The following is a 72,089-nucleotide window of genomic DNA, read 5'->3' as shown; positions in this document are numbered from 1 at the left end:
GGTAGCGTAAGGAATGGGCGACGTTAGTAATCTGCGTGAGAGATGAAGAAAGAAAGAAAGTAAAAAGAAAGAAAGAAATGGGGATGCCAACATGTAGGGTAAAAACAAAAAGAAGGGAAATATTTTTGGTTTTTTTAATGTGCACGTGGGAAGATATGAATTGTTTTGTTTCAAATTTTGAAACCAAGTAGAAGATTGGTCGATCCAAAAGGTAGAGGTGTTTAAAATTTGGGGGAGAATTGGTGAGAGATGCTAACCTGCGCCGGGCCCTTAAGGAGAGATGCTAACATGCCGCGCCCCTTAAGGAGAGATGCTAATGTGCACCGTGCCCCTTAAGGAGAGATGCTAACGTACGTCGTTTAATGAAACACCAAAGTCCACTGCTCCTCTTTCTATGCTCGAGTTTTAGTTACTGGATTAGGTCTAAAAATGATTTGATTCAACTAAAAATAACTATTTGAACTTCGATTAAATACAAATAGAATCACCGGGTCACCTGAAAAATTTAAAAACTTAACGTAAATAAAACACTCAATAAAATAAGAAAACAAAAACAAAAATTCAAGAAAATTAAAAAAATGAAATTAAAAATGGGTGTTCTCCCATAAATTCTTCGTTTAACGTCGTTTAGCTCGACGACCTGATTCAAAATACGAAATTTGTTTGAGATGCTCCCTCCATTTTATGTGTTTTCTCCAATTAAGAAATTTCCTACGAGAACTTATAAGATCGACAAGCTCCTTCAAATTGTCCTTATAGCTTCAAACAATCTCGTAAGTTTTTCTTCGGGTCTTATTCAGTTCATGAAGCTTGTCCTATACAATGGTCGATAATGTATCATTTTCACCAAAAGATGAGTTATTCAAATGTTCCGATAACTGTTTTGACTCTACTTTCGGTACCTACAAAATGGAAGGAATAATTTTAGATTCAAAAGGAACCAAACTTGAATTAAAATGAATAGAATTTGTTTTATCAAACTCCATGATTTCTTTGTCGTTGCCCTCTGATTCCCTGCAAAACCATTAGACAAATTGGTTTCTAAGAATTCATCAGCTAATAGATCTATAACATCAATAAAATTTACACTCGCCACACTATCCGAGTATTTCGTAGCTTTATATCCATCAAATTCCATAGTTAAAATACTGCTTCAGGCATTAATCTTTGTGTGTGTCGTACTCAAAAAGTTCAGGTCACTCGAGAAGAATTTCAAATCCAGTATTGTTGCGGTCATTTTCCATGTCAATTATATAAAAATCAGCAGGAAATATCAAATCATTTACCTTCACCAAAACATTTTCTAATACTCCCTCGGGGTAAATAATTGATCTATCGATGAGTTGAAAAATGACCCTTATTTCTTTCAACTGTTAACTGGAAATTTTGTCATAGACATAAAGCGACATTACGTTGATGGATGTGCCTAAGTCACACATGGTTCGCTTGATTTTAACGTTTCCAATCTTACAAGGTATTGCGAACATACATTGTTCATTATACTTCGGTGGAAGATGTCGTTGAAAAATTACAGAAACATTTTCGCTCAAGTTCATTTTTTTTGTTTTTGGTCAATCATCTTCTATTGGTGCGTAGATCTGTAAGGAACTTGGTGTATTTGGGCACCTTGTGAATCATTTCAAAAAGTGGAATGTTTATGTCCACTTTTCGGGATATATCTAATATCTCATTTTCTTCTACTTTATTGTCTAACTTCATTAAATATATAAAGAAAATGAGGTGGAAATTTGTAAGGAGAAGAAAAAGAAGAAGGGGAGGCATGTTTACCTTTGGTAGGTGGAGGTGACGATTTGACTTCTTGTTTCTTTGGTGGTACATCTTTTTCTTCGGATTTTTTAGGAGTCTCAAGCGAGATTGTTGAGTTAATCGATTGACGAATATGGCCAAGAGGGGGGTGAATTGGAAATTAAAAAATTTGGTGGAAGTTTTTGCAGAAAATTGAAAGAAATTGCACAGCGATTTAGAGTGGTTCGACTTTATCAACCAAAGTCTACATCCACTACCTTAACTATCCACACTAAGGATTTTCCAACAAATTCACTAAATTGTTCTTTCTTTTGAGTCCAAAGAGATAACCTTACAACTCCCTCAAGAATATACCCCAATTCTTGAGAACACTCTTTTCTCAAAGAGAAATACAAATTTGCAAACTTACAAGAAAAACCTCACAAGGCAAATATGTTTGCACAATTCTAGAACAAAGAAAGAACACTCAAGAATAAATACAATTGAGCACAATAAGTGTTCTTGAAAGCAAAATGAATATTGAATGAAAAATAGGCTTGAAATGCTCAAACTTAAGGTTTGATGCTTTCTCTTTGATTTTCTCTTGATTCTAATTGCTTGATGTTTCTTGTTATTGATCAATGGCTTCTAAGCTTGCTTAAATACACCTTGAATCACTTCTGAACGTTGGGGATAATTAGAGAAAATAATATAGCCATTTTAGTGTGAAAACAATTAATAAAACAGTTTGGAGCGTGGGGGGAATCGGTACCCCCTATGGGGAATCGGTTTCCTAAGTGTAAATTTCAAATATTTCGACCGTTATACAAGGGGGAATCGGTACCCCCTGGGGGGGGGGAATCGGTTCCCTCCGAGCATACTGGAATTCTCGGAGCCAAACCATTCAGGGGGAATCGGTTCCCTCTGAGCAATCTGGAATTTTTGGCTTTGAAATGGTTTGAAATACTTTGTAAAATTATTTTGAAATTATTTTAAGTTTAAAACTTAATTTTACACTTTGAGTAAGGATTAAAAATGATCTTTGAAAGATTTGGAGTAATGTTTTGATATTCGAATAATTCTATCGAATATACTTAGAAAATCATTTGGAAAATCTTAAAATTCATTTAACTTAATTTGTTATATCGAAATATCAAAATGTTTTCAACAATCTCCCCCTTTTTGATATAACAAAACATTTTAGTAATTTTAAGATTTTGAAATCAATCATGTTTTGAAATTTACTCCCCCTTACTTTAACACTTCTCCCATTTATCATTTAAAAAACACCTTTAACACTTCTCCCCCTTTTTGTTAAATCAAAAAGACATTTTAAAGAATTTAAACAAGGTTTTGAAATCATTTAGCTAATTGATTATATAATATAAGCTGCTAAGATCACAAGCAAGAGAAACGTTAGCCATTAGTTTCATAATCAATATTCATAATTAATGTGAAATGGCAAAATTTGTCATATATCTAATCATGAAGTAAATGATGCAATAATGAATAAATTTAATCATACCAAATAGATAATTTCTAACCATTCATGAATCCAAACAAATTCAAAGTCAATCAATCCACAAATTCAAACATTCCAAAATATTCAAAATGTTAAAACAACAAGTTTGGAGTTCAAAGCAAAACATTGAATCACATATCCGGATTAGGAGGAGGAAAACGAGCTCGCATAGCGGCCATTTCGTTAGTGAGGTCATTAATACGTGCGTTGGTTGCTTCATTATTTGCACGCATTTCTCGAAGAATTTCTAATTGTTGAGCTCCCATTGTGGATAAATGGGACTCTATAGAAGTACAGCGTGAATCCATAGTAGCGTATCGAAAATCGAATGTCTCCATAAAGGATTGGAAATATGGAGGCATTGGATGCGTTTGTTGTGCTTGCTCTTCGGGTTGCTCCTCGGGCTGCTCAGGTTCATCTTCGGCTTCATCGATGTCTCGCATTAATTGCTCAAGCTCGAGATCTTCGTCAGCTTCGGGTGGAGCTTGTGAAGAACTAGCTCCCGGAGTATTTACAGAAGATCGAACCCATTCACCGGTTTCCTTATCCTTAATCCATCCCGCTCTCGTTAAGGAAAGAAGGTTAATTTGTTTCTTAAGAGGAAAAACGGCATCTAGACCGACTCTAAGCCCAGCTTTGGAAAACAGATTACTCAAAATACAACCGTAAACAAGAGATGAACAGAGTTTTTTGTTAGGAACAAGATTTACGGTTTCAACAATTTCAGCAAAAATAATCTGAGGTAGGTTGATTTTAATATTGTTTTCGAAACAATGTAACCACCAAAGATCTAAGGCTCTAAGAGTAGAATAACGACCTCCGGATGGTCGAAACCACCAAGAAATCATTAGATGAAGAAAAAGTTCATGAAGGTCTAGGACACTTGCACTATCCCTTCTTTTATAACGAGATCCTAAAACCTGTTTTTCATTTGAAATCCCATCATTATCTAATCCGAATGTATTGGCTATGTAAGCCGAGTCAATATATAAGAATTATCCTAGAAGGTAGGAACGAATTCCTATGGTTTCGGTTTCAGTTTGGTTTTTAACACAAACGACATTAGAATAGAAAATACGAACAAGTTGATGGTAAACGATGGGTTCAAGGTCAAAGAGTTTATCAAATTTCCACTCTTGTAAAAGAGGAAGATATTTAAAATTGATAGCTAACATAGCTTGACGAGAAGGAATACGTTCTTCCCGGATTTTGTAAGAGTCGAAATATTGATAATACCAAAAACGATGATTTCTAGGACCAAGATGATTGAAACACGAATTTTGGATAGTCAAATTAGGATCAATAGGATTAGGATTAGAAATTGGAATAGGTGGAGGATTTGGAGGTGGATTTGGTTGACGGTGTGAACGATTAGATGAAGACCTAGCACGTTTAGGATTTGACATGGTTTAGGAAATCGGAATAGAATTGATAACCTGCAATTTAGAAAACACATGTATGCAATTCAATCAATCCCAAAACTCAATTGAGTTCTCAATATTTCAAGGTTCTCTAAATCAATCCTAATGGGCAAAGTTTTTGAAAAACTTTTGAAAAATATGGTTTTGAGAAACAATATATGTATAATTTTCATAACAACAACATAATTTAATCAAAACACAATAATTTGAAATTTAACATTTTTTTTAATTTCGAAAGTAAAAAAAAAATTGGAAAATTCTTGTGTTTTTGATGAAATTGGTTGTAATATCTAGTTTCTAATCACTAAACAATCAATGCCCGATCTAAAGTTCATCCTAGAACTAATTAAAACAAGTCCTATGTTCAAAATCAATAAAATAGGGAGTTTAGAAAATTTTACCTTGAAGGATGAGATTGAGTGGATTTTGATTTTGTTTGCACGATTTTAATGATGATTGCAAGTTTAGGAGATGATATTTGAAGTGAATTCCGATTAAAATCGATGATTTGAGGCAATAATGGAGATAGGGAGAGAGTTGAGAGGGAACGGCGGAAGAGAGAAAAATAAGAGAGGTTTGAGCAAATATTGGGTTCTGCCCGTGTTAAAACCAGAATCCCAGGGGGGTATCGATTCCCCTTCAAAGGGGGAATCGGTTCCCTCAAGGGGGGATCGATTCCCTCTGCACCAAAATGCTAAAATCCGATTTTAAACACCCAAAATGCTAAATTAATTTCCTCTAGTGGTATTGGCAACTCATATATTGAAAATTAATCATGTTCAAACAATTCAATTAATTTTTAAACGATATTTGAACATAAAATTAATTTTTTATCAAGAATCATAAACTCCCCCTAACTAATAGCAATGAATGCAATCAAAAATTATTATTATAAGCATTTTTCATTTATTATTAAAAGTGCTAAAAATATTTTAAACACTCAGTGAAGATAGATTTGTCAAACCTAATTCTCTCCTAAGTGTCCAAAATCGTTCCTTGTCTAAAGGTTTTGTAAAGATATCCGCTAATTGGTGCAAAGTATCAACAAATTCTAGAACTACATCTTCCTTAGTGACATGGTCTCTAATGAAGTCATGTCTTATTTCAATGTGCTTAGTTCTAGAGTGTTGGATGGGATTTTTAGTGAGACAAATAGCACTAGTATTGTCACACTTGATAGGAATGGTACCTACTTCAATTCCATAATCAAAAAGTTGTTGTTTCATCCATAAAACTTGTGCACAACAACTACCAGCTGAAATGTATTCGGCTTCAGTGGTAGATAATGCAACACAATTTTGTTTCTTTGAAAACCAAGAAATTAGCATATTTCCAAGGAATTGGCAAGTATCGGAGGTGCTTTTCCTATCTAATTTGCATCCTCCATAATCTGCATCAGAAAAAGCATGCAAGCTAAAGCTAGAGTCTCTAGGATACCAAAGTCATAAACTAGGAGTGTCCTTAAGGTATCTAAAGATTCTCTTAACAGCTAGTAAATGTGATTCCTTAGGGCATGATTGAAATCTAGCACATAAGCAAACACTAAACATAATGTCCGGTCTACTTGCAGTTAGATAAAGTAGAGATCTAATCATTGACCTATATAATTTAACATCTACACATTTACCTCCTTCATCTAAGTCAAGCTTTGTTGAAGAGCTCATTGGAGTGTCATGAGGTTTCCCATTTTTTCAGTCCAAACTTCTTGAGCATATCTTTGACGTACTTAGCTTGATTGATGAAGATGCCATCTTTTCTTTGCTTGATTTGGAGTCCCAAGAAAAATGAGAGCTCCCCCATCATGCTCATCTCAAACTCACTTTGCATTAGCTTAGAAAATTCTTGGCAAAGAACATCATTAGTAGAACCAAATATTATATCATCAACATAAATTTGAACTACTAATAAATCTTTACCTTTATGCTTCAAAAACAATATAGTGTCAACCTTCCCTTTTGAAAAACCTTTTTCAATTAAAAAATTTGACAATCTTTCATACCAAGCTCTAGGAGCTTGCTTTAAACCATAAAGTGCTTTTGTCAATTTTAAAACATGATCCGGAAAATTTGAATCTTCAAAACCTGGAGGTTGTTCCACATACACTTCTTCTTTTATAAAACCATTTAAAAATGAACTTTTAACATCCATTTGATATAATTTAAATTCATTGAAACATGCAAATGCTAATAACATTCTAATTGCTTCCATCCTAGCTACGGGAGCGTATGTTTCATCATAGTCTATGCCCTCTTCTTGAGTATACCCTTGAGCAACAAGTCTAGCCTTGTTTCTCACTATATTACCACTCTCATCAAGCTTATTCCTAAATACCCATCTAGTACCTACAGTAGATTTATTACTAGGCCTTTCAACTAATGTCCATACTTTACTTCTCTCAAATTGATTGCATAGCCATAATCCAATGTTCATCATTTAATGCTTCTTTAATATTCTTAGGCTCTATGCATGAGATAAATGCAACATAATTACAAATATTTCTAAGAGAAGATCGAGTTGTTACCCCTTTTGATGGATCACCTATAATTTCACTATCCTTGACATAGTTGTACTCTCTTGGATAAGATACTTCCCTTTCTTCAATGGTTGGATTCTCAAGAGGATCATGAGTTTCCTCATTTTTCGTTTCTTCCTTTGATGATGGTTCTCCAACGTCATGTCTAACGTCATTTGTATTTATAACACCTACATCATCATTCACACACGAATCCTTTCTCGGAAGGGGATTATCATCGAAAACAACATGTATAGACTCTTCTACAACTAAAGTTTCTTTTATTAAATACACGATAGGCTTTAGAATTTAAGGAATAACCCAGAAAAATTCCTTCATCACTTTTAGCATCAAATTTGCCAAGGTTTTCTTTACCGTTGTTTAAAACAAAACATTTACATCCAAAAGGATGAAAATAATTAATGTTAGGCTTTTATTTTTAAAAATTTCATATGGAGTTTTCTTTAAAATTGGCCTAATCATTACTCGATTTACAACATAACAAGCGGTATTTGTGGCTTCCGCCCAAAAATATTTTGGCAAATTATTTTCACAAAGCATGGTTCTAGCCATTTCATCTAAAGTTCGATTTTTCCTCTCAACAACTCCATTTTGTTGAGGGGTTCTAGGTGCTGAAAAATTATGGCTAATACCGTTAGAGTTACAAAATTCAGTAAATCCAAGATTTTCAAATTCAGTTCCATGATCACTCCTAACACTAGTAATAGAGTAACCTTTTTCATTTTGGATTACTTTTGAAAATGTGATGAATTGTTCTAATGCTTCATCTTTAGTATTTAAAAATAGAACCCAAGTATATCTAGAATAGTCATCTACCAAGATAAATGCATATTGTTTTCCACCCAAGCTAGTAGTTCTAGTTGGCCCAAAAAGATCTAAATGGATCAATTGTAAAACTCTACTAGTTGATACATCATTAATGGATTTAAAAGAAACTCGCTTTTGTTTTCCTTTAGCACAAGCATCACAGATTTTATCATTATCAAATTTAAGCTTAGGACCTCTTACTAGGTCTCCTTGAATTAACCGTTGCAAAACACTCATACTAGCATGTCCTAGTCTCCTATGCCATAACCAACTATCATGTTCATCCTTAGCAACTAGGCATAAATTAGTCATATCAAAAGAATCTAAATGCACCATGTATATGTTCCCAATTCTATGACCAACAAGCATAATCCGATTAGATGCAATGTCAATGATTTTACAACCATTAATTTCAAATAAGACATTGAATCCTTTATCGCATAATTGACTAGTACTCAATAGATTATGCTTTAATCCATTCACATATAAAACATTTTTAATTTGTATGGAAGAGGTATTACCTATTATACCAATACCTTCAATGTGACCTTTTGAATTGTCTCCAAAAGTCACTTCTCCTCCATTTTTGGCGTTAAGCTCAATGAACCGACTTTTATCTCCGGTCATGTGTCTTGAGCATCCACTATCAAGGTACCATGAATTTGAATTTGTTTCCCGTGCCTTGTAGCAATGCTCCTTTCCCTACAAACATAGATTAATTTTTGATTTTTGGTACCCAAATTCTTTTGGGTCCATATTCATTAGTTTCCAAAATCCTAGTCCCCTTAGGTATCCATTTGTGTAGGATATTTTTATCTTTAGTAGTAATGAGTTCTTTAGGAACCCACATATTTCTAACGATTTTTCCATTAGATGTTCTTTGGGGACCTCTATGATTGTAGTTTCTAAAACTTTTTCTAACAAAGTTGGATTTTGAATTTCCACCTTTTTCAAAATGTTTTGTTCTAACTTTATCAAAAGAAGTTTTAAGATCATCAATTTTCTTTTGATGATCATCATTGATCTTTGAAAGTAAATTTTGCAAATCTAAATTTTTCTTTTCAAACTCTTCTAGTTTGATTTGCAAATCTTTGATTTTACTTTCAAGATCGTTGTTGGTTTTGGATATGAGTTTGTTTTCATTTTTCAATTTTGAAACATCATTTTTATATTTTAAAAATAATTTCTCATAATCCGAAGCCAACCCATTATATTCCTCTAATAACTCATCATAGGATAAATCATCAAAATCGGATGAGTTAGAGGTTACCTTAGAATCTTCCCCAAATGTCATCAAGCACAAGTTAGCTACTTCTTGTTCCTCTTCATCGGAACTTTCTTCATCGCTCCATGTAGCCACATGAGCCTTGTGCTTATTCTTTGATTGACCCTTTTTCTTCAATTATGGGCAATCATATTTAACATGCCCTGGCTTTTTGCATTCGTAGCAAATGATTGGGTCCTTCTCTTTCGGTTTATTTTTGAGGCCTTCATTTCGTTTGAATTTTCTTCCTCGATAAGGTCTCATCATTTTTCTGAACCGTTTGGCAAACAATGCCATTTCCTCGTCATCGTCATCGTCATTCGAATCACTCTCATCTTTTGTGGATTTGAGAGCAACTCCAATGTTTTTCTTCTTCTCCTTCTCCTTTGGTGTCTCATCAATCTTGTCGAGGTCCACCTCATCTTCGAGCATCATTTCATGAGTGAGGAGTGACCCAATTAGCTCTTCAAGAGTTAAGGACGTTAAGTCCTTAGACTCGATGATTGCTGTCTTCTTTGATTGCCACGATTTTGGGAGGGAGTAGACTAACTTCCTCACAAGCTTTTCATTTGAAATGATCTCTCCATATGATTTGAGACCATTGACAATCGTTGAAAACCTATCCGTCATTGCTTTGATATCTTCGTTTGGTTTCATCCTGAAATTTTCATAGCTATGCGTTAGAATACTAATTTTAGATTTCTTTACCTCATCGGTACCTTCATGAGTGACTTGAAGTTTGTCCCATATTTCTTTGGAGGTTGTACACAATGAAACTCTTCCGTATTCATCTGGTCTAAGAGCACAAAAAATGATATGGATGGCTTTGGAGTTGAGCTGGAACATTCTTGTCTCTCCTTCACTCCACAACCTTGGATGAGTGAGAGGTTTGATGTATCATTCTTCTACAGCATTCCATGCTCCCATGTCACTTGCTTGAATGAAGTACATCATTCTATTCTTCCAATAGGCATAGTTAGCTCCATTGAAGAAATGAGGCTTGTTGACAGGCATCGAGTCGAGATCGGAGTCGAAGTTTGAAGCGGAGGCCATTGATGACTTTGATTATCGATATAACTCTTCCCGAATCGACTCAAGAGGCAATTAAACCTTCAAATGAGTTAGGCTCTGATGCCAATTGTTGAGTTAATCGATTGACGAATATGGCCAAGAGGGGGGTGAATTGGCAATTAAAAAATTTGGTGAAAGCTTTTGCAGAAAATTGAAAGAAATTGCACATCGATTTAGAGTGGTTCGACTTTATCAACCAAAGTCTACGTCCACTACCTTAGCTATCCACGCTAAGGATTTTCCAACAAATTCACTAATTTGTTCTTTCTTTTGAGGCCAAAGAGATAACCTTACAACTCCCTCAAGAATATACCCCAATTCTTGAGAACACTATTTTCTCAAAGAGAAATACAAATTTGCAAACTTACAAGAAAAACCTCACAAGGCAAATATGTTTGCAAAATTCTAGAACAAAGAAAGAACACTCAAGAATAAATACAATTGAGCACAATAAGTGTTCTTGAAAGCAAAATGAATATTGAATGAAAAATAGGCTTGAAATGCTCAAACTTGAGGTTTGATGCTTTCTCTTTGATTCTCTCTTGATTCTAATTGCTTGATGTTTCTTGTTATTGATCAATGGATTCTAAGCTTACTTAAATACACCTTGAATCACTTCTGAACGTTGGGGATAATTAGAGAAAATAATATAGCCGTTTTAGTGTGAAAACAATTAATAAAACAGTTTGGAGCGTGGGGGGAATCGGTTCCCTAAGTGTAAAATTCAAATATTTCGACCGTTATACAAGGGGGAATCGGTACCCCCTGGGGGGAATCAGTTCCCTCCGAGCATACTGGAATTCTCGGAGCCAAACCATTCAGGGGGGAATCGGTACCCCCTTGGGGGGAATCGGTTCCCTCTGAGCAATCTGGAATTTTTGGCTTTGAAATGGTTTGAAATACTTTGTAAAATTATTTTGAAATTGTTTTAAGTTTAAAACTTAATTTTACACTTTGAGTAAGGATTAAAAATGATCTTTGAAATATTTGGAGTAATGTTTTGATATTCGAATAATTCTATCGAATATACTTAGAAAATCATTTGGAAAATCTTAAAATTCATTTAACTTAATTTGTTATATCGAAATATCAAAATGTTTTCAACAGAGATGATGGTACCACTTTGAAGAGTAATCGCATTGACATTTTCCCTTGAATTTGTTCCAGTGTGTGATGGTAATCATCCCTGAGATTCTAGGCGCCTAACTGCTAAAGTCAATTGGCTTATTTGCTTGTCAATTTCTTGGAATGAGATTGGGTTTGATTTTGAAATTCTCTTGGGACAATGCTAATTTTTTGACAAGCTTCTAGTGAGGACTTTTTTGGTGGTTGAATAGGGAACTGAGGGGGCATTGGTTGATAAATTTTGTTCGATCCCTGATTATTTCCATAACTAAGGTTCATATGGTCCCTCTATCTTGGATTAAAAGTGTTGTCAAATGGGTTTAAGGTCTCCAGAGAGGTCCCAAAAAGTTACCTACGACATTGATGTGTGCTCTGGATGCATCTTATAACATTGGGTAGTAATCCGTCGGATGATCTGGCATCATACAAACTCCGTAAATTTTTTCGACACCAATCCTTCCTGAAACAAGCGAATTAACTATTTCAGTTAATTTGTCTATTTTATTTTCAAGTGAAACAGTACTTACTTTGTGAATCCATCGGATGGGTTCACTCAAGGAGTCGAATTATTGTGAATTGGTAGCCATGATAAAGATTAACGTTCTTGATGCATCTAGGGTCATGTTGACGAGAGCGTCGCCACTAGCGGTAGCTATCATTTTTTTATCCATTGGAAGCATTCCTTCATAAAGATATTGAATGAGTGTTTGTTCGGATAAGCAGTGCTACAGACAATTAGCTCATAATTTTTTAAACCTCTCTCAATAATCGTAGAGGTTCTCTCATTTTGTTGAATTCCCAAAATACTTCTCCTTGGTACACTCGCTTTTATCGCTAGGAAAAATCTGTCAAGGAAAACACGAGATAAATCAGCCCAGATAGTTATGGAAGTCACTGGTAATTAAAATAATCATTCCTTAGATAATTTGGTTAATAAAAAAGGGAATGCTCTAAGTTTTATTTAATCATCAAAAACTCCATGAGGCTTCATGCTACTACAAACCATGTGAAATTTTGCAAGGTATTTATGCAAACTCTTAACGGGAAGGCCGTGATAAGTGGGAACGAGATGGATTAATCTCGTTTTTAGTTAAAAAAAGAGTCTCACAATTAGGAAAAGTAATGCAAAGTGGCTGTTGCATGGCAGGTGCCGCGGCTAACTCTCTGATTGTTTGTTCGCCATTGGTTCTGGTTCTAACATGGGATCTGTGACTGGAGCGGCGTCAGGTGCTAATTCTTTGTTGGATTGAGTGTTGATTGATGTCCCTAATGTGGATTCCATATCTGATTATTGCTTTCTCTGTTCTTGTTGTTGTTTCTTTCATCGAAGCATCTGGCCGTAGGTTTTAAGAGCTCTTGCTTCGATTTTTGGGTTAATTCGAATTCTCTCGGGTTTTGCTTGGTCACAAAATCAAAAGCAAAAAATAGACCAGTAACTTGTCGAAGTCCCCTGCAACGACGCCAATTTTGACAAGTGATGTTTTACTCGTCAAAATAAATAAATCATCTTCAAAATAAAATAAATAAATTGAGAATAATATAATGAAAGAGGGTCAATCTATAGGGACTTAGTAATTTCTAATGCAAATTTGTGTCGATTTTAGTCCAGGCAACTGCAAGAAAAATAAATAAAAAAAGGTCTTAGCAAGCATAAGATGAAGTAAAGAAATGCAGAAGATGAAAACTAAAAGTATGGTAGAATAAATTAAATGTAAATAATATTAAAAAAAATATCAATGATAAAACCACCTCAAGCTAGCTTTACTTTAATTTCGTTGGTATTCGAAATGGATTTTTGCTCCGGGATTCATGTCGGTTACAGTCTACAAGGCCTAAATCATTGTAACTTGCCTTTCTCTCTAGTAAATGATCTTCCTAAGTCACTCTTTGAAAGCCAATTCTTGAATGGGCTAACTACAACTATTGTCGTTAGAACAAACAAAATTAAGTACTGAAAAGTCCCGACTCGGATTATGTTGTCTTGTCGATGATCAAATTCGATCTTAATTTTCCTTAGTAGACCTCTGCCAAGTGTATTCACAGGAGGTCGAATATGCCACATGTCGATCCCTTCTCTCAACTATAAATTAAAACAACGTCCAGACCAACTAACTTTTTTTTTATTCGAAAGCGTTTTAATTTTTAAAAGTAAGGCTGATTGCCAAACTAATAAAACAAAAAATTGAGAATGTAACCCGAAAGGTCTTAAGTTCTTTTCAATTCTCACATATGGAATTGAGTTATTACTAGCTCTTGGTTATAAATAAATTAGCTAAGCATGATACTAATCATACTTAGCATGCTTTGTAAAATTAGTAGAAAACTTAAATAAAGAAAAATGGAAATAAAAAGAAAAAGGAAAGCTTTTATTAAAACCGAAAACAAAGTAATAAAATGAAACTCAAGATAAGATATGTTCTAAGCCTTGCCCCAAAGAGCGTATTTATAGGCTTCTAAATCCTAAAATAATGGAATTTAAAATAAATAAAATCCAAAATATAATTCAAATATTTTAATTTCAAACTTAGAAATTAATTCCTAAAATATCTCCTCATGTCATGCTGACTAGGTGGCTTAAAGAATCTTCCTCATACTGACTGGACCTTCTAGAAACTGCCACATCAGAATCGCGCCGTGCCCATGTCTCCAGCTACGATCAAAAAATAAAAAAAGTTGCAGAATACGCCATTTTACTGCCAATTCCAATTAACATGTCACTACACAGAAAATAAACGAATACAACCCAAATAAGCAGTGAAGAGTTCATAAAATAAGAGAATTAACAAATAAAAAGCGACAATTTAAAATACTCAGCAGTCATCCTTGGGAAACGCTTGGAGCGTACAATATTAGATAGCAAGAGAGTAAATTCTTTAGTTTCGTGCTTCTCAAAGGTTTTTTTCTTAAAGTTTAGGGTTGGTAACGCACTCAGAAATTCATAGACCAATTTTACGGGTTTTAAATAACATGTTTGATTGTGATGACTTCTTTCTTGAGAATCAGTTTTGATAAGGCTTAAACGATTTGAGATTGCATAAGTGTTGACCTAAAGGTTTGGATATTTGAGCATGTTTAAGGTTTACCTTGATTTCATGATCAAACCACATTTTAGGTGTTAATATTATATTTTTAAGACACCTTAATACCCTAAAATACTTATAAAACTTCATAACAAGACTAGAAACTAAACCAAGTAATTTAAGATAAATTTTTAGGTGTTTTTTAAGCCTAAAATATCTATTTTAGGCTTTGAGTATCGATATTAGGATGAACAATATTGATACTGGTTGAATTAGGGTAAAAAGTAGGGATTTCATGCAAGAAGTATCGATACTGCCAAGGGAATATCGATACTACCCCTATAGTATCCATACTCAAGGTAGAAATATCAATATTGAGGCCTTATTTTCGTAACAGAATGCATTTTTGGTACCGATACTCGTAAGAGTATTGATACTTGACCCTAGGGTATCAATACTATAGATAGAGTATCAATACTACCCACTTTATATGATCAGATTTAACTTTTATAAGACCTGTAAGAGTTAGGAAGGATCCGTAAGGATATAATTTAGTTCGTAAGAGACGTAAATGGCTAAAGTGGCCCAACAACACTCGTGAGAGTGAGTTACAACCAGAGTAACCATGGCAGGCGTATCGCGTCTAAGTATCTTTAATGAACACATAACATATATTTATGGATAGAGGATCAGTGCAAAGGGAATACTGACGAGAGGTATAACTAAATAATCAGATTATGAAACATCAGTGTCATATACTATAAGAACGATCTAGAGTGTTGGATGCACAATTATTCCTTTAATTCTAGGGCGAATTGAGAAAAAACGTAGTAATAGTGAATATAGTATCGCTACTCATAAATGAACCCGAGTCAGATATTGGGCTAGTTAGTGTTGTATCCAGTGAACACAGTAATTCATCGTGAAGTCTCAAAATACGTAAAATTTCCCCAAAGTCAGAGAATGACTAAACTACCCTTAAGTAGCGAATAACCAAATCAATACAGATGATCAGTAGTAGTATATTATTTAACCCTCACATAACGTTCTAGATGAGAGAACGAGCGAGATAATAGCTAGAAACATAAACAGAAATAGTAACGCTAGAAACAGTAACAACTAAAATGTTATAAAACTAGCCTTTGTGTGACACTCGAGAATCGATTAGGACACTCGAGTTACTTTAGCAGTAGGGCAATTTTCTTATTTATCAGTATATACTAGTCAATGCCAAGGCATTTCTCTTGCTGACTGGGCACAGATGTCCCAAGACACGACGAAGTAAGTTGACCAAGTGTACATTTTCGATGTAGTTTCGAATCTTACCCCAGTGTACCAGAGGGTATACCGGCAGACTAGAGGGGTGTGTGGGATACGAGATGCAGAACCTTCAGTCACACCATGATGGTCGCCACAGATTTATGTTTGTTGTTGTGTATCATATATTAGCATCCGACAGGCTAGAGGGGTGTGTGAGGTCCAAGATATAAAACCTTCAGTCGCACCATGATGCTTACCTTAGATAGTGTATGAGTCACAACATAGTCAATATTTCATTCAAATAATGCACATTAGAGTAATTATTGCATTGAGATAATGCACAGTTGAGTTAGCATGACATTCAGATAATGCACAATATAATTAGTATTGCATTTAGATAATGCACAACAGAGTTAGCATGACATTCAGATAATGCACAATAGAGTTAATATTGCATTCAGATAATACAGATGAGTGTCAGTATCGCATTTAGAGAATGCACATCAGATACAAACATTAGGGTTAAAGACCCTTTAGTTATGTACTCGTGGCTAAACCCTTAGCAGAGGACTTAGGGAGGCATGAGACCCATTCTTCAGAGTTAAGAAGCTAAGCCTTGAGTAGGTAGTACTTGATGTAGATCATGTATGTACCTACTGCTTAGTACAATGTCTTCAGCATGCTTATGTTTATGAAATTCTTATACTGCTCTAGATTAGCAATTATAGTGTTGGGCTTTGTAAGCTCAATCTTCAGATGTTTTCCACTGGCATGTTAGTAGCATAAGCAGTTTGTGGAGCACCGTCACAATAGGACTTCCAACATCTCCTTCAGAGTATTACTGCAACTTAATGGGTATGTATTCATAGAACCTTACTTATGTATTCAGTTTATTAAACTTATAGTTTGTATTATTTGATTTTAAATTATGTGCCACGGAGCTCCGTCTTGTAAAATGATTTTATAACAATATTTATGTTTTATTTATGATACCATTCAGCATGATTGAAAAGAAAATTAACATGTTTTAAAAATCAGGGGTTGCCTCGGTAGCCCAATATGGCACTTTAGGCCCAATCGGGTTTAGGGTGTTATTTCTAGTATCGATACCATCGTACATTTCAGGGAAAGAATCTCAAGGGTTTTATAAGAGGTATTGAGGTACCCCAAGAACTCCATAACTACTCTCAAATAAAATTACAAGTGAGAACAAGAATAATTATCAAATATAGTTAGAAACAAGATCAATTAGGGTGATATAAAACTAGCCTTGGTTGATGCTCGGGAAACAATCAGGACACCTGAGTTACTTTAGTAAATGATATTGGTGTCAAGAAATAGAATTTTCTGGATATCCTTAGGTAGTGCGCGAGGCACTTTAAAATGACTAATTAGGGCGCGAGGCCCGACACTTGCGAGGGTGGGTTAATCAAGGGTTGAGTCCGATGTAGAAATTCTGGAACTCACGCTAGGTAGACTAGAGGGGTGTGTGAGCTCCGAGATGCAGAACCCTCAGTCGAACCATGATGTATACCTTAGAGTAGAGTGAAGTATTCAAGTAAACTCTCTATTTTTATTGCACCCGATAACATGAGCATTTAATGAACACTTTTAGTATGGTTTAGTTATTAGTGTGGCATTGGGCTAGTGAGCTCAGCGTTTGGAATATGTTTATGTGCGCAATTATCTAGTAGGAGCATTCGAGGAACTTATCGCACTGCAGACATCTCAGACCGATCGAGTAGCTGAGTATGTATCGAATTATATTTCTTAGAGGGCATGTATCATTTATAAACCCTTTGTGTATTAGAATTGTATCTTTATTTTGTAATATTCTATTGTATTATTTTGATATACTTATTTTGGGAGCTCTTGAATGTAAACTATTTATATATTTTGGTTGGTTTATGTTACTTTGAATGGTTTTAAAATTTATGATTTACCAAGCATTAAACAAATTTTTTGGATTAGTCACTCATGTGGTCTCGTGTGGCATTCTAATCGGCCGACTTTATGTCTTATTGGATTAGGATGTTACAAAAAAAATATATTTAATTAAGATATAATAATTAAATAATGAGTAAGTATATTTGATTGGTTGACCAAGCTGTTCATCTTTGTTCCAATGTATTTTCTTAGGTTATGAGTTATAGACTCACTAGGAATACTCTCCTTCCTTTTTCCTCTGTAGGATTAAAATTGGAATTAAAATTTGTCAAATGATTCTCATTATTTCATTGATTTATAATTTCACCTTAAAAAATCATATCTATAATATTGAAAAGTCTAGTATATTTCATATCCCAACCAAACACTTAACCCTAAAAATATTAAATGTGACATTGCATTTCAATTAAAGTTTTAGTATCGAGTTTGTTGCAAAAGACTATCGATGATGGATAGTGATTGGTTGTCAGAACGGTCAAAAAGTGCAGTGCCAAAAAGTAAACTATTTAATAGTTCAGTGACAAAACCGATATGCCCCTAAAGTTTAGCATCTAAAACGTCATTTTAGGCATCATAACAACTATACCAAAATGACATCATTTTAATATTGCAGGCCATATCAACAACCATTAATCATGTCGTGGTCTTAGGTTAACAACAAAATGGCATAACCTAATATAAAACTAAAATTTAATTCTATAATTAATAAAATTAAAAGTTCATGTTGTGGTATTGTTAGGAAAACAAAAGGACAATGGCCCGCCTTCATTTGCTTTCTCCAAACGCGTATCATGTTTACTTCCTTTCGTCACACTTTTGACAGCTTCAGCTGTTGAGTTTCATGGTCAATTATGGACATCTATCTTTTTAGCTGCTTTCATTTCATTTGTATGCGCCATCTCAGTTTAAAACTTCCTTTCTAGGCTATTTTCAATTTCAACGTTTCCCATTTGTTTTCTTCCTAGCGTTTCACACCTTCACCGGTGGCCTATCTGCTCCATCAATATCACCTTGTGCTTCTCACCTACTCACTGAGTTACTAAGTCATCTAACTCGAGCTTCGAGCTCGACCCAACAACGACCTTTGGAGTAAACCAAATTATATTCATGTCTATCATATGATTATGAACATATAAACTTCAAAGATCCTTGAATTGTTTACAAAATCTTATCCTACTTAAGTTAGATATTGGTTTCCATTTTTGCATTGAAAATGATGTAAAATTTGCTAATTTTGGGCAGTACCTTAGTTGAAATTTATGTTTTGTGCATTAGCAAATTTATGGGCCTGAACTCTGAATCTCTTTCACATGGGCAAATTGATATTTAGTTAACATTTGGAGTTTTTTCTCTATTGCAGGAGGCAACCATGTTAGGCTTGGACTAGGTATTATCTATCACCTCATTACTAACATATTGCATTGTTTCCCAGAACTTTAAGCATTCCAGGAACCATGTTTAATCAATTTCTTCCTTCATCTTCAGGCCTCGGATTAGCCAGTGCGGTCACTGTCATTATACTTATAGGAATCAGAAATATATGTTTCCGGCAACAACAGCAGAAGAAAATCTCAGCCCAGATTATTAACAGAGACCTTCTAACATCCCATTCAAGTAAAGGGCCATCAATCTCCACAACTAATACATCTCAAACCAATTCTTCATCTTCCACCTCAAAATTCGACATTGAAAGAGGAAGCACTTACTTTGGAGCCCATGTTTTTAGTTATGAAGAACTTGAGGAAGCCATTGATAATTTCAATCCTTCTAAACAACTTGGAGAATGCGGTTTTGACACTGTTTATTATGGTAATAATCTTAAATTCTCATACTTAAGTATTTGCTACCTAGAAAACGCCCTGTTTATCTTTGATTTTCTTGATCAGGTGAACTCAGGGAAAGGCGTGTAGTGGCTGTTAAGCGCTTATACGATAACAATTTCAAGCGTGTTGATCAATACATAAACGAGATAGAAATCCTCATTCGCATCCGTCATCTGAACCTCGTGACGCTCTACGGATGCACCTCAAGATGTAGTTGAGAGCTTCTCCTTGTTTATGAGTTCATTCCGAATGGAACCTTGGCTGATCATTTGCACGAACAGCAATTGAGTACGAGCTCGCTTACTTGGCATGTTCATTTGAGCATCACCGTTGATACGACAAAGGCGTTGGCTTACCTCCACGCATCGGAGATCATACACCGCGACGTTAAATCGAATAACATTCTCCTAGACAAGAGTTTCCTTGTAAAAGTGGCTGATTTCGGATTGTCACGGTTGTTTCCTAATGATGTCACGCACGTCTCGACTGCTCTGCAAGGAACCCCCGGTTACGTCGACCCAAAGTAACACCAATGCTACCAACTCACCGAGAAGAGTGACGTTTATAGCTTTAGAGTCATCCTGATCGAGCTTGTTTCAACGAAACAAGTAGTGGACATCACCAGACATCGACATGACATAAATTTGGCATACATGGAATTCAACAGAATCCAGAATCGAGCATTGCATGAACCTATTGATCCATCTCTTGGGTTCGAGAATGATTGTGCAATGAAAAACAAGGTTACGGTGGTGGCGAAATTGGTGTTTCGGTGTTTGCAACAGGAGAGGGATATGAGACCCTCAATGGGAGAAGTGTTGGTGATAGGGAAGCGGTGGCAGATTAATTAACGTTGCTCTTGTTGAAGAATCAAACCTAAAAAACTCTAGACTCGATGAAGAACAATGGGGAATGAATAGGGGAAGGTGGCGGCAGCAACTAGGGTTCTTTAGGGTTTCTTTTAAGTGCTAAAAACATGTTAAGGAACAATATTAGAACAATATAAACAAAAGATAAAAACTTAAAAATAAAGTATGATAATCAAGAAATCAAAAGATCTCCCTTGTGAAGGTGGATGGAAAATGTGATGATGGTGATGATGGATTTGCGGAAAATAGATTGATAATGTCCTATCGAGCCCTCCTAGTCGCAATGAAAAAGAAAACACGATAATATAGCTCTAACCAACCCTCCTAGTCGTGATGAAAAGGCAAATTAGAGTGTGAAGATTACTCTCCCTCACAAGAACTTGAAAGAACTCCAGGAGAAGAAGTTTCGAAGGCACAAGGCAATAAGCACTTGCAAAAACGAACACTCGTTGTATTATTAATCAAAGAAATTTGTCTTACAAAGTTGAATGAAGCCTCCTTTATATAGGGAATGAGTTCTAAAGGTCCTAAATAAATAATGAATAAAATAATAACAAACTAAACATGTCTCAACTCTAATTCCTAATAAAATAATAATAAACTAAAATTAATATTTTAACATAACCTTAATTCCTAATAAAATAATAAATCTAATCCTAAAAGATAATGCATCATCTTATGTTAAATTATATTACAAATAATCAAATAAAAATATTGTAAATTCGTAATATTTACAAAATCACATATTAATTCAGTATAAGATTTTCTGCATGCATTGTCTTTACTAAAATGACCATATCTTGAGTTCCTAACATCAGATTGATGTAATTCAAGAACCGTTGGAAAGATAAGAGACAGAAGATCATATGTCCAGAGAATGTTGACCAAATAATATTAGTATCCCATTCAAAAAGTCATCAAAAGTATGCTATTATTCTGGTCTTCTTTTCCAAGGCTTGGACGAGTGGATAATTTGGAAGAGTTGTTACTTCTTCCTTTGATGTGAGCCTTGTGATGCATGTATCAGTTGTGACATTGAAAAAGATTAAAGATGGAATATCAGAGGCCAAAGTGGCAGATATTGGATCAGATGATATTGGACTATTAAAGAGCATTCCTCCTCTAATTTCTCCTGATTATTCTATTGTGTCGAAAACATTTTTCGCTCGGGCGGGGAAAAATTTAGTACGATTTGAGGGTTTTTCTTTGAAAAGATTTTGAAATGTGAGGATTCATCATCGACCTTTTGGGTTAGGTAAGTCGAATACCTAAAAAATTTCTTTTAAAAAAGTTTTTAAGAAAACGTCTTTTTAAAAGATGCACCAATCTACCTGTAACCAAAGATTCATTTTTTTTAATAAAAAAAGGGTTCGAGGATCGATTACGTGTGGGAAATGATAAGCACCCTCACAACGCCCAAAATTGGTACCCCATTGATTATAAATTGTCTCTAATAGTGGAAATCTAAGAATTCAAATATAAATTTAAGTTACGATCCTATTATTCCAAATTCAACCATACAATTTTATTTACCGGAAAATTCTAAGGATAAATAGAATATTCTAATATTTACAATCGAAGAGAAAATAATCCCTAAAATACTTTAGCACAAATATTTCTCTTTCCAACTGAAATAAAAGGAATATAATAATTTCTCCCAAAAATTCAAGATTAAAATAATTTAATTCAACTAAAGAAAGAAATTAAGCCAATTTATCCAAATTATATATGATTAGAAATTACAAGGGATGTTCAATTATTTAAAATATCGAGACCTAAACCGTAATAAAATTAGACGAATTGTCTCGATAAGTTTAAATAAGCGAATATTTCCTTCTCCCTTCAAACTTGATTAATTTTAAACGTAATCGATTTTTGGGTTTTTTCTAGTAGGGTATTTATTTATTTTAAAACATCGGATAGGACATCTAGTTACTTTAAGACGGTCATTTCTTAATATTTTAAAATAAATAAATACTTCCTTTAATCCAATTATGAAATCAGTTGAGTTATGCTAATGAGACTTTCATGCGAAATTAATTAGGACTAAAATGAATTAACGTGCAAATAACATGTAAAAACTAAAAATAAAAAAATAAAAGTAGGGCTAAAACATAAATAACCAAACCATTATGCCAAAATTAAGATAAAATAAAGTATACAAAGGACTAAAATGAACATAAACCATATTAAGTGCTAAAACTGCAAATAATGGAAATAAATAAAACAAGGGGACTAAATTAAAATAAATTAAAACTACATGGCCAAATTAAAATAAACAAATAAAATATGTGATGTTCGAAATATACACATGCATGAAATTAAGCAACTATTTCCCAAATATTCCATTTACTTTAGCATAAAACACATATTCGAACAATAAAGATAAAATTATTAAATTAATCCCTAAATATTTTAAAGACAATTAAATAGCCACTACACAACCAAAATGGAAAAATTCGCTAATATACATGGACTAAACAACAATTAAACCAAAAATTATAAAGCACAAACATAAATGGTGAAATTATGAAATGAGTCCCTACATGTGACTATTTTGCAAAAACACGCCTAAATTTGGGGGAGCTAAGAGTGATTTCCCCTTAAACGTTTCCTATAAATACCAACATTTTTCTTTTCTTTTTCTTTTTTCATTTTAATTAGTTTTATAAAAAAAATTAGAGAGAGAGAGGCCCTCTCTCTAGAAACCGACTGTTCACCTGTGGCTTACCCCGTCGACCGTCGTCTCGTCCGTCATTGGCCACCAAATTTTACCTAGAGATCCGTCTAGACTTCCCCATCTCGGATCTAGGGTCCGTTTTGTGAGAGGATGAGTCGTTCGTCTTGAAATAACTAAAGACCGTTCGACTTTGCTCTCTCCAATCCACCGTCGTTCGCCGTCCGATTGTCTCCATTTTGGAGTATGTTGTTCCCAATGGTGTACTCTCCCTTCTCGCCGTCCGGATTCACGAACAGAGTCCTCTAACGTCGTGAACATCGCCGGCCGAACTATAATATTCCTTTCACTCTTTTTTTGTATTTGTTTTGGTTTATTGGACATTTGTTTGGTTTTGTTTTTGAAATTAGAAAGGAAGCAAACTATTAGTTGTTATTCTAAGCAAGTTCAATCGAAACCCCATTAAACCATTTTAGACATCAAATTACAGCTTTGTACCTTAGTTTTCATTTGGTATGTTTTGTTTCTAACTTAGAGGAAGTTGATTCGAAATCCTAAACTTGATTTTAGGGATTCAAGTGATCTAAAGGCTCAAAACCATTGGAAAAGATGACCAATTTTTTTTTATTGAATATTATATTTAACTCTAAATTAAATCTTATTTAGGGGATTATGATAATATGTTTTTGGATGATAAACTTGTTGGTTAGAACATGTTTTCTTCATTGCTAAAGCAAGAACATTCGTTGGAGATTCATAATTGAAGATGAAAAGTTAACGGTGTGTTTGGTTTTAGAAAATACATATTATTTTCATTTTTATTTTCTAGGAAAATAGAAAACGTTGAAGAAAACGTGTTTGATTGCAAAATTAGAAAATGATTTATGGAAAATGAAAACAAAAGTAAGTGAAAATATTAAAACATAAAAAGATGTTTTCAATATTTTTATTAAGATTGTTTAGGAAATTTAAAAATAAGGAAACATGATATCTAGATTTTTAACTTACTTTGCACATGTTTAAATCATTCTAACAATAATTTTTTTAACTTAATGGTATTTGAAACTCTCAAACTTTTGTAAAAGATCAATATGGTCGTTGAACTTTTTTTACACTCAATGTAGTCCTTAAATAAAATTTTAGTTAATAATTGAATTTTGTAGAATTTTTATATTTGATGTATTTAATATCTTAATTTTTTAATATTTTATATTTTTAATTTAAATAATTTTTTAATTTTTTAAAATTAAATAAGTCATCAAACTTTCTAAAATAATCAGTTAAGTCTAGCTACCACATCATCATCCATTATGTACTGTTACATCAATCTTGTAGATTGTCATGTAAGTTTGTGAACTGCCATGTAAGTGTCGTGACAATCAACATTTGATTTTGTTGTTCAAATGTTTAGATATTTATTTATTTTTAACATTAAAGATCACATTTGGTGCTAAAAACGTTCAATGACTACACTAATTATTTTTTTTCTTAAAGTTTGAGGGTTTCAATTACCAATAAACATATTTTTTATGTTAATGAAACTTTTTATATGTTCTTGCTTATACTAATATTTTTGTGTATTTTTAAAATTTAATCAATGTTCAATATGCACTAATATTATATTCTTATTATAAACTAAAATAAATTTGGGTTATGTAATTTCTTATCAACTTTATTATTTTATATTTGCATAACTCACATGTTAATTTATATAATGAATTTTTTTAATAATTATAGTTTAATTTAATTATTTAGTAACTATTTGTGTATTTCTATTTTAAAAAAAAATAGATACCAGATACAATTTTACTATTTTAGTTTTGGATTCAAGTTTTTATTTATATTAACCATACATGTTTTCTAAATTCCAAAAAACTGAAAATGAAAGCTATTTTTTTAAAACAAAATAGAAAATGAAAATAGAAAAATATTTTCTAGAACCAAACCACAATGGGGGATTTAAACTACTACATGTAAATTAAACTCGAACAACAAGTAGATACGAACATATATGACTGCTACGACAAATAAACCATAATAGGAAATTTAAACTACTAAAAGACCACTGAAAAAAATGTGAATCAGAGACAAGCATAACGAGATAATTATATGCGATCGCAAGTTGCGTATCCAAATCTAATTCAAGGGTTCAAATCAGGAAAGATCAACGAGATAACAAATGAGTTCTATCTTAATCAGTTATAGTGATATCAAATCTAACCCTAAAAGAAAATTAAAAAAATATGTGAAAATACGGAGAAAAAACATATTATGAAAGTTGAGAAACTCGTGTAATAAATATAAAGATTTTTCTTTAAAAATTATATATACGAAATAAAAAAATATTTACGACGGCTACCAGCTGTAACGCTGGTGCCGCCGCTGCTAATGAATGAAAGCATTCAAATTATATACAAATAAGTACAATTAGAATAAATTTGGTTTGTTAAATATTTTTTAATGATGTTATTTATGTAATATCTACCATTTGGACCGGATTTTTTCAGATTCTTCAAAATAAAAGTTTAAAAGTATACAGATATTGGTTCGACTTAGCTCTGATACAAACCCATAGAAATTTCAAATAAAAAAAGTAGCAATTTTTATTTGGATAAACGGCATACTTAATTGCCGAACTATTGCTTTAGTTCTGTTTTAGTTACATACTATTATTTTTTTTAAATCATATTTAAAATTAGGCCCATCGTTAAAAATTAGCGATGATACTGATGTGTCATATAAGGGAATATCACATCGTCATTAAAAAAAGTAAAAAACATTTACTAAATCAGTGGTTCTGTTTATTTTTTGAACGGTAGGTGAACATTAGGTATAATTTTAAAAAATAAATAATTGGGTGACTAAAATGGAACCAAAGTGATAGTTAGGTTACTAAACATGTAGTTTACCCTTTTATTTGACATAATCCTAAAATTAACCCCAACGTTTATAAAAATGATCACTTTGACCTTTATTTTTGTAGAGCATTTTGGCCTATAACATTTAATTTTTGAACAAAAAAAGGCCCGTAGAGCTTGATCAAATAATTACTTTTTCCTTTATTTCTTTTTTAGAAAACATTTTAGCCCTTGATATTTCATTTTAAGATAAAAATACTTCTATTTTGGTGTGTTATTTTCATCCATATAAGAATCTTTTTGTCTCAAAATGAAACAATAGGATCAAAATGCTCTAAAAAAAAGTGAAGACTAAAGTAACTATTGAATCAAATCGTTAGGGATATTTTTAGGGTAAAATACACAAATGGTCATTAATATTTGAGTATATTTTCATTTTTCTCACTGAAGTTTCAAAAGTTACAAATTGGTCACCAACGTTATCGGTTTGTAATAAAATGGTCATTCTACCGTCAACTCAATTAAATTGATGATGTGACAATATGAACAAAAATATTAATATTTAATGTTACTCCTAAATTATTGCTAAAACATCAAATAGATCCTTAATAATAATTTTATATCTAATTTACCCCCGAAACTTACTAATTTGAAAATAGTACAACAATGTCATCCTAGGAGGAGGAGCTGTTCCCGTGGATGGCAAAGAAGTTTTGTTCTGTTTTCTTCCTCTCTCTTGCAATTGTTTTAGTTTCCGGTTCTCTCTCTTCAGTTCTTTTCTTTTTTGGTGTGTTCTTCAAATTAGTTTCCAAGAGTTCAAAAACAAACTACTGGAACCTGGTTTGGTGGAAAAATTTGTTATTTCAAATAAATCAGTTGCAAATGTGTATGTGAGGAGCTCACCAGGCAGTGCAATTCAATCAATTGATGATGCTGCAGAAATTCCAACAAATGGAGGTTCTTCCCAAACAAAGACAAGTCAATACAAATACTATTTTATGGCGTCAGATTTTATGGAAATCTTAAACTTCCCCGGCGTCGGGAACAGCTCCTCCTCCAAGGACGATATTATTGTACTATTTTCTAATTAGATAGTTTTAGGGGCAAACATATATAAATTCAAAGTTTAAGGATCTATTTGATGTTTTAGTAATATTTTAGAGGTAAAATTAAATATTAACCTTTTTTTGTTAACATTGTTACATCATCAATTCAATTTAATGGGGGTTGACTGTGACTATTTTATTACAAATCGATAATATTAGTGATCACTTTGTAACGTTTGAAACTTTAATGGGAAAAAGAAAAACTTTACTCAAACATTGATGACCATGGTTATAGTTTACACTATCTTTTTAATATTATGTTTTTTTTTAGTTATCTACCTAAACATAAAGAAAGCACAACATTTGGCTCAGTTTTTTTTGTTCTTCCTGAGACTTAAATCTGTTGCTTGTGTGGCTGATCAGAGCCGAATTCCATTGACATATCAATGGGAGAGTATTTGCAGGAATTCGTGGATGAGACCACTTGGTACAACCACCTTGTGTTGGGCAACCTTTTGCCTACACAGTTTTGGGATCCGCTCCCCCATGTCTTGCAAACTTGGCTGCGAAACTACATTGCCGGGAATTTGCTTTATCTCATCTCCGGTTTCCTTTGGTGCTTCTATATTTACTACTTGAAACGCAATGTTTATCTTCCCAAAGGTACTCCTTTTCTCCGTTTTTTCTTTTTTTTGTTGATTTTGAATCTGGGTTCTGTTCATTTTGATTGGTTCTTTACTTCAAGTTGATTTGTGTAAACGTTTGTTGATATTGTATATATACTTTTATATTATCATTGGTTTGCTGACATCGTTTTGAATCTGAGAGTTCATATGTGAAGCTGGAATATTTCATTTACTTTTTGTTGTTGTTGTTGTTGTACGTTTTATGTTTGATTTTCTATACATGTAGTTTAACAAAGGATTTGGGAATTCTTTTATATATGAACAGTTTCTGATCTTGATATAACCCTTTTTTTTATTGATTTAGCCTTTTTACTGATAATCTTTAGTCAAAGGAGGATCCGTATTGGATTCAGTTTTTTACTTTTGAAGTATAGATGGGAATCCAGTCAATGATTAAATAATATATGTGCAGAATGCATTATGATCATTTTGTTAATACTTTTGATCTACGTCGACCGAACACCGGATAGTTTCGGGTGTGCTCGTGATCCTACACAAGTATGCATAATTTGTTTTCTAAGATTTTCCTTGTATTTTAAGGTAGACATAGCCTTATTAGTGTCTGAATATGTGCCGAACACAAGATCCGGTCATAAGTATTTTATGGAAAGTGAAGAATCTAATAGCATAGCGTGTGATAATCTAAAAGAATTTTGCTGATAGTGTTGCTAGTTGCATGTGACATTCTTAATTAAAATCTCTCCCTGAAAATTATGGTTATGAGATTTTGATGAATGCTAACCTTTTGCCAATATATGCAAGATACCTGCAAAACAGCTCCAGTGCTTCATTTTTGTTTAACAAAATGATAATCTCTCTTCTTATTTGCAACAGTTAAGGCAATCTTAAAAGCCGTTCGGTACCGAACAATGCAAAACTTACTCATAAATGCCAACTATATTTTTTTCTGTTTTGGTTTTACAAATATGAAATTCCTGGCTCCTTTGTTAATGTTGTGAGTGCTCATAATGCAGATGCTATACCTACAAATAAAGCCATGCTCTTGCAAATTTATGTTGCTATGAAGGCCATGCCTTGGTACTGTGCTCTTCCAACACTTTCCGAATACATGGTTGAAAATGGCTGGACAAAATGTTATGCTAGAATAAGTGATGCCAGTTGGTTTATGTATGCGGCATATTTATTTATATATCTTGTCTTTGTCGAGTTTGGCATTTACTGGATGCATAGGGAGTTGCATGACATAAAACCTCTATACAAGTATCTTCATGCAACTCATCACATCTACAACAAACAGAATACCCTTTCTCCGTTTGCTGGTAAGTTCTTATCTATTTTCTCTAATTTCAATGATTTATAATTTCTTCCACTGCCCAAAGTTTTGGACCATATTGAAATAGTTTCTGTTTCCTACTTTTACAACATGCGGGATTTTATGGTTGATTGATATGGCAAATTAATATCATTCAGTAAATGGATATGACCATGCTAGAAAGCTTGAGTTTAAGAGTATCCAGAGAATCTGCCAGTTTTAGGCAGTTGGTATTTTTGGGGATCTCATCCTCCGCTATTTGCAAAAATGACCTTTAATTTTATGTAAGCTTAACCATTATCTTTCTCATCTTGTGTATGAGCTTCTTAATTTGCTTGGCTCTGGATTTCCCTGGCTGAAACTAATGCTGGCACCTAGGTCCCAGTTTGAGCAGCTGAAGTATGCTCCCAACTTGCACATGAGATAGTTCATATCTCGAGTTTCTAGGACCAGTGAGAAGTTCTCAAAGGATATCTAACCATTAGTACGGATTAATAACAAATCTTGCGGTAATTTGGACTGCATACATCTTTGAGATATTAATCTGTGAAGCATTTCATCTGTTAGGAAGGGAATCAGATTGGTTCTGTCAATTTCTTTCACTATGAGCTTTGCCTATCAAAAGTTTTTAAGCATTCTTTGTTTGTAGTTGTATTGCCAGCATTTAGTGATGCTATTACATTAAGCTGCGTGCTAATGAATAGCTTTCCGGAGAATGTGTGAACTAGTCTTGATGCAGATTTTACTTGGTTGTAGGATATATGTGTAGTAGTGCTTCATGGGTGCCATCTCAAAGATCTTTTTCCTGATCCTGTTCTCTTAGCGTTTCTTTCTGATGTACCTAGGCCATTGGCCTTTCAACCTTTCCTTGAATCCAGCATAAAAAATTTTAAAAAATTCTATGCAATTTAAGTGCTCCATTGCTTTCCTGGAACCATCAATCTATTTAATCCACATCTCAAACTATCTGTCTATGGAGTTTGGAAAATATTATATGCTCATTCAGAATATGGACCAAAAAAGGCACTGTTCGCCGAATACAATCTGAATTGGCAGTAACAGTACAGATCTGCTAATTACAAGTTATTCTATTTTGCTAAAGTAGAAGTGTGATAAATATTTTATATTGTCCTTTATATCTGTCGTGTATATAATTATTTAGAGATATATTAATATTTCCCATATATATAGTTTGTATATTATATTAAAGTTATTTTCATGAATAAATTAGTATATAGTGTTTGTGTATGTCATGATATACTTCCATATGGAGGTTAGCGTAGATAATGCCTATTTTGCCCTATCCCTTCATTTTTCTTTATGTACCAAAATCGTACACTCATGTTCGGCTCTTATCCCTCTAAGGATCCTTCAAATACATGGACAAATTAGAAAAAATAAATAAATATACTTGTCTAAGACAAATACACATACTGATATACGACATTCATACTTGAGGCCGAGTAAAATAGGATTAGGCAATCCCCGTTCCTTCTCCACTTCATTCCCATCCCTAATTGCAGCATCTTTCTTGGTCTTTCCCTTTCTTGTTAGTTGCACCGATGGCTACCTAGTTTCTTTCATTGAAGCTATTTAGTGTGGCAAACTTAAAATTTGTTCCAAATAGAAGATTTCTTTGTGTTGACAAATAGAAAACACACTTTGGCTAAGCGGATATACTATCTCGATATATCCAATTCAGTTGAAAACTATGCTGTTTGAACTCTTCATTTTTCTTAAATTATCTGTCTGAAACACGGTATAGGGATATCATCGCCAAAGATCTAAATACGTGGAAAACTTGAAATTTGACCATGCCTGTATTAGACAGACATATGCCCGTCACACTCTAGTTTGAATAGCATAGGCTGCAAATTTTTTATGGATATTTTACCCTTCTAAATGAAACATTGCTCATTGTCTTATGTTCAGGTTTGGCTTTTCACCCTCTGGATGGAATACTGCAGGCAGCCCCTCATGTTATAGCACTGTTAATCATCCCAACTCATTTTAGAACTCACATCGGACTCGTATTCCTCGAGGCCATCTGGACGACGAACATTCACGATTGCATCCACGGAAACCTTTGGCCTGTCATGGGTGCTGGCTACCACACCATTCACCACACTACGTATCGCCATAATTATGGGCATTACACCATTTGGATGGATTGGATGTTTGGAACCCTACGTGACCCTGTTGATGATGAAGCCAAGAAGGTGATGTAACCGGGTCTGCTTGTCTCGACATTTCGGTTCGTCTTCTCGAAGTTTCTTTTAGTTTGTTGGTTAGTTCTGCACGCTGGTTGCTTTTGAGATTTATTGGCCCTTGGGTGTGTGTGTTATCTTGGTTGCAGGTTTGAAACCATGTTTGGCTAGAAACTTTGTACAAGTTATTTATTCAGACCTTTTTTTTAGTATCAATCAGACACTTGTGATTTGTGATCAACTTATATCTGGACTCAACCTAGTGTTGGGGGCAGCCTACTATCTTACCTCCCCTTACCCCATTACATATGGAAACAAGGGACAACCATTTTTATATTTGGACTCGCTTGCTCTTGCTCTCTCTATATAAATATAAATTTAAAAATTCAAGCACGCTTATGTTACATTCGAAAGTTATAACAATCTCTTAACTACTAAAGATGTTTGGTCGGAAAATTATATTAGCACGATAACATATAACAAATAATTGTTAATTACATTGTATCCTAAATACACCGGCAATATAACATGCAACATATAATTGAAATTGAAATGTACAAGTTTTTTTATTATAAATGATTATATGATATAAATACATTTTATAAGAAATAAATAAATACAAAATTACATTTATGGATAAAAAGAAAAGAATTAAATAAAATGAATTGTTTACCTCTCAAACCATATCTATTGAATAAGTTATATGATATTTATTTATTTTTATATGTAATATATAAAATTATAGGTTTGGGAAAAGGTAATCAATAAAACATTCTTTATTTTACTGTTTACTTTTTTATAAACAAAATTCTTTACACGATGATTTTAAATATATATTCAAACACGATTAAATTTGATCAATTTATTTCTTCAAAAAACTTTTTAATAAAATTAAATTAATTAAAGCAATTTCTGTGTATTAAAAATATTTAATAATATATATATATCGTTGTCAAAAATGAGTTATTTTCTTTCTCATTCATTTTGTTTTTTCCCCTTCTTTTGTTGTTGTTATTTGTTGTTTGCTACTATAATAGGTGTTGTCATAAAAAGATTGGATTTGAGTCTGGGTTTTTAAAGAGTAGGGAGGTAAGTTTACAAAAAAAAAAATAAAGAGTAGGGAGGTAAGGAGGTTACGTGGAACGGTGACGATAAATGATGAAAATTAATAATCAAAATAAGATTTTATGTTATAAAATAAATTTATAATATTTTAGAGGGGATGATTTTATAAAATTTTGAAAGACAAAAATAGATTTTCAATGAAAATTATAAGGAAAATATTTAAAATTTTTAGAGAGTAACCGTCTCCCTTCACTTTCGATTTATCCATATGAAAACAATGGTCATAGTGGGGTGAGGAAAAATGTGGATGATATTTGTGGGACTAAATTAGTATGATTTGTAAGAATTGAAAATTAAACGTATAATTATACCAAGCAAAAAACCGACAATCAACTTTACCATTTTCGATTTAACGAATGGTGACTAAATTGCAATTAAATCGTAATGTTGATGGCACATTTATAAGATTTTCAGTTTAGAGATCAAAATAGAAGATGTCTAATAATTTAATGACAATCAAATAGATTTCCCTATATTTTAGATCGTGTTTGCGTATTGCTTTTATTGTCATTAATAAAAATTTCTTTTGTTAAAAGACAAATAAATAAAAAGAGTATTTTTAAATTTATTAAATAATCTTAATAGTTAAAAATTCTAAATTGGAATAAGGTATGTATATTGTTTGCCTTATCAAGACCAGAAAACATGAACTGCCACCCCATCGGACCCATAGTTACAAGTGTGTGTATATTAAAAAAAAAAAATTTTAGAAATAAGAAAAATTAAAAAATACTTTTAAAATTTGTTATTATTATTATTTTAAAAAATCTAAAGCTATAAAACCTGAACCAAAGCAGTGAGCTGCCCAGTTCTTCTAACTTGTTCTTCAATCACTCTCCACCACTCATGTACGCCACCGTCTTAAATTCTCCCATTCCTTCCCCTTCTTCCTTCAACTCAAACCAAAACCCTTCCACAACCCAGAAAGGAAATCACACTTTCAACAAAAATTCCAAATTCTCAGTCTCCAAAAACAACAATAATGATGGCCTCCTTAAGATGCCTACAGCTCCATGGATGAAGGGTCCTCTCCTTCTTCAACCCGATGAAGTGTTAAATGCTTCAAAACCCACCACTAGAAGGAGCTCAAACCGAAATTCCGAGGCGCCTGAGAAAGCATTATTCGGTAAGGAAAGTGGGATGAGAGGGAAGAAAGTGATTAAAAAGATCATTAGAAACGTTGAAAAGCTGCAAGGAATTGAAGTTTTGGAGGAATCCCAGATTGGGGAATCCGAAGAATTCGAGATTGGAAATTGGTTGGAGGAGATTGGAAGTGATGGGGATGTCAAAAAAATTGATGGGAAAATGCCTTGGAAGAGAGAAGAAGAGGAACTTGTGTTCAGGAGGATGAAAAAGGAGAAAGTTTGACTATGGCTGAGATTAGTCTTGATAAGGGTTTGCTTGATAGATTGAGAAAAAAGGCAATGAGGATGAGGAAATGGGTTAAGGTGATGAAAGCTGGTGTAACTCAGGCTGTCATTGATGAGATAAGATCGGCTTGGAGGGACAATGAACTTGCTATGCTGAAATTTAGTGTTCCTTTGTGTAGAAATATGGATAGAGCTAGAGAAATCGTGGAGGTTTCTTTTCTGTTCACTTCTTTTGCATTTTGTTGATAGCCCTTGGTTTTATTTAGAGGTTTCAAGGTTGTTTATTGTTGATCATATCATTTATAACGAGTTGACTTATGTTTAGAACCAAATTAAACTAGAACTAAAATCAGAACAACTCCAGTAAAATAACTGTTTAAGAATAAATTTCTCTAGGCAAATGATTTTAGAATATAATTTGTTAAGAACTCTCATATTTGACCCTCTTAGTCTTAAGTTATAGAATTCAATTTGATAAATTTAATATTTGGAACAAGTGATGGTAGAGTATTCTCATATGAAAGGGTATTTTGAAGAAACTTTTCCTCTGTTCATATGCAAATATTATTGATTTTGATGTTATTATTAATGATAATAAATATTAATTTATGGTTAGTGTTTGTTAGGCCTCAAACATAGATAAATCAACATTTTGGATTTAACATTGCCAAAGTTTCTGACTGTTAAATCTTTACGTGACAGATGAAGACCGGAGGCTTGGTTGTATGGAGCAAGAAAGATGTTCTTGTTGTTTATAGAGGGCAGAACCATGGGCTGACTTCTAAATTTTCTATAACAGAGTATTCGGATTGTGCTGGTGGTGAAAAAGTATCTTCATCAACAGTCACTCATGTTGCATCAGGCAGTAATATTAGTACGTTTCCGGAAAAATCAAAGATAAGTACTTGGGGGAGAAGTTTGTATAGAGAAGACGAAGAAAAAGATTCTAAGTCTATAGGCATCTTTATGAAAGGAGATGAGAATAGCCAACCAGTGATTGGATCGTTGTATGAGAGGGAAACTGATAGATTATTGGATGGTTTAGGACCTCGCTTTATTGACTGGTGGATGCGAAAGCCATTACCGGTTGACGCTGACTTGCTTCCAGAAGTGTTTCCTGGATTTAGGCCTCCAACCAGGTTTTCTCCTCCAAACACGAGACCCAAATTGACAGATGAAGAGTTGACATATTTGAGGAAGCTTTCTCACCCCTTACCTTTCCATTTTGCTCTTGGTACCACCTTATCTTTTGCAAACTTATTGGCTGAACTCACACGTGCATTTGTCGGGGCATTCCTTCTGTGCTCTAGGCATATATATAACATATATACATGTAGTTTCCTTACCCATTTTAAGAAATTACCACGGGGAAATAGTCTGGAGAAATATGTGCTTGTTAGTAGAAATTATTTTGAGGGGAAATCTGCATTAGACATGAGTATTAACTCAAGGACTTTGATGGTTTAAATCTTGTATAACAAAAGGTGCACTGGACTGTGCTCTGTGACTGTGTTTCACTAGTGTATGCAATTTTCAGAATTTTTCATTCTGGTTTCCTCTTCTTGCCACAGGGAGGAATAGGAACCTTCAAGGTTTGGCTAATGCTATCTTGAAATTATGGGAAAAATGTTTCATAGCAAAGATTGCAATAAAGTGGGGGATTCAGAATATTGACAGTGAGCAAATGGCTAATGAGCTCAAGGTAAGTGTGTAATTCTTTCGATCTATAATTATCGTGATGCACTGAAGCTTGCTCTGTTTATAATCACGAGCAGATTTTTTTTCCTTTCTTTTTCAACAAGCTTCGTATATTCCATATCTAAATTGTATCATGCATTCATGCTTGCATAAGTGTCTGAATTAAGGGAATGGACAGTACAAATGGACCACTTTGTTAGCCCAACATCGAACTCTTGATCTCAGTAACTCATGATAAATTTCAAAAGTTCTCTCTTGAATCCAGGCGACCTTCTAGCTCCTCATAAGAATCAGGTGTCAGTCATTCGTCCTCCCTTCGACGCTCCTCAACGTCTTCTGCCATTCGCCTTCGTTATCCTCCGACATTCCTCTCCGCCGTCCGCCACCTCTTTCCGGCCACCGTTCGAACCCAAAATTCACAGAGAGTTTTGTCTCTTCACCGTGTTTTCGATTCTGGTCCTTTCTTTGCGAGAAAAACTCCAAATTGGCGTTGATCCCAAGTTGTAGGCCGCGACTTTTCACCTTCTCGGCAAGTTTTGGTGTTTCTCGTCGTCCCCGTCCAAGACCCATAATTTATAGCTGGTGCATGTCTAGGTAATAGTCCCACAGCGCACTTTTATTTCATGGTTCACGACGTCCCAGTCGAAGACCCAAGAATTTTTCGTTGCATGTGCTTTTTTTTCTTTTCTCGGCTCCTCTTTGTAGCCTGCTGGTGGCGTCTGTTTGTCTTATCTAACGTGGGTGTGTCTCAATGGAAGATGGGTGTTGTGGTGACAAGTCTGGTGCAGTAGTAAGAAGTGGGAGAATAGGTTTTAATTATTGGTGGAAGGAAGGCCACCCAAAAATCAGTAATGGGTACAGAATTGGCTTCCAGGGATTCAAATTGCGGCGGTCGCGTTGCGTTTATCGCGGTCGCGGACATAATGGATGCTATCGCGATCACTGCGGGTATCGCGGACGTGAATTTTTTTGAAATTCGCACAACTTATAAAATATAGTAATTATAATTATAATTATAGAAAATCACTTTTAATGATTTTTAGATTATTTTCTAACACTTATAGACATATTATCAGTAAGCACACTAAGAACAATATTCAAAACTTAAAGCCTTTACTTTTTTTTCCATTTGATGATTTAATGGACTGCAAACTGTAATAGAATACATGGCAATCAACATCTCAAACAAATTCATATCATTAATACATAAATTCAAATCATCACACATCCACAAAGAGAGCAGGAAAATGCACAAACAAAAATATAACAGTACAAGTATAATAGCATCAACACTACGTGAAGCATGAGAAATCATTCCCATTCTCATTGATACCAGCAAGGAACAAGCACTGCAAGGAAGTAAAAAACAATAGATTGTAACAGAATATATACATAGAAGCTCTGTTGTGGTAAAATTACACAAGTATTAAATCATTTTCCCTCATGATAAAAGTACATGATACGCATTGGCAGGTTTTTAGACCAAAATCAGGCAGTATTGCATCACTAGCACTGCAAAACTAGGAAGACTCAAAGCCTTTGAAAATGTCGCCACTATCTTGAGCTATCATCAGGGTCACAATAAAAAACCTAGCAGCAAAAGCAACTTTCACATATATTTTCTCAATTGAGTTTCATCGAATTCCATCGACCAAAGCCTCCAATTATTTAAAAAAACATACCTTTCAAGTGGTAGAGGAAGAATTTAATTTTCACCAATTAGTGGAATGACGAGGAAGTTCAGATCCTTCACCTTCATTTTGAGAGCCTTCTTGACTTGATTCTCGTGGCCTTTGTCCAAAAACATATCCAAAAAAAAGTAACATTTTCACCTTGATTTTCATATAATTGATGTGGAGGATATATCTGAGGAGGATACATGAGAGGTGGAGGTGGTTGATACATTGGTGGCAGATGATACATTTGAGGTTGATATGGCACACCATAATTAGAAAATGATGGATAATAACCATATGGTTGTGGATAACCATGTGAAGGTTGGAAATATGGAAATTGTTCTGGTGGATAAAAATCTTGTGTGCTAGTAGATGAATCTCCCTGCCCAAGGTTACTAGAACTTGATCTTCTACTAGATGAAGAGCCTACAGAAGTATGCTTCTTGCACTTTCCTTTTGATAGAGCTTTAGGTTCACTTCTATCTCTTCTAGCTTTCGGAGATATATTTCCACCAAATTCCGATCTATCACGGAAATGTCCACTAGTGGTACCAACCCCATATTCTCTTCCATATCGACTAGAAGACCTAATTTCATCTCTACCACCACCGCCATTATCATCATCATCTTCATCAATTGGACTTAAACCACCACCATCAAGTCCATCACCACTTTGACTTGGTGTTGCACTAGAACTTGAATGAGCCAAATTTTGTTGTTGAGATTCATCAACATTCGTTTCATCATCTGAGGTATCCACAGGCAACACACCGGCAATTTCACCATCTAAGTTAGTGAGAGAGAGTGTGTGGAGCCGAGAGGCAATGGTTCTCCTGGCAGAGGTAGAACAGTGCCTGGTGGAGGATCGTGGGTAGCATTCATAGACAATCTTAGTAGAAGAGTGCATAGAAGTGTTTTATGGGATCGTTTTAGTCTTCATGGCAAGGTGGTTAAGGTGTTCATTCCTTTCGTTAATAGGAGACCTAACTATAAAGATAAAACGTTTGCCTTTGTGCACTTTGCAAGCAAGGAGGATTTGCTTAATGCAATGAGTAAGATGAACAATGTCATGGTAGATGGGAGGAGAATAGTGGTTTCAACTGCAAAATATCAGAAGAGCAGGTTTCCAGGGAACCTTAAGTGCAATAGTGTAGCGGGGCCTGGAGATGCATGTGTGGAGGTTGCCAAAAGGAAAAGTCCAATATGTCAAGATGTTGATGTTGGGAAGAAGGAGCTGTTGAACAAGTTTCGTGATGGCAGAACATATAAGGAGACGGTAGTGGGAGTAAGAAATGTTGAGGGTCAGCATGTAATCAGATCTGGAGATAAGAGGGAGGTGAAGAAGCCTTTGGAAGTCTTTATTCCTATGGAGGAAAGAATATGGTTGAGATCGTCTTTAACAGGTATTTGTAAAGCGATTTTTGAAGTTGAGTTTGTTCAGAGGGCTTTAAGGAGTGAGGGAATCAATGTCAAGGTGGTAAGGTGGGGCTATGCAAAAAATGCTTGTTTGATAGTCTTCCGGTCAGTGGAGGAGAAAGATGCAGCGGTGGGAATCAAGTGGGAGGCTTTGTCCTTTTGGTTTGAAAGGCTGGAGCCTGTTATGGAAGAGAAGTGTGTCCCATTACCTTATTGTGCAGTTTCCATGATAGGTGTACCGTTAAATTGCTGGACAGGTTCTTTCTTTACAAGTTTGGCATCGAGATGGGGTAAATTAGTGAATATCCAGGAGCATACAGCTCAAAAACTGGATTGTAGGGTGGCTCATATGTTGTTAAGGGTTGAGAGCCCGTTTGATATCCCGTCTCAGGTCACCATTGACACTTATAGAAGGCCTTTTATTATTAAGATTAAAGTGGAAGGCAGTGAGGATTTCTTTCCTGTGATAGAAGGAGTGGATGAAGAGGGTTCTGCGGAGGGAACAATTGATCCATGGGAGGAGACCTCGTCGGAAGGGAATCAAGGGGATGACCGGGAGGGTCTGCAGGAGCAGTTGAATTTCAAAATATTGACAGACACTCAAAACAGTGTTGAAGCATGGGTTAGGAATGCTACAAATGGAGGTGTCACGCTTACCGATGGTAATTTGAATGAAAAGGTAGAAGTCAATAATATCCTAGGAGATGACTTTTGTTCTGAGGGGACAGTACTAGGTGAGGTTCATAGTAAACAGCAAGTGTCAGGGGTTTTTCCTGCAGGAAGAAAAAGGGTGCAGAGCTTGGGAGATGTTACCTCGGGACAAGATAAAGTGGTCAAAGACGATGGGCTTTCCAGCATGGGGAGGAGAAAAGTGTTTGGGCCTGGGCAGAGAAGTTCAAGACCAAATCGAAAGGGGGTTAAGTCTGCAGATTTTGCAAATGGTATACAAGATGATTCTGGTATGCAGAATGGGTCTGTTTCATTGGCCCATAGGTGCCCTATTGGGAGGAGTGCTTCAGTTAGTAAAGCTGAAAGAGGTTTTTATAAGAATGTGTATGCTAGGAGGTGGGAAGTTAAAAGTTGCAATGGTAAGGGGTCGGATTATGTTTCAGATAAGAATAACCAGGGGAGGACAGAAGCTTTGGAATGTTGGAATGTCTCTAAATTATTGGGGGTTAAATTTAAAGAAGGGGAGATAGATTTCTTAACTAAAGTAGGCCCTATGGTAAAGGAGAGAGATGATTGATGGTTGGTAGTAGGAACAGGGATTTAAGGTTATGGTATGACTTTGATGGTAGAGTGGTCCATAATGTGTTGGAATGTTAGGGGTTTGGGTAGAAGGGTGAAAGCTCGAGCAATTAGGAGGTTTGTTGAGGAGAAAAAGTCTACAATTTTATTTTTACAAGAATCTAAACTGGAAGTTGTAAGTCCTTTGTTAGTAAGGAAAATGAGGGGTAAAATACTCACTGGTGCAGCAGTAGTTCCTGCTGTGGGTTCTGCTGGTGGTTTAATTACTTTGTGGAATCAAAAGGATTTTATGCTGAAGGAAGAAGTCACCCACAACAGATTTGTGGCATTAAAAGGGTTAAAAGAAGGAGATCCAGGAATTTGTTGTTTTATTAATGTCTATGGTCCGAGTGTTGATGCAGACAAGGAGCAGTTTTTTAGGGAGTTATCATCCTTTCTGGAACAGCTAGATTGCCCAGTGTGTTTAGGAGGAGATTTCAATGCAGTATTGACTCAGGAAGAGAGATGGAGGAGCAGTGAATCTGGTATCTATGAACAGTTTCAGAGATTTTGTTAGTCAGGCGAATTTGATTGATTTGTCGTTATTTGGAGGTCGTTTTACGTGGTGTAACAATAGGGAAGTTCCAACTTTTGAGAGGTTGGATCGGTTTTTGGTTGATCATTCATATTTTTCGTCTTTTCCAAAATTAAGCCAAACCTTGCTTCCAAGGTCTGTCTCTGATCACAATATCATTTTGTTGGAGAATAAGGAATGTAATTGGAGGCCGAAACCGTTTCGGTTGTTTAATTATGTGTTGGAGGAAGAGAGGTTTAATGAGATGATGAAAACAGAGTTATTTAAATACTGCAAAGGGGCGAACCCGATGTCCATATCCAAAGTTCTTAATCGGGTGAAGGATGTGGCAAAGAGGTGGTCGAGGAGGGATTATCTTCAGCTGCCAGGAAAAATCAGAACGTTGGAGAGAGGTATTCATGATATGGAAATGGACTTGCAAAAAGGACTTCCCATGGTGTCTATGCAATCTATTGTCGAATCAAAGAGAGAATTATGGGAGCTACAAAAAAAAGAAGAATCGATTTGGATGCAAAAGTCTAGAATAAAGTGGAGATTGGAGGGAGATAAGAACACTAGTTTTTTCCATCATAGTGCGGCAGTAAGAGGGAGGATAAATTGTATCAAATCTCTTAAGGTTGACAATGTAGTCACGGTAGATCCCCGTGTTATCAAAGCTTCTGTGGTGAAGTTCTTCAAGGGGTTGTTTAATCAAAGGAATACTTTGAAGGTTGAGGATTTAAATCTGGATTTTCTTAGACTATCGGAAGGGCAGTGTCTAGCATTGGAGAAGCCATTTTCGGAAGAGGAAGTATGGGATGTTATCGTTCATTCGGATAGTAATAAAGCTATAGGTCCGGACTGTCTAAATTTAGGCTTCTTCAAGAAATTCTGGACCATTATGAAGGACGATGTGATGTTGCTTTTTAAAGAGTTCTATGTGGGGAAGGAGTGGGACTCGGAGGTAAATCATTCCTTTATTTCTCTCATTCCTAAGAAGGCCAATCCGGAGGGGTTGGAAGATTTTAGGCAAATTAGCCTAGTCGGAGGGTTATATAAAATTTTATCAAAGGTTTTAGCTAGAAGATTGAGTTTGTGCATTAACGATATAATGAGTCCGTCTCAATTTGCTTTCATTTCGGGAAGGAACATATTGGATTGCTCGTTTATTGCAAATGAATGCATTGACTTTTGGAGGAAGAAAGGGTTGAAGGGAGTAGTCTTCAAAGTGGATTTCAAGAGAGCCTATGATTCGGTTGATTGAGACATTTTGATGAAAATTATGAGCAAAATGGGGTTTGGTGACAAGTGGAGGTCATGGATGTATCAATGTATGTCTTCAGCATCCATTTCGGTTCTAGTAAACGGGTCAGCTACAGAGAAATTTCACACAGCGAGGGGATTGAGACAGAGTTGTTCGTTATCGCCTTTGCTGTTCAATATGGCTGGTGAGCTACTGCATTTGTTGCTTACTAAAGCAGTTGACATAGGACTGTTTTCAGGTTTCGATGTAGGTGTTCATGATAGGGCATTTAAGCTTTCGCATTTGCAATTTGCGGATGACCTTATAATTTTCAGTAAAGGCTCTATTCGTGATTTGAGGAATGTTAGAAGAGTGTTATTAATATATGAGTTACTGGTGGGGTTGAAGATTAATCAAGTTAAGAGCAGAATTTTTGGTATCAATGTTGAGGATGGTGTGTTAGCTACTTGGGCGAATGATATTGGTTGTTCGGTAGGAAGTTTCCCATCAGAGTATCTAGGTTTACCCTTGGGCTATAAGAGAAATTCGGCTGCCATGTGGGAGCCAATAGTGGAGAGATTTCATGCTAAGTTGAGCTGTTGGATGTCTAATTCCCTGTCGCTTGCAGGAAGGGTGGTGTTGGTTAAGTCAGTGTTGTGCTCGCTCCTTGTGTATTTTCTTTCCATTTTCAAGATTCCAGTTTCTGTGCTAAAGAAACTAAATTCTATCATGGCTTCATTTTTGTGGGGGGTGCAGCGGATAAAAAAAATATCCACTGGTTAAATTGGAGTTCGGTTAGTAAACCAAAAAGATTGGGGGGTCTAGGGGTCCCGAATTTATTACTCTTGAACAGAGCATTATTGGGGAAGTGGGTTTGGAAGTTTGCATCAGAGAAAGAGTCTTGGTGGAAGAGGGTGGTATGTGGTGTTTATGACATGGATCCGAAATGCATAATGATGGATTCGTGGCCAGGCCGTGCATCATGGATTTGGAGAGGTGTGGTTAAAAATTTCTTTTTCGATGATGGTTTTGGGGATTGCATTAGGAGGAATATGCGTTTGAAGACAGGGAAGGGGAATTATGTGCAGTTCTGGAACGATGTATGGTTGGGTGAAGTACATTTGAAAATACAGTTTCCTAGACTCTATGTTCTTTCGAGTAATAAATCGGGTAAGGTGATGGAGTTCAGGGTGAATAATGGCGTTGGTTGAGTGTGGAACATTCAAATGAGGCGAAATTTGGCGGACTGGGAGGTTGAACAGCTGTTGCAATTGATTTCTATGTTGAACAATATCTCAATATCGCCATGTGAGGAAGACTGTTGGATTTGGTCAGGGAATGGTGAGGGCTGTTTTTCAGCTAAATCTTGTATCAACATTTTCCTTGATCAAGATGATATTCAGCAGAAGATGGAGACCTGGGAGAGACATATTTGGGCAGGGATTGCTCCTCCACGGGTGGAGACATTTGTCTGGCAAGTTGCTCACCAGAGAGTGGCAGTGAAGGAGGAATTACTGAAGCGAGGTGTGGTAGGGATTGATGATCCTTTATGCTCTTTGTGTGGTAGCGAAATGGAATCAGTTAAGCATCTATTTTTGCATTGCGAGGTAGTATGGGGTCTGTGGGCCAGATTATTGAATATTTGGAATTTGTCCTTTGTGATTCCAAAGAATATCATGGACTTTTTCAATTTGTGGGATGATTTACTTCTGAATTCTTTGATATGGAAATTTATTCCAAGGGCGTTGATGTGGTCAGTGTGGAAATGCAGAAACGAGGTTATTTTTCAGAAAGTTAAGCTGGATGTGGTGAGATTGTTCTTTATTGTCCGTTTTAGAATAGCTTCCTGGTTTGTTGCAAAGTTCAAGGATATGAATTTACCTTTAGACTCTCTTGTGGGAGATTTAAAACTTGCGGATTTGGTGGGTAGACAAGGAAATGGCAACTCTAAACCAATTTGCTGAGTTCCTCCTCCGGATGGGTTCTTAAAGCTAAATGTTGATGGAGCGATGGTTAAGGGTTGGGATAAGGGAGGTATTGATGGTTTGATTCGGGACAGTAAAGGTGTGTTGCTTCAATGGTTTTCAGAAAGAGTTGGGGGTGGTCCTCCTATCTTGGCAGAATTATTGGCGATTAAGAGGGGGTTATGTCTTCTGGAAGATTTAAGTTTTGTTGATAATCGGAGGTTTATTCTTGAATCAGATTCAAGCACTGCCCTAAAGTTGATCAAGAATCTGGGTTTATGCACTCCTATGTTTCAAGTATTGGTGAAGGAGATAGTCTCTCTTATGGTAGGGAAGGATATTATTATCAAGCATATTTTAAGGGCTGCAAATTGGGAAGCTGACAAATTAGCTAAGGATGGGATAGGGTGATGGAATGGTTTCTGCTTGCTTGTATTGAGGAGTAGAAAATTTTATTTCCTATGTTTAGCTGTTGTGTTTAAGTTTTATGTAATTTCTGGTGGTGTTTGCAGATGTTTAGGGTCTGCCTTTGTTGTTCTATGGTTTCATCTAATAAATTCTAGGCACTCTTTTCCTCCTTTCCTTGTCCTTCGTGTTACTTTTATAACATGGAGGTTGAAAAAGGGGGTTTTTAATGAGGCCTAATCTTCTATAAAAAAAAAATGGATTCTCTTTCTCTTGAAGCCATTCTGATAATGGATCAACATCTTCAAAGATATGATCAAGGTTGATAAGATTAAAACTAGTGTTTATATCATCGATGCTCGTTCTTTTCTGATGTCTAATCTGGAGCCTCATATTGTAGTAGGTGAACACTAATTTCTCAAGTCTTTTATACTTCAACCTATTTCTTGCCTTGGTGTGAATGAAGCTAAATGTGCTCCAATTTCGTTCGCAATTTGATGCAGTAGTTGTTTGACTAAGCATTTTAAATGCTAATCTTTGTAACTCAGGAACACATGTGCCATATATTATCCACCACTCGGCTGCAAAATAATGTTTAAATTTCAAAATAAATTAAAAATGTACAATATAACTAAATAATATAAATTAAATAATTTAGTTAACTATTTACCTGGGTTCATTTGCCTCCAAGCTCTCTGTGCTTGTGGAGTACCAAATGTCTCATGTTTATCTCGAAATAGCAACAACTGCATAAATAAAAGATAAAGTAAAAATGAAGAAAAAATTATTTTCAAATTATGTAATTAAGTTACAAATAATAATATTTGAATCTAACCTGATTAACCATTCTGATTTGCTTGTAAAGAGAAGGTTCTAATATTTTAATTACTGATCTTGTATCTTCTAATGTTTCTATCAATACATTATCAGAATGCTCCACCCGAAATTGAAATTGAGGATTGAGAAAATAACCTAAGCATAATTTATGAGAATATCATTAAATAATAATTTAGAGCTTAAAGTAATAAAATTTCATCTATAATAAAATATAAAAATAATTTTTAATTATATGAATCATTTTATCTTAGCAGCTGAATACAAGTCAGAATGCATAAAATTCCACCTATTGTCAATAATCTTTTCATACTCGGTGAAATATCGACAATTTTGTTGAATCGCCGGTTTGATCTATCAACAGCTTCATAAATAAAGCCCATTGTTGGTTTTTCATCACTATCCACAAGTCTCAGTACTTTCACTAAGGGCTCGTAAACTTTTATGAGGTCATTTGCTTTTTTCCAAAAATCTTTTCCCAAAATAATCTTCTTGGCTTCATAAGTTGGCCCCGTCTTTTGTTGTCCTCATTTTGATTCTTTAAATTCCTGTATATTCATAAAAAAATAAATTTATATAATTTAAAGTATTTACAAATAATAAATCATTAAAGATTGTTATATTTAAGTAATTATATAACTAATTATAAAATACTGACCTTTGAATTAAACATTTCTCTCAGACCTTGCTTTTGTCTTGTTATCTCTTCAAGCTGGATGAAATGAGTTGCAAATCGAGTAAGAGCGGGTCGAAGTATTTGCTTCCCTTGTGTATACTTCTTCATTAGATCAACAGTCCAAATGTGATTGTATATGAAACAAGTCACTTTCTTAGCCTCTTCTAACATTTTTGCTACACTAGGCATTTTTCCAATATCTTCAAGGCATAAATCTGAACAATGAGCTGCATATGAGGTCCAATATAGATGCTTTCTTTTTAACATTATTTTTTTTCCAGCGGCTTTCATTGTTGCCTCATTATCAGTCACTATTTGGACAATGTAGCTTTCTCCAATTTCTTCTACAACTGAATCTAACAAGTTGTAGTAGAACTCAACATCTCTGCTACGAACACTTGAGACATCCATGGATTTCCAGAAAACAATTCCTTTACTGCAATAAACAAGGAAATTAATGATGTGCATTTGGTTTAAATTGTTGATCCAACCATCACACATTAGAGTTGCACCGAAATCTTTCCAATGAGTCTTTATTCCATTTACCCAATCACGAACTCATTCAAATTCTGACTCCAAATACACATCTGAAACCTCATAAGGTGTTGGCAACTTTACACCTTGTCCAACTTCTATTGACACTTGAATTAAATTATATAACCATGGAGAACTTGCTAATTGAAAAGGAAGTCGTTCATATATTAAAAATTTAGATACCGTTTCACCCATCTTCTTGCGTAAAGTCTTTAAAAAGAACCACTGACCTTTGGTTGTTTTGAGCTTGTACTTCTAACCAATTCAGGTGTAGCTCCTCGTAAGGTAAACTCAGACTCACTCGGGATGGATTTACTTGTTCTTTCTCGATGATATCCTCCAACTGATCCATGGGAAGGTCACCCTTCTTCATAAATATTACTCCAACCACCAGTACTTCGTCTGAATTCTTCTCTTCTATGCCACTCATGTTGTGATTTGATACTTTCTCGAGTTGCTTGCCTAATTGCATCAATCTCATCAATGAATCCTTCATTTTCATCCCCTCTTCTCTTAACTGGGACTAGAATTCTTCTGTTCTCCTCTTTGTCTATTTTTTTTTGTTGCCTTCTTTTAATAAATTCATCATACTTTCTCTAATGACACTGTTAATAAAATAAAAATAATGTCAATTTTGTATTGTTATCAATTATATATAATCTATATCAATAAATTTTAAAAAAATATAATAAAAATATCACATACCAGTAACATTAGGGCATGGTGCAACATTTCCAGTTTTATGAGCAATGTGTTCTTTAAATCGTGTTATTCCTCCTTTTACAACTTTACCACATAGTTTACATGAAGTGCTTCCTCTCGAATTTGGAACTGGAGTACCAAAGTGCCAACCTATATCATTACTCGGTGCACCTTCTCATCCTTTCGTCGAAAACTCTTCACGTGGTGGCATGCTTTATTTTTATTTATATACAAGAAACATAAAGCCAAAAAAATTAGAATTTAGAAACATAAGCAATTCATCACTTCTATTATCAATAATATAATACAAAAAATAATAAACATTATTAACAGTGAAAAAATAAGTTTATTACATAAACTAATAAATAATAAAAATAATTGAAGTATATAAAATTAAAATTCAACATTTGTTTTAAAAAATTCATAAGGCCATAATAATAACTAATTAAATAGCTTAATCTATTTAATTATATGGGGTAAATTCATAAGGCCATAACATAAGAATAACCCAGATACTCCATTTAAATTTATATGGTTCTTTTGGGCCCACACTTAAAACCCAAAAAGCCTAAAAATTAAAAGTAAAAAAATAATAATAAGAAATAAAACATTAAAAAATCTTTAAATCCCTAACGGGTAAAGATAAAACATAAAAAACCTATCTTCTTCTTCTAAGTTCTAACGTGGCAGAACGCAGAAGCCAAAAGCAGCAAAAATGTCTTTTTTTTCAAATGCATCCCTTTTCTTTTCTTTGTTACCTTTCTTAAATTTTTCTTGTTATTTCTACAAAAAATATCCACAAAACTACAAAAATTGATGGATTTGTGAAGATTTTCTGTCAAATTTTTTTCATACCTATGTTGGTTGTTGCATGTTACAAGAAGCAAGAATGAAGAACTTAACAATCAGGTATTTTACTTACTTGAAATTGTGAGATTCTCTTCAAAGTGAAAGCTTTTTTTCCCTTCTGATTTTTCTTTGATTTTGAGTTTGGGGCAGTGAAATTTGAGAGGATTTTTGAAGTTACAAGCAAAAAAATTCAGATTTCAATTTGGGGTTCCTTTTCCTGTTGCTTTTTGTTTTTATATTTTGTACCGATTCAATAATTGTGATTTTGTGATTACTTTTTTTTCAATTTTGATGTAAAGTAATTTGATTTTTACAGGTTTTACAGTGAATATATTCTTTCATTTTTACTTTTTTTTACTTTTGCTGTAAAGGAAACTGAATTGCCATGTTTTTTGAAGTAATTGTGTTGTTGGTGATTTCTGATGTTGTAACGGGGATTAACGGGAAAAACGGTCCGTTATAGCCGCGATCAACCGTTACCCGTTAAATTTCGGCCGTTATGGGTGTGATTCCGTTTCACACCGTGATTTCGGCTGATATCGATAACGGTGGCCTCCGATACCGCGATATAACAGTCGTTATACCGTTACTTGACCGTTTTTTGAATCCCTGTTGGCTGCTATACGTTATACATTGAAAACTTACCTGAGAAGATCTATTGGAAGAGGTTTGGATCTTTATTTTGCACCCACGATCAGGTTATTGATGCCTTCATTCCAACCAAAAGAAATTCAAAGGGGTTCGTTTCGGGTTCATTCGCTTTGTAACAATTGGAGAAGTCAGGAAAGCGATCTCAAAGATGAATGATTCTCGCATTGACGACAACAAAATTAGAGTCTCTTTGGCTAAATACAACCCTAAACAGTCTTTTTGGAGAAAGTCTTCCCCAGTTGTCCACCGAAAGTTTGAGATGGAAGTTGTTACAAGGAATAATCTCTATGCAGTAGAAAGAGTTGTTGACGAAGCTAAACTTCAAGTGTTGGGAAACTTTCTAATTGGGTGGTGCAAGAACTTTATCAAAATTGGCAATTTTACTAGCCAGATGCAAGACAATGGACTCGCTGGTTTCTCGTCAATGAGAGCTGCTAGGAATGTAGTTCTAATGATATTTGAAGACTACACTACGTTGAGATTCTTGAGAAGTGTGAAGAATGAACAATCAGAGACTTTTGCAGAGTGGTTTTCCAGAGTTGCAGCTTGGTCTGAGAGTCTGGTGGTGGAGTGTCGTCGAGTGCGGGTAGTTTGCGAAGGGATTCCTTTTAACACTTGGAATTGGGGTACTTTCAAGAACATTGTAGCTATGTGGGGCAAATTATTAGCAATCGACAAAAGCTCTCAATTTCCTTCGTCTTTTGATCATGCAAAAATTAAAATCCTCACAAAGGCTCAAGTGAGAATTGATGAGTCGTTGGGTTTGAAGGTCGGTGCTAATTTCTTTAAAATCCTGGTGCATGAAGTTGAGTCTTCCTTCAAACCAAAGTCTTGGGTCCCTGAGGAAGTCGTTGATTCATTAGATCTTGTTTGTTCTCTTGGGGCCTTGTCGGATAAATCTCAGTCAGGGTCGCCAGTGTTCTCCTCAGGTTTAAATTGCACCGACGAAGATGTTGCAATTGAAATTGCCAACATAGAAAAGGTTTCACTCCTGAAGAGTGCCAAAAGTGTTGAGAATTCAAGTAACAAATTTGGTGAGGATGATCTAATTAAAAGCAGGTCTGTCGGTGTTGGGTTAGGATTGTCTCCTTCCCTTTGTTCAGATTCAGGGTTTCATTCAATGGAGGCTTTGGATCATTCACACTTAAATATCGTGGAGCATCTAGTTGATAAATCAGTTGACCCTTCTGATGGAGTCAGCCCGAGGGCCTCGGGAGATGTTCTTATGATGAGTCTCTTTCCTTCTAATGGTCTATCCGGTGACGCAATACAATTACAGGAAGATACCTCAGAAGTGTCCCCTTTCCCTGGGAAATTAAGAAGAAATCGTGTGGTGAAGAAATGCAAGCAAAAGAAAGGAGTTTTGAATTAAGTTGCAAGGACAGATTGATTGATGGGAAGGAAGTGTGGTTTTGTTCCATTGAAGATATCTTTAGGAGCTGAATTATTTTTGGTGGCTTTGGATCGTGATGGTTCTTTTGTGGAGTTCCCTTCAGAGGCGGTTGTTTTCGTTTTAATGGTTGCAGGTGTTGTTTTTCTGTTCTGTTATGTCATTAAGTGTTGGGTTGTTTTTTCTTTTGCTAGAGGTGTATCTTAGGTATAGGGTGATTGTCTCTGTGGCTTTGTGGTTGAGGAGGTGAGAGTTTTAGGTGATTATGGTTTTTTTGTAATGATGTCTATCCCCGTATGAGGGTATTCCGTGTTTTCATATGTACTGGGTGTTTTATTTAATGAAATATGAGGTACTATTTTCTTCCTTCCAATGTTCGTTAACATACTTGTTAGTATGTGGATGAATACGAATGGAGTTTTTAATAAGACCTCCAATTTTTTTTTTTTAAAAAAAAAGCAGAAAAGTTTCTATTTAATTTCATGCCTGAGTTCTTGAAATAAGAGGCCTTGATGACATTACTATAATGATTTGATTACAAAAAACCTTGCGTAGGTAAATTTAGGAATTCAATTTTAACTAAGGCTTTTGAAGGATCACTGGGTAGCCTACCAAGCCTGGAATCAAGTATATGCTTTCCTTCATGACATGCATGTTCATTTATGATTTTGAACAACTAAATATCTAAAATTTACTGACTAAAAGTTCAACTCTGCAGAATCTCACTGGAGGAGTTTTGTTACTTCGGAATAAGTTCCTTATAATATTATACAGGGGGAAGGACTTCCTTCCTCAAGGCATTGCTAATTTGGTAATGGAGAGAGAAATGGCACTCAGAAGATGCCACCTTATTGAAGAAGGTGTTCGAGTCAAAGTAGCTGAAACCTTTCAGGTAGCTAATGAACCTTTGGCAAAGACTAGCACTGTAGGAACTTTATCAGAATTTCTGGAATTCGTGGCCAAATATGGAGAACTGGAAAAAGAAAATAATGAACTTGATATTCAAATTGAAGCTCAAAAGGAAAACTTAGAAAAGGAACTGAGAAACCAAGAACACAAGCTGTCAATTGTAAGTTCCCTCTCTAATTTCTTGTCTGTGTGTGGCTTTTTCCTCCTTGAGCTTTGAAGCTCCTATTTAGTTTTCGTCTTTCAAATGTAGTTCTTTCTGGCTTATCATCATATCGTATCATCTGGACTGGAGTTTGTTGACATAATCTTAATTCTTTTCTTGTTGCAGCTCAATGGAAAGATAGAGAAGTCAGTTAAAAAGCTAGCAAAGTTGAATTCTTCATGGCAACCTGCTGAGCAGGACGTAGATCTCGAAACCATTACTGTAGAGGAGAGAGAATGCTTGCGGAAGATGGGACTGAAGCTAACTAGTTGCTTAGTGCTTGGTGAGGGAAAGATGGATCTTCTTTTTCTTTCAGATGTATTGGTTTGAAAATAGTAGACATTTATGTTGATTTTCCTTCAGCATCGTTGCCCAGATCTAAATATCCTTATTTTTTTTGTTTAAATGTGGTTCAGGTAGGCGCGGGGTCTTTGATGGTGTCATTGAAGGAGTACATCAACATTGGAAGCACAGAGAAGTTGTCAAAGTGATTACAATGCAGAGAGCGTTCGTACGAGTTATCTATACTGCAAAATTGCTTATAGCAGAGAGTGGGGGAATTCTGGTTTCAGTGGAGAAGCTAAAAGAAGGCCACGCCATAATCATCTACCGAGGGAAAAATTATCGACGCCCTTCAAAGCTAATGACTGACAATCTTCTAACTAAGAGAGAAGCATTACAAAGGTCTTTTGAATTGCAGAGAATTGGAGTAAGCTCTTTGATTTTTCCTCACAAATTGCAACTTTACTGATTATAGAAAATTTTATTTATCTGTTTGTATTTCTAGGCTTAACCATGATTTCTTTTCTGTTTTCTTGGTTATCAGTCCTTGAAGTTTTTTGCATATCAACGACATCAGGCAATCTTAGATTTGAAACTCAAACTGGTAAGAAAATAATTTATGTTTTTTCATTTTTGATTTTTTCAGTACTAAGGAAGCAACAGCCTGGTGATAAGGGAAGGGTTAAAAATGTTGGGATTTGAACCCCAAATCTGTTGGATACCACCTCTTAAGTATGACTACATGAATCAAGCTTAGCTAAAATTTGCTTTCAAAATAATTTTTTCTCTCACCACTGTGTTATCTGAAAATAGCTTGTGATACGTTCTGAAATCTGTTAGGGCAAAGCTTACACTTGTTTTCTTATATTTGATTGCTAAACTGATTTATTGAAACTTTAGACCGAACTGAAGGAAAGAAGAGCTGGTAGTCCGCAAGGGTGACAAGCCACCAACGTATGTTGTATGGATCGTGATATCCCCCAGAAGTTTCCTCTTTAAACTATCATCATATTATTTGACAGTGGCTCATGGTATCCTGCACACTTAAAATTGTGAAATCGTGTGACTTTCTGTTGCTAGGGTTTTGATTCAATTTTTTCATGCATACAGGCAAATATAAAGACAGACTTTCTAGATGAGGTGATTGCAAGTGCTTAAAGAATGAACATTCCTGTGCATCAATATTGGAACTGTATGGTGAGTTAAGCTAGCTTTTGACTGCGGGTAATGGGGAAATTTAAACAATATTGCTTGCTACTCCTTGCAAGTATTATTGGGGTAGGATGTTTGAGAAAATCGGTGGAGCTAGAACTGTAATGGAGGAGCACCTGTGGGTCTGCAGGTTTTGATCTACATAGTTCATGTTGAAATGATATGCTCGAGACTTGAGAGGACTGTATCTTGAATTTTCTCAATCCGGGTCACTAATGCATACGCCCCGATGATGGAAGCCACCGAATGATCATGATGGAATCATCAGTTCCACAAGTTGAGCTGAATTTGGCAGCGGACTATATCAGAAGCTTTGAACAACACTTATATGGGATGCTTTTAGTGAAGGAATATACTTTCAACATTTAGTGGCGACAAACACTGAGCTAGAGAAAACGAGCATTCCTTGTTTGACAACCGATTGCAGGCATGCACCTCGAGTTTTTCGCTATAGGCAAGAACAACGATCATACTCGCAAGAGCACATTCAAAGATAATCTTGCTACAACTTTCATCTAGACTCATTTTTGTTTATATAAAGAACAACTTTTAACATACCTTGATGCTTTAGTGTTAGTTTTAGTAGCACATTGTCTAATTAGTTCAAAGTTAACATATTGACTAATTTGCACTATTTTCAATCTAGTGAATGCACTATATCAGTGTTACCTAATTCATGGTTTGCTTTGATTCACGGGATGGGTATGAGATCGTAATTCGTTAGTTTCATCGTTTGTGGTTTATTGGGGTAGGTTTGTTTGGAATGAATTTTGGGATCGTGATTCGCTGATAATATTTTTAATAATTTATTCACATGTTCATTTTTTTTTGGGGTTTTACATGTAAAAATGCATTAATTTATAATATATATAAAGTCAAAATATTAATAATTAGATTAATGAGATATTAATCAACACGATCAATCATATCATTTTATATATAATTATAATAAAATTGAAGTACTAATAATTCATATTATATTATTCATGTTATAATGTTATAGGCATGTAGCTGATTGTAAGTAATACATATAATATAATTTTGATTGCTCGTGCAGTACTGATTGTCGGTCCGGTGAATTTACGTAAACAAGAGAGACATTATATTCAAAAGTTGGAATAAAGAACTAAATTTAAAACCCTAACATGAAATCCGTCCATCGCAGGTTAATTATTAGGGAAGCGAGATACTACTAAATTAAAAACCCTAACATGACAACTCGTAACCATTTGACATTAAACGTTCATACTTTTAGAATAAGAACAATTTTTTACTACTAAAATTGCTCGATTCGTGCTTCATTTATCCTATTTCATCAATATATTGAATGTTAAGTATGACAACTTTCATTTATCAATGATTCATCATTTTTTACCTTATGAAAATGTGAAATTGTCCAAAATAAAGTATGACGAGTCTAAATAGAATATATGGGTAATATTCTATCGGTTAGTAATCTCTGACTCTCTTAAAATTTTGGTCACATTGTTCAGGAAGAGAAAAGTTCGAGGAACAACTCACGGAATGGGTGTGATTATTTCAACTATAGTTAGTATCATACAAGTTAAAATCATAGTGGGGATCATCGCTTTTCGATTCGTTATTCATATAATTAGAATTATGATAACTACAAAAAAAATTAAAAAACTTTCTAATTCACTCAAAAAAGAACGATCATTGTTAATCTCAAAAATTTGATTTTCACTATCAAAATATATGTAATAACTATCTTGATTACTATCCTTAATTAAAAAGGTCATCATAAATGAAATTCTGAATATCTTTGACACCAACTAAATGATCAACCTTATTGGACAAGCATGGGAATGATTATCTCCAAGACAAAGCTGAGAATTCATACTCCACATGAAGAGGTGCTTGACCAGGAAGAGTTTTCGTTGAAACAAAAACCGAGTAACACTAAGTTTTTCCACAGCCTTATGCTCCTTCATCGCAAAACTAATCCGGTTCAAGCTCTCCATGTAAGTGATGGTGATTGGTGTTATGATGACAAAATCCTCCGCATTGAAGCTATTAAATTTTTCACTTATCTCTATAGTGATGAAGAATGTAATACCCCAAATTTTAGTTAGTGACCAAAATGTAAATTTTGAAAGTTTATTGTCAAAGTATAAAGTTTATAAAAGTTTAGGGGCCAAAAAGGTAATTTTCAAAAGTTTAGGAGCCAAAAATGTAATTTCTAAAAAGTAGGTGTTTGGACCCCATAAATGAACAGTTTACACCCAATAATGACGTTTCGTTGGGAATCACATTCTTGATCTAAAATTTGTGTTAAAGGTTAGAAAATCTAAAAGTTCAGTAAAAATTTGGTAAATTGAATCGAATAGAAATTTGAGAAAATTTGAAGGATATTAAATTAAGTTTATAAATATTATTTTCACATTTTAAAATGATGAATATAATATAGATCATTGGATTTGAGAATTTATTTCTATGCGTAATTTGGATTGTTGTATGAAAATGGCAAGATTGCAATTTTAGGAAAGTTATATAGATAAACTGGTAAAGGGTATAATATTTTGTTCATCTTTGAATTTGGGAAGATGATAAGTGTTAGGCTTGGTATGGATATAGTTATCAAGTTTCATTCATGGTAAAATTGTCATTTGCCATTAAATAATTTTAAATTCATTTAAGCTTAATAAATGACAAATTAACTTGAAATTAACTAGAAATTTCATGAAAATAAGGCCTTCTTCAAGCTTCATTTCGTGCTCCTTCATACATTAGGTAAGAGAATTTTATGTTTCGTTTTTAAGCAATTTCCTTAGGTTTTTGGATTAAGATGTGAAACAGGAAATTATTCTATTCTTAGTGCTCTATCATTTGGTACCAATATTGCATGCTAATCTTGCTTGAATGCTAAGTTTCCAAAATTTAGGGTTTATGAACATGTTAGGGTTTCATGAATTGATGATGGATTTTAAGGTTATTGATGTTGTAGAATAAAATCCAAGCTTGTATGATGATTAATATCACCTAGAAATGCTTCATGAGTATTCAACCTAAACCCTAACTTTGGGGAAATTGGTGATTTAATGAAATTAAGTTAAGGGTTTGATTGTAGAAGCCTTAAAATGTTGTTTAGAGTTGAATTCATGCTTGAATCAAGTTGGAAATCATGAAATCACTAAACTAGCTTTTCGGCCTAAATAAGAAAAATAGGGGGAAATATGGAAAAATTTTCCTAAGCTTAGAAATGATGTTTGAAAGGTTCTACAAGCTTTAAAAAGTTGTTTGGGCCAATTTGCAATTTTATGAAAGTTGGAGGACCTATTCAGAAATTATGGAAAATTATGGGATCAAATGTGTAATTGTATAATAGTTTATAGACTATGCTGGAAATTAATGTTAGAGTGTTGAAATTGATGTTAGAATGTGAAATTGGGTCATTTTGAAAAGTTGGTAAAAATTGAGGATCAAATCACAAATATAGAAAAGTTGGGAACTTAAGTGAAAATGTTATGTTTCAATTCCACATGTACTAATAAAATTCACTCAACAGCGGTTTGCTGTCAGTGTAACACCTCAAAATCTAAACTAGTAATTTTGGGTTTACTCAAGTGGTAAGTGGACCTCGTGAGATTTATAAATTAAGTTGTTAGGCATTTTGGGTTGGATTTGGGGCCCAATTAGCCATAAAAGGGAATTTTTAAATAAGAGATAAAATACAAAGGACAAAAAAAGCAATTATACCATTGATGGAAACTGAAGTTAAAATTTGGGGTTTTATACCATTTTGGACTTAGGTTCCTATTTCCCATATTATGAACTTTATTTCTCATTTTCCCTTCTCCATAGCAAGATCAAAATTCAAGGTAACTATTTGGGGTTCTTTCTTAATCCCTTAAGCTTCAAAATATGTCTTTAATATGTAATACACATAGCCCGTATACATATCGAAATACGAGTTAAAGATGTTACATCAACTTTACAAACCTTCACTGAACATAAATGCTTAAATTTTTTTCGTTTTAAAACATTCATATTCCAACTTTAAAACTATTCCATTAATATTATAAAAAACATAAAACAATATTTAATTATTAAAAATATATTTGTTTTCAAGCAGTAATTAAGAAGTTTAATATTCTTTTCTAACTTATATAAAACTAGCTAATCACCAATTCAATTAAAAACCATTTTAGAATATAATCATATATTTACTTAAACTATTTATTCATAGATACAAATATAACTAGTCTAGTCAAAATAAAATGGTCCTAGTTACTATTACATACCATTTAACTTAATTCCAAATAAACTACTGATAATATAAATATACATGACGCTACTAGTCAAAAGTAGCATCATAGATGTCTTACTAATACGGATAGTATAGATGATCTCCAACAAGATGTTCAGGAGGCTCCTTACTGCATGTCCTAATTCTTATCCGAACCTACGCATGAAATCATCACACACTAAGTAAAACTTAGTGAGACAGTAATAACTTAAGGTGAGATAAAATATAAAAAATATCTTGTGTATATTAAAACATTCAAAGTAATTCAAATAAAATATCAAAACTTTCAAACTGATTATGTCAACCATTTCTTCATTAGAAACCTGAAAGGAATCATATTTGATTTATCAAAAGAACATAATAATCAATATCAGACAGACTGATCAGATAACATTTATTTTCATTCAAAAAGTTTTCATAACTTTCATATTTCGTTTTCATAGCCCAAAGTATATTCTAGAGAATGCAATGTACGTGAGTCAGATGAGTGTGCGTGAGAAACACTTCAGTGCTATCATCAAATCAGATTATGCACTCCAAGTGCAATCATATAATCTGCACCAACGGTGCTACATATATGTACACAAATATACCAAATTAGAATTAGAATCACTCCACCTCATGACATGTTAATTGTACATGTGACTCTCAATGTAACATACAATGGGCTTTTAAACTATATCATAATCAATTAATGATCAACATATCAAAATCAGAATCATTTTAATTTATCGTCACAAAACATAAACTTGGGTAGTTCATACCCTAAATCATTCGTAAAATTTTATGAAAATATTATGGAAATAATCCACAATTAAAATAATAAATCATACTTTAAAATAATATGAGGTTGACCTATTACAAATCGTCCTCGATCAGAATAATTAAATAAGTAAATTACACTCACCTTTGCTTCACTATTGAACTTTTATATAATACTCCTTACTCTTGTGATTTGTTCTTTCCTTTTGGATCACTCGATTCGTTAGGTTTATTATGATTTGATAACGTGATAAAATAACATAAATTATTCAACTATATGTTAGTATCGTACTGTCATAATTTAAATTTAATAATATAAAAATAAAAATCTATAAAATGAAATCAATACTTACTCAATAATAAACTAAGTCGCACTCCCATCATAAATTCAAACTTCTCAAAATACTCGTTAAATTTCATAAATATTTATTTTTATCATCAACCCTTCAACTATGCACTCCAAGTGCAATCATATAATCTACACCAACGGTGCTACACAAATGTATACAAATATACCAATTTATAATCAGAATTACTCCATCTCATGGCATGCCGATTGTACCTATGACTCTCAATGCAACATGCAATGGGCTTTTAAACTATATCACAATCATTTAATGATCAACATATCAAAATCAGAATCATTTTAATTCATCATCGTAAAACATAAACTTGGGTAGTTCATACCATAAATCATTCATAAAACTTTATGAAAATATTAAGGAAATAATACACAACTAAAATAATAAATCATACTTTAAAAATAATATGAAATTGGCTTATCGCAAGTCGCCCTCGATCAGAATAATTAAATAAGTAAACTGCACTCACCTTTGCCTCACTATTGAACTTTTATATAATACTTCTTACTCTTGTGATTTGTTATTTCCTTTCGGATCACTCGATTTGCTAGGTTTATCATGATCTGACAACACCATATAATAACATAAAATATTCAACTATATGTTAGTATCGTACTAACATAATTTAAACCTAATAAAATGAAAATAAAACTTATAAAATGAAATTAATACTTATCAATAATAAACTAAGCCGTACTCCCATCATAAATTCAAACTTCTCAAAATACTCGTTAAATTCCATAAATATTTATTTCCATCATCAATCCTTTAACTTTTGCAGATTATACAATCAAGGCACTAATTATGAAATCTTTCTAGAATTCACTTCAACTTTTCCATTAAATTCATAATGATCCTTCATCATTATGATCATTGATCTCTAAATACTAAAATTTACAGCACCTTAATTAAATTTATGCCGAACCTCTGTCCGTCAGTAGGTATCCAAATAAGTATACACAAAGGATGAGAGTTTCTAAACCTTTACCTTTTACTTTAAGTTCGTAGAATATGTTTATTCTTTTTGAATAAAAGCATGTGAACTAGATACCATGCGGTTAGGATCAATTTCTTGAAAATAATCATTTTTTATAGAAAGCATGTTTGGTAGGATCACTATTTAATAAAATCATGATTGGGTAGGTGTTATATTTATCTTTAAATAACATCTTTTAATTTTATTGATTATTTTGCCCACACTAACTTATTTTGTTTCTTTTGTTTGTGTCATTTTTTGCATTGCATTTCAGAATCAACATTTTTTGCATCTGCATTTACATCTTTGCATTCTGCATGGCATTCATTTAAGCATTTTGTACATGCATTAATAATGGATTCATGAGTTTATCTCATGGAGGACTCTGAGGAAGTGCTTCTAAATGTGCAACTTCGTTCACACAGTACTGAGAATGGAAGCAAAATTTGAGAAGCTGAAGAAAGAGTTGGAAGAGAATTTGCAAATGATGCAAATAGAGTGGGAAGCTAAACTGGAGCAAGCATAAAAGGTCAATGTGGATCACATCTTGCAAAGCCAAAAGGACCTAGTTGACCAAATTGTAGCACAACTGACTCGACTCAGCTAAGAAAGAGGCAAAGAAAAGATTTCCTTGATTAGAGAAACCTTTGAATATGTGATGACATATACTAATCCACCAATACTTGTGTCGCCCGAAAAACTTCCAAGCCACCCAGTAGGTTTCTCCGCCACTAAAATGCAAGCGATTGTGTTAGGTTCTCGAGATAATTTTATTGATTACCACATGTCAAATCCTGATGAGAAGAAAAGAGCCAAGAATAAGATCCCGGAGAATTTGAAAAAGTGGTATAGAGAGACATTCACAGAAATGAGAGGACAAAGCTCCCATAATGAAATTGATGCAAGAGAACTAGTTTTAGTTCTTAACTTGGTGCTCAAATTTAAAATGTCTGATTTTAAAAAGTACAATGGAAACAGTTGCCCTAATGCCCATCTCACGATGTTTATTCGAAGGATGACTGAATACACCAACAATGATCAGATCTTGATCCACTGCTTCCAAAACAATTTGAATGGACCCTCTTCTAAGTAATATAATCAACTAAGTCGTACTTAAATCCACTATTTGAAGGATTTGGCTAATGCCTTTCTGGGTTAATACAAGCACATGGCTGATATGACCCCTGATTGAACAACGCTACAAAATATAGAGATGAAAAGTGATGATAGCCTCTAACAATATGCACAACGATAGAAGGATGTTGCATCTCAAGTGCATCGACCGATGACTGAAAGAGAGTTCATCACTTTATTTATCGACACATTAAAATCTCCATATATTAACAACATGATAGGAGCTGCTACTAATAGTTTCCCTGACATCATCATGTGTGGAGAAATGATCAAAAGAGATGTCAAGAATGGTAGGATAAAAGGCACTAGTAGTATTTACATTGAGGAACGAGCTGAGGTTAACATAGTGGGATCTTATCTAGCATATCAAAGGAACCAACCCTTATAAGTTGTTTCATGAAAAGACTCACGTCAATCCAATTCCAATGACGTATGAGGAATTGCTCCCAACGCTAGTTGAGAAAAACCTTGTGACTCCAGTTCAATCTAAACCAAGAGAGGCCCCATATCCTGAAGGCCATAATGTTAATGACATATGCAACTACCATATTGGGAGCTCAGGGTACACCACTGAGGATTGCGGGATATTGAAGCGCAAGGTCCAAGATCTTATTGATTTAGGGGCATGGATATTCAATGTGTAATAGGGTATTCTGATCAGGAGTATGTTGTGGCATTTATCAGGAATTTTGTTGCATTCTTATCAAAGCATGTCATCCTGTTTGAACTTGTTTTTTCTTCCTACGTTTAAATGTTTGTAAGTCACTTAACGTTAGAATATTTTAAATAAAATGATTCCTTATGAGGAAATGAGCAATAAGAAAATTTTAATCTTGAAATTCTTTGAATATTAACTTAATTAAAAGCTTTTTAATAATTGGGGTTATAAATCTTTGAAAAATGATAAGATTGAACCCTGGAAAAAAACAAGAACCCTGGAAAAAACAAGAACCCTTAATCCTACTCCAAATGATACACCAAAATATATATCATTCTCTTGTAGGGACTAAGCTAGCCTTCCCTTTTCATAAAGAGTCAATCAAAGGGATTGACATTCAGGTATGTGTTAGGAGAGGACAAAATGGGGCATATGACACATGTAATTGCAAAGCTAATTGGTTCCTACTTCTGTTGACGACGTTCAATGATGATCATGATCTTCACAGATGGAATGGTCATGTAGGCGAATCTAGTTTAGGTCAGCTGCTTGGAAATTGAACTCTAACGATGAGATTTTATGACTTTAAACAACATCTGGATTATAACAGGTTCTTCTTGACAAGCTTAAGAAATGGAATCTGTATACCCTGAATAAATATTTGTATGCAGTATATCTGATCTATTATGCTAAAGCAATTGGTTATAGAGGAAACTCAAAAGCCAAGGCTTTATGAATATATTACATTCAAACCATGACATTGATTGGGTACTTGGCAATTCGGTGTTTACTCCAATGTGATTGTCAAGTCGAAGACTTTGTGACGACATGAATCCTTCAGCTAGCCGAACAAAGGCAATTATAATATATATGTACAATAAGCTGAATTTAGCTAGCCAAGCAATGGTGAATTAAATCAAATTTACTAACTAAGGAGTTTCGGTGAATATGGACTAAAGGAGTTGAGGAATACATATTATAGTAAATTTCACACGAGAACTAAGAAATATCATTTTTAGACCGATATTTCTGCACTACCTTTGCTAGATGAGTCTACGAAGCTTGAACAAATGAAAGATTTCAGATAATTGAAATAGAAATGTTCTAAAAAGGCTAGCAACTGACTATTCTAGTTGCGTCATTTTGTCCGCCTCTGATCAAAATGCCAAACCAAGAAAGAGGGGCAAGTCCTAATTTTCACGATGACCGAACAAGGACAAATCGATAAAACAAACCTCAAAATATAAGTACCCAACCTCAAAACCAACACGTAGATCCTGCTATTTGTCAAAGATTTGCAGTTATGAAAGATTAAAAGAGTGGTTGATTCTTTTGATATTTAACGAACTCATGTTTTATGATTTTTTTCAATTGTGAAACTTAGAAGTAGACAATATTTTCCAAAATTCCTTTTGATATTTTTCAAAATTTTGAAAATAAATAGAAGAAGAAAAATATTTTCAAACAAGATAATCTCTCTGGAAGAATATCTTGGAATTCAACAAATATCTCTCTGAAGTTGAGGCAAGGGAAGCCAAATTTTTGGGGCAAAGTTTTGTGGGGCAAGGAAAACAAATTGTCTCAATTTGAAGTTTACAAGAGTACACCCTGGTGGAAATGAAGACAACTGAATCAATGATAGAGTGAAGACTACTCACTCAATCATTCTCTTTCCAGATCGAGAAAACATACATCAACACATACATACATGATACATGAAATTTGCATCATTGCATCAAACATTTATCATGTGCAATAAAAAAATTGATTTTCCCTCTCATGAGGACAAATTCAAAATTTCATCAAATAAAATATAAACTTCATCATGACAACCATAAACATCCAAGATAATCATTCATAAACAAATCATTTATTGATATTTCAGGAAATAAAAGCTTGTAAATGACCAAATGACTTTAACATGGAAAACAATGTCATCTACAGATTCAACCTCCTGAAGTGAACGATCATATCACCTGAAGGCATTTCCTCAACATGCAGAAACAAGAAGACTGACTGTTGCCATTGAGATTGTTTCTCTCAAAACAAAGTGTCGTCTCGCTAAAGACAATTTTCCTAAAATACAAAATTTGTCTCGCTTGAGACTGTTTTCTCTAAAAATAATTTTTTTCTCGCTTGAGACAATTTCCCTCAAAACAAATTTCATCTCGCTTGAGACATTTTTCCTTTGAGATTGACAGTTTGAATTTTGTTCACTTGAAACAAAGTTGATCTCACTTGAAATGGTTTTCTCAAAACAAACTTTGTCTCACTTGAGACAGTCTTCCTTAAGACACGAACTTGAGATTGTTTTACTCAAACCAAATTTTCTCTCACTTGAGACAGTTTCCTTCAGAATACAAATTTCAAAGTTGTTTTACTTGAAACAAAATCTCCCTTGAGATTGTTTCTATCAAAACAGATTCATCTCACTCGAGATAGTTTTTCTTTGAAACACAAATTCTGAAATTGTTTCTCTTGAATAAAAAAAATCATCTTTGAGATCGTTTCCCTTGAAACGAATTTTGTCTCTCTTGAGACAATTTCTCTTGAAAAATCATCTTTGAGTATGTTTTCCTCGAAACAAATTTTGTCTCTCTTAAGATAGTTTCTCTTAAAACATTATCCCTAAATATGGCCAGCCATCCTCATCGTTTAGGAACCGTATCATCCACCAACCAAATCTCCTCATCACGTAGGAGTTGCGTCAACCTTAGATAACTAGTCGTCCTCATCATGTAAGAAATGTGTTATCATCATCCCTAAAGATGGCCAGCTATCCTCATCACGTAGGAATCGTGGCATCCACCGACCAGATCTCCTCATCACTTAGGAGCTGCGTCAACCTTAGATAACCAGTCATCCTTAGCACGTAGGAACCGTGTTATAATCATCTCTAAAGATGGCCAACCATCCTCATCACGTAGGAACCGTGTCATCCACCGACCAGATCTCCTTATCACGTAGAAGTAGTGTCACCCTTAGATAACTAGATTTCCTCATCACGTAAGAACCATGTTGTCTCCAAATTTACTTAAAAACGACCAAAACTCTTTATCGTGGATGAGCAGTGTCGTCTTCAGTAACAAATTATCTCCCAATTGACCAGACTTCCTCAACGAGAAGGAACGTCGTTATCTTCAGCAAACAATTTACCTGAAAGCGGCCAGATCTCTTCAATGTAAATGAGCAGTGTTGTTTTTAGCATCAAAATTACCTCCAAAAAGAATGTCATCAACAAACAATGATTACTTAAAGAAATGAGAGCCTATCAAAGATAAAGAAGAGCTTGCTCAACCTTAACTGTTGCCTTTAAAAAGGAGCGAATAGTTCATAATAAGAAGAATTCGGAGCTTGAGACTTGTTGACAGTCCAAAATTTGGTGTTTTATGTCTTTTCTATATTCTTGTTTCACAACAATGAACAAAGAGGGGCAGATGTAATAACCAATTTTTGTCCTAACCTCTACTGTTGTCGTTAACTATACAACAACCCTATACCCAACTGCCAGTCACCATCATGTTCCCTTACCTCCATGCCAATAGCAAGGTCGACCTCTCCCCCAGAGCATGGCACCATCGAACACATCAAAGAAGAAATCAGCAAAAAATTTTTGTTTTATAATTTTGTAATGGGTATAAAATCCAACCGAAAAAACAGTGTGAAGAGGATTTTTCATCAATAAAAAATATAATCGAAATTGTTTCAAGCAAAGTAAAGGTATTCTAGCTTTTTTATATGCATGTTAGATCATTTAAAGAACGAGAAATTGAAAAGAGGAACAACAATACAAAAAGGGAATTTTCAAGGTTTATTTTCAGATTTTTTTTCTCATTTCCATACAATTTTCGTCCTTTTTTTAAGTAAAAGAAAAGAGAAGAGATATTTTGTTACCTAATTCAGGCGAGTCCTTCTCCAGGGTGGCCGGAGTTAGGTTACAAGGTCGACTTACGGCCAGGATTCGGCTGAGGAAGGCTTTGTGAAGTCTTGGTCGAGGCGTGAGTTTAGTTAGAAAAGAGAGAATGTGTCGGTGTGGTTCAGGGTTTTTGTTTTGGCCTTTTTGGCTGCCTTCGGTGAAGATCGGAGCAAGATGATCACGTAGACACAGTCATCGGTGGCACCGGCGAGCCTTAGGGAGGCTCTCGACCGAAATTGAAGGAGAGGGAGAGTTAGGTTAAGCCATCGGGTAGAATGAAAGTTGGGAGGAGAGAATATCTTATTTTAGATTTTGGGTTAATCTCCCCTAGGGTCCCCTCCATTTCTTGTCATATTTTACATTGGTCCCTTAAAGTGTTAGGTTATTAACGTTCAAGTCCTCTCAACTTCTGCCGTGTTTTGCATAATGATCGTCAAATTTTTGCGTAAAATCACGATTAAACTCTCCTATGTTTAGCGCATTTTTATGAAATGGGCACCAAATCTATACGTAAAATTGCATTAAACCCCCTCAAATGTTGTTGTGCTTTTACATTCCAATTCCTAAAGCTCTACATTTTATTTACTTCATTTATGACTCCTTGTTTATTTTATCATTTGATTCTGATATCTTGTATTTACATTTGTTTCAATTTAGTCATTTCTTACTCTTGAATATATTTTGGTTAAATATTTGCTCCTAATAGATAATTTATAATTATGTCATTTTGGTCCTTTAAATCACTAAGTATGCTTAGTTTCCCTTATTTGCATTCTGTTTTTTTATGATTTCATATTTCTATGTTAGTCCCTTATTTATGTGCACACTGGTATTATTGCCTCCACCTTGTTTTTATAAATCACCATTGTTTTTTTAATATACTAAAATGAGAAAATTTCATTGTAAGAGAAATGTACGAATACATTTCCTAATTAAAGGGAATGTATCTTTTCGAGGATTTTTCGCACAAATATTTTTGTGTATTCAATAGTTTTCTTCGCTTTACGTTTATTTATTTTTGATTATTTTTCAGTTATTTTTATTTTGTTTTATTTTGTGAAAAATGTGAAATATTGTCTTTTTGTGAGGAAAATCTATTGGAAAATCTCCTAACTACGAAGGAAATACATTCCGGAGGATTGTTCACTCAAAAGGACATTCTTTATCTGAACATTTTTATAATTTAATATAATATTAATTTTTTTAAACTATAAAATTAAAAAAACGCTATTTTGTGAGGGGAATCCATGAAAAAGTCTCATAACTATAAAGGAAGCATATTTTCTAGGATTGTTCGTATCAAATGATACATTTTTCTTTCATATAAATATTTATAATTTATTTTTTGATTAAATAAATAGCTTTGTTCTATAAGAATGTATGTATTTTGGATTCTTTAATATTTTTGACTCACTACATTTATTATTTTAATTTGTTTTTTTAATTGACACTTATTTAAATAAATTTGAATAAATAGAATGATCATAATTTAAATATTATTTTCGAAGTTTATAATTTCTAATATTTAAGCAAGATATAATCGTTTAGGTACCAATCCACACACGTAATCGATTCTCGAACTCTTAAAAATTAATCTTTAGTAAAACGTAGACTATTTTTTGTCGTTTAATGTTTTCAACCTACTAACTTAAAGGTTGGTGATGACTCTAAAATCAAATTATTTTCAAAATTATATTTCATCGCCTTTCCTGAACGAAATTAAATATTTTTTAAGTCTAACGGATCTTTGAGGAATACATTATGACAAGTGGCAAAGGGGTGATTTTAAAGGAGTTGTTGCAGGCGCAATTGCATCAAGAGACGCAGTCTTGATGGTTAATTCTACATTGGCTAAAGATAAGCATACAACAATCACAATGGTGGAACAAGGGGAAGAGGTGATGGTTGTAGCTCAGCTAGTAGCTCCTTGATTGGGCCAATCAGAAATATAAGTTCTAAAGCGGTTAATCGTAACCTTACTAATACCAAGGGATTGCCCAAAGGGGACCGAGAACTAAGCAACATGAATCAAGTATGCAAGCTTTCCTGCGAAGGTTGAAAAAAATACCTACCCACCTCAATATAACGAGTGGTAAAAGCAGAAGTGGAAAATTGGTTGGGAATGATGATGGTTTTCAACATATACCCAAAGGACAGGTTCAATGGTTTGCTATTAAGGCTTTTGAGGGGGTGAATAATTCCTCGACTCAGACCTAATTTGTTGGGTCTCCTTTCTCTATTTGTTTATGGTTAATACAATCTTCTGGAACACTCAGGGCGTGCTCAACCCTGTTTTTAGATGTTATTTCAAATTATTGGTGCATTTACATAATCCTAATGTTGTTGCTCTGTTGGAGCAGAGGGTTAACGGTTTGAAGGCTAATAACTTTGTTAAATTTTTCGGTTTGATTTTTCTTTTAGAGTCGAAGCTACGGATTTTTCTAGGGGTATTTGAATTATGTGGCGTAATTCTATTAAGCTTGATATTTTGACTGTCTCTAACCAGTTTATTCATGGTCATTGTTTGGATTTGCTGAATTGCCATTCTTTCTTTATTACGTTTGTTTATGCCAGCCCGAATCCGTTGAAGCGACATCAAGTTTGGGAGCAGTTGAAGGCTTTAGAGCCGGATCTGAATCAGCCGTGGGTTTTAGGCGGTGATTTCAATGCCATTTGCAACATCTCTGAGCGCTTTGGTGGTTGTAATAATTGTATTGGGATTTGCTCGAGATTCTGTGATTTTCTGTTCCAGTCTGGTCTCTTAGATATGGGGTTTAAAGGCCCCCAAGTTTCGTAGAAGTGGGGACCTTTGTAATAAGTAGTACGATTCTTTTTCTTTATCCAAGGCGTTCCGTCGTCAAAAACTGGGTTCGGATCATAGACTTATCCTGCTTGTCTCGGATCCTTCAAAGCGTAATAAAGTGGACCACCCCTTCCATTATATCGATGCTTGGAATGACCATCCGAGTTTTCATGCTTTAATTGCTGATCCGTGGCGTAAGGAGAGTATGGGTGTTAACATCAACAATATCCAACGTAATTGCTTGAGGTGGAATAATGACACCTTCGGCCTTATTGGTCACCGCAAGTCCCGGTTGTTTGCTCGTATTAAAGGTATTGAGAAGGCTTTAGAGGATAAGATTTCATCTTTCCTTGAAGATCTTGAGATCGAGCTGAAAAATGATCTTAATCTTGTGCTTGACCAAGAAGAGAGTTTTTGGCATCAGAAATCGAGGAGCCATTAGATTGATAAGGGGGATAGAAACACCAAATATTTTCGTTCTTAACTCATGGCTCGACAGAGAAGAAGCTCTATCCGAAAGCTAAAAGTGGGCGATGGACGTTGGAGTATGGATCCTGATGAACTCAAGGCTAGTACGGTGGAGTTCTTTCAAACTATTTTCACTAGTGATGCTAATAATAATAGAGCTCATGCCCCCATCGGGTAATTTTGATCCTATTGATGATTCTGGCAAGAGACCTTTGCTTACGAGTGTCTCTCATTAGGAGGTTCGTTCTGCTCTGTTCTCCATGAATCCTTTCAAAGCTCCAGGAACCGATGATCTACATGTGGCTTTCTATTAGAAGCATTGGGATTCTGTGGGGGATTCTATTGTGCAATTTGTTAAAAGATTCTTTTATAGTGAACCCCTTGAGGACTGGGTGAATCGTACTCAATTTTAATTCCGAAGGTTGAGGTGCCTGAGTCTTGCAATCAATTTCGGCAGATTAGTTTGTGCAACGTACTTTATAAGATTGTTACTAAGATTCTGGTTAATAGATTGAAGTTGTTTCTACCTAATTGGGTTCGTCCTAACCAAGTGACCTTTATTGCCGGTCGTAGCATCACAAACGATATTATTATCACTCAAGAGACGGTTCATTCAATGTCTATTAAATATGGCAAGAAGGCTTGGATGGTGATAAAGATTGACCTTGAGAAAGCTTATGATAGGCTTGAGTTGGACTTCATTGAAGAGATCTTGATTGACATGGATTTACCAAGTAAGTTTATCACTCTTATTATGCACTGTGTTCGTTCTGTTTCTACGATTCTTTGGAATGAGGAGATTACAGATGTTTTTAAGCCTACTCGGGGTATTCGCCAAGGTGTTACTTAACACCGTTCCTCTTTGTTCTTTGTATGGAGAAATTGGCATAAGAAATAGATAGAACTGTGAACAAGGGTGATTGGAAGGGTATTTGCCCTTGTTGGAATGGTCATGTGTTGACACATCTTTTCTTCACTGATGATCTGGTCCTTTTCTTTGATGCAACGAGAGGACAAACTTCGGTTATTAAAAGGGTTTTGGTTAGATTTTGCTCTTGTCTGGACATCATGTTAGTATCTCTAAAACACATTTATTTCTCTAAGAACTGTGAGTTAGATCTCCATCATCAAATTGCCAAGGATTTTGGTTTCAAAATTGTAACGAACTTAGGCAAGTATCTTGGTGTGCCACTTCTTCATTATCGTGTCACGAAAGCAACTTATGCTTATTTGATAGAGCAAGTTAAGAGACGTCTTTCAGGATAGAATGCTCGTATACTCTCTCTGGCAGGAAAGATTACACTTGCAAAATCTGTGTTGCAAGCTACTGAATTATGCTGTGCAATCCACTTGGCTATCTAAAGTTATTTGTTCTGATATTGAGAAATTAATTCGACAGTTTATTTGGGGTAATGGAGGTGGAAATTATGGGATTTCTCTTGCGAGCTGGTATATGTTGAAAGCTCATGTCGACTGTGGCGACTTAGGGATCCATGACTTATCCAACCATAACCATGCTTTCCTTATGAAAATAGGTTATAAGCTAGTTGTGGATGATAATATCCTATGGGTTCGCATCCTTAAAGCTAAGTATCATTGGGAGGACAGTTTACCTGGTACTCTTTGAAAGACTAATTGTTCGAGACTGTGGAAAGGTCTTATTGAATTGTGGGATGATGTTTGTAATAGTATTTGTTGGACTGTGCGTAATAGGATGAATACCGACTTTTAGTAAAATATTTGGATAGCTCAGGTAGGTCTTTTGGCTCATTATCTTGGCATGAGATTCCTACCCCACACTAATGTTGTCTCCTTTGTAACCGCGTCAGGTTATTGGGATGTTGTTAGACTTCAATGCGTTGTCTCGGATCATGTAGTACATCATATTTTGGCTATGAGACCAACAATGATGTTCCAGGATAACGTTGGGAAGATAAACGTATAATCACTACTCGTTTGGTCTATCGCTACTTGAAAGTTTGTGATAGGTATGTGTTGAATAGTGATTGGAAATTTATTTGGCGAAAAGATGTTTCTCAAAGAATATGGGTTTTCCTTTGGCTAGTTAGGAGTAATAAACTCTTTACTAATCTAGAGCATACTCGTCAGCACCTTACAAACTCTGTCACGAGAGAAGGGGAGTTAGGGTTTGAAGGTTTTAATTTGGGGAAAAATCAAAGAAGGAAGTTGGGGAATCGTCAGCAGAAAGGGGGAGAGGAGAGAAAGGAATTAGGGATTGAAGGGGATTAGGGATTGAAGTTTTATCTGAAGAGGGAAAGGCAAAAATAAGGACAGGAGAATGGGTCATACGGGATTGGGTATGGGTTAATAAGGTAACTGGGCTTTATTACTTAGACCCAATTAATATATCAGTAGGCTTATGAGTTAAAGGGTGGGGCAGGTCTGGATCTAAGTCAGAAGTGAGAGGGATGGAAGGGTGAGTCATCATTTAGACGGTTAATTTGTTAGATTGCTGAATTGCTAGCTGGAGGTACTGTCTATATATAATTGTACCCATAATCTTTGAGGATTTTATCTTGAGAAATGAAAATGCACACTTTCTGTAACCTATTCTCTCTATTTTCTTAAATCCCTAAAAAATTCTTCTATCATTCTATCCTAAACCATAACAAATTGGTAATCAGAGCTGAGTTCTTTGATCTAAACCATTTTTCACGCTGGGAAAGACAAGAAAGATGCAAAAGACTGGAACCATTGAGGTACCAGAACAAGCAGCAGAAGTGAAGGAAGAGACCTTACCATCTTGGTGGGTGGGGCAGAAAGCAGAGCTGGAGGGAAGGATACAGACCTTGGAGGAAGGAATGACTGAGAATCGGGGATATTTGCAGAGAATCCTACAGCTGGTCAATCAAGCAGCTGAGGAAAAAGACTCACCTCAGTCAGCAAGAAGTCATCCACCAGCAGCTGAAAAACAAAACAGAGGTGAAGGTAAACAACCATGTTTAGTTACAGTTCTTAGTGAGCATGAGAAGTATACTTTTAGACCTAATGAACCGGGGATATTAGCTGATAAACCTGCGGGGTCTACTGATCTTCTACCTTTTAATCAGAAATTGCAAGAAGAAAATATTATGGGCAGTTCTAGTGAGGTTAAAGTAGACAGTAAAGGTTTATTTGGGAGTTCAGGGCTTATGTTACCTCGACCTAAATTAGAACTACAGATGTTTGATGGTAGTAATCCCAGAGGATGGGTGAGAAAATGCCAAAAATACTTTAATCTTTTGGGAGTCCCTGAGGAACAAAAATTGGATGTGGTTGCAATGTATTTGATGGGGAAGGCTGAGACATGGTTTGATGGCTATATTATGTAGAAGCATAGAGTGACTTGGCATGAATTTGAGGCTGATTTGTGTCATAGATTTTGTGACAGAAACTATTCAGATATCATTGAAGAATTTAATAAGTTAATGCAAAAGGGTAGTGTAGAAGAATATCAAGAAAAGTTTGAAGAGTTAAGACCCTATTTGCTACAACAGCATATGCATTTAGGGGAAGATTATTTTGTTTCCAGTTTCATTAGTGGTCTGAAGGAGGAATTGAAACATAAGGTGAAGGTGTTGGAGCCCAGAAATCTGTCTGAGGCTTACAGGCAGGCCAAACTTTATGAGTTGGCTAATGATATGGAAGGTAAGAAGTATAAATATTCTCAAAAAAAATTTCCTTATACTTCTTCAGGTGGTCAACAAAACAGTGGGACTAAAAGTTTGCAGCCTAAGACAACTCTTCCAAATTCAAATACAAGGCATAATTTACTGGAATATAGAAGAGCAAATAATCTATGTTTTAAATGTGGGGAAAAATTTACTCCTGGACATCAGTGCAAAGTTAGACAGTTGAACAGTATGGAAGAGGAAGAAGATTCTGCTGATCAGGAATTGACAGAAGGAGAAAATGGAGAAGGGAATGATGTAGCTAAAGAAGCACTGGAAATTTCTATCAATGCTATTACAGGTAATGTGGGGCACACTACCTTGAGAATTCAGGGTTTTATCAGAGGAAAACCAATTAATGTGCTAATTGATAGTAGAAGCACACATAGTTTTGTGACTCCTAGGTGGGCCAAAGAAGGAGTGGAACTTGTTCAGACTCAACCATTAGTTATTACAGTAGCTAATGGGGAGAAGCTATTCAGTACTGCCAAAAGTAATCAAGTAAGTTGGAAGATGCAAGGCTATGAATTTCAGCATGATTTTAGAGTTTTGTCTTTAGGGGGCAGTGATATGGTACTGGGAGTGGACTGGATGGAAGAGTTTAGTCCTATAATGATGGATTTCAAAGCCAAGACAATTAGTTTTGAAAATGATGGAAAGACTGTTATGATTAGAGGAACTCAGAAATTGCCAACCATCAAGACCATCTCAGGTGAAAAATTACAGAAGTTAGTGGAGAAGGATACTGAAGTAAATGGAGAAATCTATTTGTTGAATGCTGAAGTGGAGGAAAGTAAAATTCCTCTATATTTACAAGATTTATTAGAAGAGTTCCAGGAAGTGTTTGAGGAACCTAAAGGGATGCCTCCTAGCAGAAGACATGATCATGTCATTGTTCTGAAACAGGGGACACAGCCAGTCAATTTAAGACCCTATAGATTTGCTCATCATCACAAGACTGAAGTTGAAAAACAGATT

General features: G+C 34.6%; 2 protein-coding genes and 2 pseudogenes across 2 annotated transcripts; all 4 read left to right on the top strand.

Annotated features, from left to right (window-relative positions):
- The first annotated feature begins 19,170 nt into the window (after nucleotides 1-19,170).
- On the top strand, nucleotides 19,171-27,034 carry LOC120139204 (annotated as a pseudogene).
- Nucleotides 27,035-27,365: 331 nt separating this feature from the next.
- On the top strand, nucleotides 27,366-31,386 carry LOC120139199 (delta(7)-sterol-C5(6)-desaturase-like). The gene is made up of 3 exons (XM_039154511.1): nucleotides 27,366-27,652; nucleotides 28,650-28,955; nucleotides 30,881-31,386. The coding sequence occupies exons 1-3, from the start codon at nucleotides 27,436-27,438 to the stop codon at nucleotides 31,174-31,176; spliced, it is 819 nt and encodes a 272-aa protein (XP_039010442.1). The 5' UTR covers nucleotides 27,366-27,435; the 3' UTR covers nucleotides 31,177-31,386.
- Nucleotides 31,387-33,075: 1,689 nt separating this feature from the next.
- LOC120139187 lies at nucleotides 33,076-52,648 on the top strand (annotated as a pseudogene).
- Nucleotides 52,649-66,627: 13,979 nt separating this feature from the next.
- On the top strand, nucleotides 66,628-67,414 carry LOC120139203. The gene is made up of 2 exons (XM_039154514.1): nucleotides 66,628-66,957; nucleotides 67,016-67,414. The coding sequence occupies exons 1-2, from the start codon at nucleotides 66,628-66,630 to the stop codon at nucleotides 67,412-67,414; spliced, it is 729 nt and encodes a 242-aa protein (XP_039010445.1).
- Nucleotides 67,415-72,089: the final 4,675 nt, after the last annotated feature.

This window comes from Hibiscus syriacus, unplaced genomic scaffold (assembly GCF_006381635.1).
Source record: "Hibiscus syriacus cultivar Baekdansim isolate YM2019G1 unplaced genomic scaffold, ASM638163v2 tig00110730_pilon, whole genome shotgun sequence".
In the NCBI taxonomy this organism is placed as follows: Eukaryota; Viridiplantae; Streptophyta; class Magnoliopsida; order Malvales; family Malvaceae; genus Hibiscus; species Hibiscus syriacus.
This window is presented reverse-complemented; position numbering and strand designations above follow the sequence as displayed.

Coding starts and splice junctions, on each gene's coding strand:
- LOC120139199 (XM_039154511.1), top strand. CDS start 27,436: ATGGGAGAGTATTTGCAGGAATTCGTGGATGAGACCACTTGGTACAAC. Junction 27,653..28,649: donor CAATGTTTATCTTCCCAAAG/GTACTCCTTTTC, acceptor CTCATAATGCAG/ATGCTATACCTACAAATAAA. Junction 28,956..30,880: donor TACCCTTTCTCCGTTTGCTG/GTAAGTTCTTAT, acceptor TCTTATGTTCAG/GTTTGGCTTTTCACCCTCTG.
- LOC120139203 (XM_039154514.1), top strand. CDS start 66,628: ATGTGGCGTAATTCTATTAAGCTTGATATTTTGACTGTCTCTAACCAG. Junction 66,958..67,015: donor TGGGGTTTAAAGGCCCCCAA/GTTTCGTAGAAG, acceptor TCTTTATCCAAG/GCGTTCCGTCGTCAAAAACT.